The sequence below is a fragment of the Papaver somniferum genome, chromosome 2, assembly GCF_003573695.1.
Source record: "Papaver somniferum cultivar HN1 chromosome 2, ASM357369v1, whole genome shotgun sequence".
NCBI lineage: Eukaryota > Viridiplantae > Streptophyta > Magnoliopsida > Ranunculales > Papaveraceae > Papaver > Papaver somniferum.
In genome coordinates, this window is record NC_039359.1 from 46,106,572 (window position 1) to 46,178,660 (window position 72,089).

Genomic DNA, 72,089 nt, shown 5'->3' on the forward strand with positions numbered 1-72,089 from the left:
GCATAGATCTGTAAGTATTGTTTTAAGCCGTTCATTATTGTCATTGCTATTATAACTTAGATGTTAACCACATCTATCTATATAACCTGCATTCTGTTAGTGGTAGTTTTAATCTTTTCAGTCTACTGCATCTTGTTTTGCTGCATTCTCATAATCATTGTCTTGTAGAATAATCTTATTCCTAAATTTTTGTTCAGGATATTAGGTCTTCTGTAGTTGTTCAGTTGTAATCCAATATCATCTATAAAGTTATTGTAGGATTGTAGTTCATTCAAAATTACCTGTCATCAGTTTAACTTATTTATTTCAACCATTTGTGTATATAATCTTCACCTCATCTCTTAACTATTCTTTGCAGTTGCTAATGTTGTTTCAGTTGAATGTGTCATTGTATCTTGTATTTTAGTACCATCTGCATTATCACATATCTTGCATAAGTTAAACTACTTTTGCTTCTAGCTGTCGTGTAGCTTAGTTTATGTAGTGATAGACTTTTCTGTTTCATATTTCAAGAATATAACCATCAGTAGATCATTATCTTAGTTTAACTTGTTCTCATTTCAGCCGTAGTTTTAGTTTCTCAGTTCTCTGCATCGAAATCCTGTGAGTTTCCTAGGCATATTTTGGTAGTTTTCCTTCTGTTTTCTTTCTCAGTTCATTAGTTTGTACATGCTTTTGCTTATTAGTTTACCATAATCCTGTAACTTAGATAGTAAATCTGGTAGCTTGTGCATCAGTGTGCATCTAGTCATAATATCATTCCAATCTGTAGTTGCATATAGTTAAGATTTCTTTCAGTTTGTTTGTCATGATCGCATACCTCACTGTCTCGTTGCATAACTCAGTTCCATTGCAAGCTTTTTGTTATCATCATTATCTGTAACTGTAAATCAAATCTATCCAGAGTTTTACGCATCTATAGGCTGTATATATACTTGTTCATATTTTGTTTTTTCTGTTATAATATAACTTAGCTGTAGCAGTAGCTTTAGTTTTTAAACTTCAACATTTTTGCATTTTGTTCATACCCAAATCTTCATATATCTTGCATCTTGGTCTCGTTGAACTGTCTGTCATTGTATGCTGTAGTTTTTGAGTGTTGTAACTCTGTATCTTCTGTGACATAGCTAGTATAATCTTGTTGTAGTGATCCTTCCATACCCTACAACACATTGTTCTGGTTTCTGAGTAGCATTAGGTGTTGTGTAACTGTTGTTCTTTGTACTATGTTAGCATAAAGTTTGATTTAGGATACTCTGCACTTTAGTCTTAATACTAGATGTAACTTTTGATTTTCAGTTACTTCATTCTCAGTCACATAACTTCTTTTAGGTTAGGTTTAGTCTGTGTAAATACCTGCATCATTGTCTTGTATTGCAGTCAAGTCACATAATTTGCGCATATGTAGAAGTAACTGTAGTGTAGATTCCATTAGTTAACTAATAGTGCAAAAGTCCTCATCTCCCTGTAACTATTCCCATCATATAATTTGTTAAATTTGCATCATTAGCCTGTAATATAGAAGTTAAGCATTCCTGCATTACACTTCCAGCTTGTCTGTATTTATGTCATTTGAGCAACTCAATTCTGTCCTGTTCAGAAATAACTTAATCTTCAGTATTTCTTTGCTTTGACTACACAAAACTGAGTACTGAAATTCTCTCTCTGAGTGATCAGGTACCCGCAATTCTGTTGCGAACTATAAGGAGAAGGAGGAGCAAAACAACATGTTTGTCGTGCCTAAACCCGGTCTTATACCGGCGGTATCGTTTCTCAATTCAATATTCATGTCTTGAGTGATATATCATCCTTGCATCCAAACTAAACTATTGCTATCCACTAGCAAAACCCTGCAACATATAACATCTTTGTGTATGATCCTGTGATATTTGAGTAGTATCTTTGCTCCCTGAAGTTGTTATTCTGTGATTTTTCATAAAATTGTGTTTGTGTACATTCATCTTCTTAAGTCCTTGTCACCCTGAATTGTGATTTTACTGGTTAACTGGGTGTTATAACATGTTAAATGTTATGTTTGTCAGGCTATGATTGTGACTTTTCGAGACCAGACCAATCGTCTAGTTAGAATTTAGCGAGAGGACGTAGTTGAAATTCCTGTGTCTGTCGAAGAAAGACCTGACCAACCAGAGACAATGGATGAGGAGTTGATCCAGCCCCGCAGTCTCAAGGATAACATGTACCCCAAAAGGGAAAGCCAACCCTCTTGCATTGTTTTACCAGAAACTGCTGGTCAGTTTGAATTGAAAGCGAGCACGATACATATGATCCCTGTGTTTCGAGGGGTTGAAGCTGAAAACCCCTACCACCATGTGAGAGTTTGAAGAGATTTGTGGGACTCTACGTTTCACTCAAATTTCGGAAGATTCCCTGAAATTGAGATTATTTCCTTTCTCTTTGAAGGAAAAGGCTAAGTCCTGGCTATATGCCCTGCATCCACAGTCAATTAGGACATGGGATGATCTTACGAAAGAATTTTTCAAAAAAAAATTCCCAAATCACAAGACTGCGACAATTCGTCAAATTCTGAATAACTTTGTGCAATTAGAGGGTGAAACTTTAGCCAAGTATTTGGAAAGGTTTAATGAATTACTTCTTCAGTGTCCTCACCATGGTTTCGAAAAATGGAGACTTGTGCAAATTTTGTATGAAGGTATAGATGTTGCCACCCGAACAACAGTTGAGTCAATGTGCAACCGTTTATTCATTGACAAAAGTTCCGACGAGTCATGGACCTTTTTACATGAAGTTTCCGAGAAAACTCAGCAATGAGAGTCTGTTAGAGAACCTAGGAGGTCGACCAACAGGGGTAGTGTTCATAAGATAGAGTCTGACTTTGAGGGTAATGCTAAAATAACATTCTTGGCTAGGAGAGTTGAGGCTTTAGAACTAGAGAAAAATATAAAATTTGATGCTTCTACTTCTTGTAACCAAGTTGAGGTTTCTATTTGTGCTGCATGTAATAGTTCTGACCATCTAGTGGACAGTTGCCCAGAAATACTTGCATTTCAGAAATCTAGACTTGAACAGGCCCATGTTTTGTATCAAAAGCAAGAATATAACCCTTATTCACAGACCTACAACCCAGGGTGGAGAAACCACCCTAAATTTTCATGGTCTAAGGTCCCTATACAATGGGGTACATCAGGAAACACACAAGGGTATCCACACCCTAGAAACCCCCAGATGCAACCGTACGCACAACACCCTTCTGAGAAAAATTTTCTAGCATTGAAGAAAGTGTCGATCTATTGACCCAAAATCTTTTACAAATTCAGAAGACCACTGACCAACGTTTTACTAGTCTAGAACTTAAGATGGGTCAGATCTGTGATGCGCTTTATGAAAAGGAAAAGGGTATGTTCCCAAGTCAGCCTCAACAAAATCCGAAAGGCGCATTTCAGGCTAGTACGTCTACTTATAATGAGTCAACATGCAATGAGTTGTCTGATGTGATTTTCAATTGAGTTGTAGTAAAAAGTTCGTTGAGACTTGTGAAAGCAAAAGATTTTAGATTTAATGAAATTTAAAAACAAACAAAACTTAATTCAAGATTATTAGGAATAACCAAGAAACTGATTCCACTACACATGAATAAATTATGACAAATAATCCAAAAATCTAATTATCTTTTAAGTCCCTTATTTCATAATTCATAAATAATCAAACATATTCTCAAATATTTATTGTATTCCCCAAGCATAGACTATCAATTGATTAAACAAAGTATAATCTATCAAATTGAATCACAAGTAATTAAGAAAATTATGTAAACATTTAAAAACTATGCAAAAGCAGTGATTGAGTGGATTATAATTAAAAATTAGAGAAAATGAAATAGTTACCCATTATTCATGCGTGAATAGCTTCCTCATTGCCTTGGTTGTGGGAGAATTAGCTCATCATCATGTTGGAAACACTCAAAATTCATTTTTATTGCTCAAAGGGTGTTTACAAAGATGAAATGGAGAAAAACTATTAAAAATCGGGTTTGTAACAGTTATAAGTGTTACAAACCGAACTGTTACAGAGAACGATATATGTAAACTGTCACTGAAACTGTAACATACGACCCTCACCCCTCTGTCGTTGTCACTGTTGATAAACGACTGTCTCTGTGGGTCTTTTGTTCTTCGTTTTCTTCACAGCAGCAGAAATGGTGATTTCTGGAACTTGATTTTCTCGACTCTGTGATGCTCTATAATCTCCCAAACTCTCTGTCGCCATCTATGACTTCTCAGGATCCTTTTTATACCCAGTAGCACCATCGAATCTCGTAGTTAACTCAAGAGTAATCCTCTTTTACTCCCCTGCCATTTATGTGAAATATTTCCTTCTTTTTTTCTCTGCACACATCTGCTGGTGATTCCCATGCATCAAAAACTCTTCAAACACGTGCCATACACTTCCTAGAATGAGTAGAACTCTTGCAGGGAATAAATATCCACGTAACTTCCACAAAACAACTCGAGAAAATCCCGAGAATGTTGTCTTCTCTGTTTTGAATAATGACCGAAAATATGAAGATTTTGGTTCATTTTCTAGCTCTCAAACACGTCAACTGTTTCCCATTCTTTCCAAACCTGATGGATGCAAATCCTGCAAGAATTATCTTCTCCCAATTTCCAGAAATACCACCAACCAACCCCGAGTATCTCTCTTCCCTGTTTAATCCAAAACCCGATTATTCAACCCAGATTTCTCGAATCCAACGAACATACCTTCTCTGTATAGGCCTAAGAAGTTAATCCAAATCAAAAAAAAACGATTGAATCTCTTCAGAAATGGCCCAAAACTCGAACCCTACTCTGGTAGTAAACTGTGCACTTTTCCCGCCAAAATCTGGTTTTCTGAAAATGAAGAAGGTGCGCCCCCTAAGCAGAGTAGGGGTGCACTTAGCCGCGGGGTGGAAATAGTAGCTCCAGGGTGCAAATAGCGATGGATTCCCCTTATCACTAGGGTACCCCTTATCCAAAATGGGGGTCCGAATAGCAGGTGTCCTCCGGAGGTGCCTTTAGCAACTTTCCGAGCCGATTTCTCCAAAAATGATTATTTCCCAAAAAATGCCTACAAACACATAAAACATCAAAATTAGTACAAAATCGAGTGCCAATAATATATAGTATTGAGATCAAATTAGACACAAAAATGTGTCTATCAAATACCCCCAAACTTATTATTTGCTAGTCCTCGAGCAAATTTAATCTAGAAATGAAAATTCAAACTCACTAGGTGGCCCTAGTGACCGAGTTATAGTCCCGGGAGGGTTTACCAGAGGTGTACCCACAAAACCTTTACTCTATACCCTAGTTATCTACGCAGAACCTTGAAAGGCACTAAAGAATCTCCTTGGTTGGCATATAATCATTGACTATAGGAGGAAGTACCCTGATGCGAAATTCCAATTGTTGTACACGAGTTTGCACTCAGCATACTAAAATTCATATATAAGTGATAGATCTCTACTCAGATAGTTTCTAGACATCATAACCGGAGTCAACCAATCACATGGAAAGATTAAGAAGATGGACAAAGAGAAAAATAGATGGTTTAAAGTGAACGGTGTTTCCCATATCTGTCTGAAGGCCTCTGCCAAGATGAACCTATCCTAATGGACTGAGATACCGGTATGACTAATATCAACACAACTAGCATATACAAGGGGACCAGTGGTCGATAAACCTAAATCTAGGTCAACACAACTGCATATACAAGGTAACCAGTGGTCGACTTTATTGAATTTATTCCGGTTGGTCTGATGGTCTGGTCTCATTTTTTTTTTTTTGGTATCTAAATCACCCTAATTCACCCTAGCAAAGGTAACAACTTGAATCGTGTGCCTCACCAAGTCACTTAAAAAAATAAAAACAGAAGGATTAGGATTCAATGAGATATGGCGAAACTACCATGTTTTTTTAAAATTCTAACACCTGAGCTCTGTGCTTTTATGAATAGAATCTTTGGATGTTCCCATCTAATCAGATTGGTTCCTCAACTCCTATAACCAAGATGTTCCCATCCACTTAGATTGGTTAGTCCCAACCTTAATAAGCATAAATTTCTAGGCTCTGGAATTTATTTATTGCAACTAAAAGCTAACAAAAAGTTTCTTCCCCACCCCCAAACTTAAATCTAACATTGTCCTCAATGTTTCTAATGAAAGAGCAATACTAAAAAGTAAAGTAACATGAGAAATCAGTAAAGAGAGAAGTCGGAAAGATAGTACCTGGGTGAAGAAAGAAATCAAAAACTAATATACAACATACAACCGCCTCGATGGTCAATCAAGGGTAAACAGGGTCCTCCAGAGGGACCTCCTCAGCATCACCTATAGGAAAGGGCTCTAAAAAGGGTTTCAATCTCTGACCGTTAACCTTCGAAGAACTACTACCATCCGGTGTCTCGATCTCAACAGCTCCATGATGAAAGACAGTGCGAACAATAAAAGGACCCGTCCACCGAGAACGTAACTTCCCAGGGAAAAGATGCAAGCGGGTATCATACAGAAGAACTTTTTGACCTGGAGAAAATGACTTTCTTAAAATATTCTTATCATGCACAAGTTTCATTTTGTTCTTATACTCCTTAGCACTATCGTACGCATCTCTACGAATCTCTTCCAACTCATTGAGCTGGAGTTTCCTAAGGGCTCCTGCCTTGTCTAGTGAAAAATTTAGCTGCTTAACAGCCCAATATGCTCTATGTTCTAACTCAACAGGTAAGTGACATGCCTTGCCATACACAAGTCGATAAGGTGACATTCCAATGGGGGTCTTAAACGCAGTACGGTAATCCCATAAGGCATCAGTAAGCCTAGACGACCAGTCTTTCCGATTAGGATTTACTGTTTTCTCTAATATACGCTTTATCTCCCTATTGGAAACCTCTACTTGACCACTAGTCTGTGGATGATATGGGGTAGCTACCTTATGTGTAATACCATATTTCTTCATCAAAAGCCTAAAAGGTCCATTACAAAAGTGCGACCCTCCATCACTAATTATAGCTCGCGGTGTACCAAAACGTGTAAGTATATTATCTTTCAAGAACTCAATCACAACCCTATGGTCATTAATCTTACACGCAACCGCCTCAATCCACTTAGATACATAGTCTACAACGACAAGGATGTATAAGTTACCAAAATAATTAGGAAACGGACCCATAAAGTCAATACCCCACACATCAAAGACCTCAACAACTAAAATAGGGTTCAAGGGTATCATGTTCCTACGAGAAATGGTTCCTAATTTCTGGCAACGTTCACAAGTAACACAGTAATTGTGGGAGTCTTTAAACAACGAAGGCCAATATAATCCACACTGCAATATCTTAGCAGTAGACTTCTTAGCACTAAAGTGACCCCCACAAGCATGATCATGACAAAAGAAAATAATACTGGACTGGTCACTCTCAGGTATACATCTCCAAATAATCTGGTCGGGACAATACTTAAATAAATAAGGGTCATCCCAAAAGAAGTGCTTAACCTCGACTAAAAACCTAGAGCGATCTTGTTTACCCCAATGATAGGGCATTCGACCAGTAACAAGATAATTCACTATATTCGCATACCAAGGTAATTGGGTAACAAACAACAGTTGTTCATCATGAAAGTTATCCCTTATAGGAAGGGGATCATGGGAATCCACAACTAGCCTAGACAAGTGGTCTATTACTACATTTTCGACACCCTTTTTGTCTCTAATGTCTGGAGAAAACTCTTGCAACAAAAGGATCCACCTAATCAATCTAGGTTTCATATCCTTCTTAGACAGAAGATATTTCAAAGCAGCATGATCAGTATATATTACGATCTTAGAACCTAATAGATAGGGTCTAAACTTTTCTAAGGCAAATACAATGGCTAATAGTTCCTTCTCCGTAGTGGTATAGTTCAACTGGGCATCATTCAGAGTTTTCCTAGCATAGTAAATCACATGAAGTAACTTATTTTCTCGCTGACCTAGCAAAACACCAATAGCATAATCTGAAGCATCACACATGATCTCAAAGGGTAGGTTCCAGTTGGGTGCCTGGACTATGGGGGCGGTAGTGAGTTAAGTCTTAAGCTTCTCAAAAGCCTCTAAACAAGCATCATCAAAGACAAACTTAACGTCTTTTGCAAGCAAATTAAAAAGAGGTCTAGAAATCAAGCTAAAATCCTTAATGAATCGACGATAAAAACCTGCATGCCCTAAGAATGACCTGATATCTCTTACGGTTTTTGGGACCTGTAAAGTTTTAATAAGGTCAACTTTGGCTCTATCTACCTCTATACCCTTCGAAGATACGATATGCCCTAGAAAAATTCCTGAACGAACCATGAAGTAACATTTCTCCCAATTAAGCACTAAATTCTTTTCCTTACAGCTAGTCAAAACTAATGACAAATGATGCAAGCACTCATCGAAAGACGAACCAAACACTGAAAAATCATCCATAAAGACCTCTAAGAACCGTTCTACCATATAAGAAAATATGCTCAACATACAACGCTGAAAGGTCGCAGGGGCATTACATAGCCCGAAAGGCATGCGTCTATACGCAAAGGTACAGGTAAAAGTGGTTTTCTCTTGGTCTTCTGGGGAAATAACAACCTGATTATAACCGCAGTATCCATCTAAAAAGCAATAATGCCTACGTCCAGCTAATCTCTCTACCATTTGGTCGATGAAGGTAAGGGGAAAGTGGTCCTTCCTAGTGACCTTGTTCAATTTTCTATAATCAATACAGACACGCCAACCCGTGGTCACACGGGTTGGGATTAACTCATTATCCTCATTCTGGACTACAGTGATACCGGATTTCTTGGGAACAACCTGAACGGGGCTGACCCACTTACTGTCTGAAATGGGGTAGATAATGCCCGCATCTAACAGCTTAAGAACCTCGGTTCGAACTACTTCTTTCATATTAGGGTTCAGTCGACGTTGCATGTCCATAGAAGGTTTGGTGTTACTCTCTAAATAGATATGATGCATACAATCAGTAGGGTTTATGCCCTTAATGTCTGTTATGGTCCATCCTAACGCTTCCTTGTTATTCTGAAGGACGGTTACTATCCCACTTTCCTGATCACTATCCAAGTCGGATGCTACAATCACAGGTAAAGTCTCAGACGGGCCTAAAAACACATATTTCAGGGTATCTGGTAATGGTTTTAGGTCCAACTTATGAGGCTCTTCTAACGAAGGAACTAGGGTAGACTTAGAAACTGGTAGTGGTTCAAACTTAGGTTTCCATCCATTATTAGTGTCTAACAAAGGGGTTGAGTCTAACAAAGCATTCACCTCATTAATCACATTATCATCATCAAAATCAATCCCAAAGTGAGCTAGGCATTTTTCTAATGGAAATTCTAACAAAGTGTTTGGTAATGACTCCTCGACTAATGTTCCTGTCATGTTTACCTCTTCTATGTTCGAGTCATCTAGTTCATAGGGTAGCTTACTAATATTAAAAATGTTCAGCTCAATAATCATATTACCAAAAGACAAATTCATAATACCGTTTCGACAGTTGATTATCGCATTGGATGTAGCTAAAAACGGGCGACCTAAAATAACTGGTATCTGGTTCTCTGGGTCAGGGACAGGTTGGGTATCTAGGATAACAAAATCCACAGGATATATAAACTTGTCGACCTCTATAAGAACATCCTCGATCACACCACTAGGAATTTTAACGGACCTATCAGCTAACTGAAGTGTCATCTGGGTAGGTTTCATCTCACCAAGTCCTAGCTTAAGGTACACATGGTATGGAAGTAAGTTCACACTGGCTCCTAAGTCAAGCAAAGCTTTCTCTACACGGTATTTACCTATTGTGCAAGAAATAGTAGGGGACCCTGGGTCTTTATACTTAGGAGTAGTGGTATTCTGAATAATAGAACTCACATGACTAGCTAGGAAGGCTTTCTTCTGGACACTAAGCTTTCTTCTGGACACTAAATTAACACAATATAAATTTAAGATTTTTCTTCGTAAGCATAATATTCTTGTCATTGAGTACTGTAGTTCTAAACATACATGCTACAGTTCAAAGTTTTGCATTTGCAAATATAGAATAAGATATTAAATATCGTTAAACATGCTTATGGTATGAATAATTTGTATATAGGCATATGAAAACCATTTATATTATTATTATGCTATTAAGCATTTTGTGAGAAGAATTAGTGGTATGCACAGTAAAATAGTTCCTTAATAAAGGTGATACTTAGCTTTCTTCGGAATTGGTTGATTGACTTTGCATTTGTAGCTTGTTCCTTGCTCCGAGCAATGAGGATTTTTCCTTATGGGCACGATAGTTCGACATGTATGCTCTTGTAGCATTTGAGAGGATGAGAACAAATCCAAGATTGATTTAAATCAAATGAAATAGATTGAGATAAGCTGGAGATAGATAAGCTTTGAATCATGTAGCTTTTTACTAGTGTAAAATGCGTTGTGTGTAATTCATCGTTGTGGGGTCTGCCAAATGACTTCGGATTGCAGTCCGAGGTCTTGCCCCGAGGACTTAATGAATGCCTCAAATCGTGCTGCTTCGCGACTGATTAGATGCCCTCGGATGGTGGTCCGAGGTCTTATTGTGTGCTCCGAGATTTATCAGATACATGTATCTGTGGGGACTCAAGATGTCTTCGGATGGTAGTCCGAAGCCTTGCCCCGAGGACTTACTATTTGCCTCAAATCGCGTGGACGTAAGATTTGAATGCCTTCGGAAAGGAGTCTGAGGTCTTACTTCGTGCTCCAATTGGAGGCTTATGTCTTTGGGGACTCAAAATGCCTTCGGATGGTAATCCAAAGTCTCGCCCTGAGGGCTTACAGATTACCTCAATATGTGGTCCGAGGACCCGTGCCTTTGTTGAAGGTATTGAGTTGTACATTTTGCCTTCAGATGATAGTCTGAGGTCTTACTTCGTGCTCCAGTTGGAGGATTGTGTATGTGGGGACTCAAATTATCTTCGGATCCTAATCCGAAGTCCTGCCCCAAGGGCTTACGGATTGCCTCAATCTGTGATCCGAGGATCTAAACCTTTCTTGAAGTTACCGAGGGTATGCACTTCCCCCTTTGGTTTTTGAAAGTTTAAGAGGTTATAGCTTTTGAAAGCCAAAGTCAAGGTTTTACCCCTAACTCCATTTTCTGAATTATCATATATGATGCTACTACATGTAGCTTGTACCTTGATACAATTTTGTTGTTGCATTTGTGTGCGATTTTATATGACGGTCACACCGTAGTGGTATCTCTTTCGTCCTTGGACATGTTATGTGTTATAAGTCCGAGAAATGATCAATTTCCCATTTGGCCAGATAACCTCTTACAATACAAGTCGAGAGGATTTCGAGGATCCTTCTGATTCCGAATATGTGTCCTTTTCGAATATATAAATTATGTACAATGCTTCTCTTTGGGAAGGCTTCTTCCTCATAGTCGGCTCGTGGCGCTAACTATAGTGAGGGCGATACCTCTGATAGTTGATTCGCACTTCAGCCTAAAGTGAGTCAATGTATCCGTCTCGGGTAGCTTGAGCATTACCCGCATCATCCTGTTTGAGGATGGAATGGTGTGGCTAGCACCTTACCATTCGTGATGGTCTTGAGGAGATGTTTCCTCGTATAGGGGTCATGCGCCTGTTACCATTCTTGATGGTCCTGAGGAGATGCTTCCTCACACATGACTAGTATCCTGATTACCATTCGTGATGGAAAAATACTAAGTAAGTGAACCTGCAAACAACATATATAATTCATGCATTCAACATATCAAAATAATAAATAAAACAATCACATGAAAATAAATCATATGGCATCTATAATAGGTTTTCTCGTATGGAGCTCATGGCCCGATTACCATCGTGATGGTTTTGAGAATATATTTTCTCGCACGAGGGTTTGTTTTACCTAGATACCATTCATAATGGTCTCAAGAAGATGTTTTCTCGGATGAGGAACGTGCCCCAATTACCATCTCGAGAAGATGTTTTCTCGGATGGGGATCATGCCCCAATTACCTTCCGTGATGGACAAATTTCATATTAAAAACACTAAGTTACCCTGCAGGAAAACACAAATATGACAAGAGGAAGATATTTATATCGCATTCATTCAATCTCCCTGCAAGTAAATAAAGATATATATGACAAGAGTGGGATGTATGTATGATACACCGAGTAACCCTGCAGGAAAACACATATATATAACAAGCAGATGTACCATACATACATCAAGTGTACCTGCAAGAATAATAGCTTTATTGCGGATTACGACTAATCTGACTCAAACCTTAGTGTGCAGATTTCAACTAATCTGACTCTATCCTTATATAACATAATGCTATTTATTAATGCATGATAGGCATGCCTTTATGCGGATAATTAATCCGACTTTACTTTATGCGGATAATTAGTCCGACTTAACTGAATTCAATCTCCAAATGGAGGTTTGCTGCAAAACATCAGATGTTAATCCATCATACTTAGTGTTAAAAGCATTTAATAATTCTAAAGCCTTTTACTTCATTTGAACATTTTCTGTTCATTCTTATGCGATAAGGTGTCGCATTGTCACTTATTGTGATGCTCGCTGTGGAGTAGGTGCGCTAGACTGCGAGACTCGATTCTGGATGTACCAGTGCTATACGTACATCGGCTTGAGTCTTTGCGACTAGCTATTTTCTTAGCTTGCTCTTAAGCAAATTTGTGCCTTGGTTAGACATGTTGATATTCATTATTGATATCTTTATGTATATGCTATCTCCATTTCAGAAAAAAAGATATTTTCATAGTTTCATTTTTGCCTAAAATAGGCAAAATTGAAAATGTGAAAGTATCACTTTTCCTGAATTGGGGAGAAAGTATTAGTTTCCCTAACACGGCGCGAAAGTATCATAAGGCCCACAATCAATTTTTCTTTTTTCTTTTCGGCCTAGAACCTTCAAGGAACTTGATCAAATAGAAATACTGACTGATGCATAATCAAATAGAATCAAAAAGATCTAGGCCATTACCCATATCAAATCAATAAACTTACAAATTTATTACCTTTGGTTGAATATGGTGTTGATCCATACACCATTTAAATCTAATCTAATAGTGGAAATAGGAATTCCAAAGTAGAAGATCATAATTTTTCATAACATCAATATGTTGATGTGTATTTAATTACAAATATGAAAATTGGAACAAAATATGAGATATAAAGAACAATGAGAGAAGGGGAAATCGAGATTATGGTTAGTTAATTAACTTGTGCATGGAAGGAAGATTTAGAGATTGATTCTTGCAACCGCGAAGAGATAATCTAGGGTTTCTTTCACCTGGAAAAAATATGGGTTTGATTAATTAGGTCTTGATAAGAAGAAAACAAACGTTAAAACATCAAAATAAGAACATGGGATAATCTAAAGATCAAGAGAGCAAACCCTAGATAAAATACACCTGCTTTGAATTGCTTACGAAATACACCTGTTTTGAATTTCTTCTCAGTATGGGATTGCGGGTAACTCAGCCAAGGAAACGAAGAAGAAGAGAAAACATCTCTCGCTTTGTCCGCCACTCCCTCCATAGCTAACCACACCTCGAGGAACTCAACTCCGAAGAACTCAATTAATTAATAAGAAAAAGAAAATTGTTGGCCCACATTCCCACCTCGTAACAATGCCGGAAGTTTTCCTGGTCGTCGAAGTCAAACTCCGTCCGGAGTATCCAAACCGCCGGATAATAATGTTGGGTAAATCTTGTCCACTTTTTGACTCTTTGATCAAGGTGACAAAGTGCACCTTTTTTATAACAACTATAGTATAGTATAACACGCACGCACGATGCGCCTGCCGAGATTGATATATATATAGCAAAAGATGATTCTCTAGTAATTGATTTACTTCCCAATACCAATGGCTTCCAGTTTCCGAGATTGATATATAAGAAAACACACGGTGCTGCAGAAATAGTCAAGTTTTTTCCCAAAAAGAATTTAGATGGAAGGATGTGGTGGGAATTGCTTATGATTCTGCTGCTGAATTCAGTCATGTGCATAACATCAATTACAAACCTGTTACTAAATCTTCTATCTATATTCAATAGAAACCACCTACTAATGGTTTTTTTAAATTGAACGTCGATGGTGCTTCTAATGATGAAGGCTTGGCTGGAATTGGTGGAGTATTGAGTGGGGATGATGGTAGATTTTTGGCTGCTTTTGCTAGACACATTTCCAGAAATTCAAATAATATGGCGGAGCTTTCGGCTATTCGAGATGGGATTCACTTGGAAACCTCTCTTGGCATCACAAACTTGATAGTAGAGAGTGATTCACAATATGCAATTAATATCTGTGTTATTGGTGCAGATGGAAGGTGGTATACTACTGCTATTTTAGGAGATATTCGACAAATATCTTCTCTGTTTGATCAAATATATTTTGTTCATTGCTATAGGGGAGGTAATTTTGTTGCTGATGTTTTATCTAAAAAAGCTGCAAATGATGGTCTCAGTCAGATGTGGGTTAATCAACCTCCTGATTTTTTGTGTAATGTTTTGTACGATGATGATACGGGGAGAGCCTTCCCCAGGTATGTAAGGCTCATTTAGCCTGTTTTAATATAGTGAAAACTACCACCACACCCATTTTTCAGTTTTTTCCCACCCTCAAACCCACGGACGTGAAATCTCAGGCGCGCACTCAATTTTTGGGTGAAAATTTCACAGAAGCCCATAATTTAGGAAATTAGGTTCTATCAGTTTTTTCTCTTCTTTTAAAGGCGACCATTACTTCGATGAGAGAAAGAGAGTAGAAGAGGGGATTTGAAAATCACAAGGGGTTCGCAGCAACAGAAGCAAAATCTATAGGAATTGAGAGTATGATTCTTGACGACAGTAGTTTAATTGGAAGAGGAATTTTTTTTTTTATGAGAAATTTCCGATTTAATTAATCGATTATGGTGGTTGCTGTCAATTTTTTTAGGGTGAATTCAAGAAGAACATGAAAGATTGGTATTTTTTCGGACATAGAATAGAAGACGAGCTTCAGAAATTGGGTATCAATCCATTTTGGATTTGGTCGAAAAATCATGTGTCGCCATTGATTTGGTTATGAGAGATGGTGATGCTGATAGAACAATGGGTTCTGGTTGTGGTGTTTGAGGAAATGGAGGATAAGAATATAAAATAATTTGTTGGATTTGTAAGAACCGAAAATAGCAGAAGCAAGATAGTGAAAATAAGTATATTTGATGGTAGCCGTGAACTGTAGGTATTGTTATCGTCTATATGTTTTCTTTAGGAAGAAATGAGCCCACTTGATCATACTCTTCTTAGTGCCACATATTCTATTCATATTCTTCTTGGTGCCATTCATTGTTGGATATATTTTATCTAAACATAAATGCATCACCATACTATGTGAATTTCTTTTAGTTAATTGGTTGTTGTTTTTAAGATTTTCAGTTAGTTCTGTAGTCGGGAAAGGAGATACAGTGAGTTTAAAGATCACCAGCAACAAACTGCACATAAGATGTTTGTAGAAATACCTAACTCACCAGATTCTTATAATTTTAAATTCAAGTTACTTTGTGTTGCACCAAATTTGGACCGGCAAGCCACGAGTTTAATGATGGACAACTAAATGTTATGTTTTTTTTTGGAAGGGTCTATTTGCATTTAGCCCCGTGATTGTTAGCACTGGAGTTATAATTTGGTATAATTTGATGCAAGTTGGTTGTTTATAATTGACTAGATGTTGAAAGTTCTGGAATCATCACTTAGTAGTTGAAATTCCAAAGCAGTTGTGATAATCCATGTTTCTCTGCTCGATTAGTTGTTTATTTGTTTTTGTCTTTTTGTTTTGCTGTAGAGTAAGGAATAATGAGCACTTAAAAGTAGACACTAGTTTGGGAAGGAACTTTTTTTTTAGTGTGTGCACCTCACAAAAAATTATGTGAGCCAGTATTTGGATTGGTCCGTTTTGCAGCAATACTTAGTATATACATTGCTCTTTTAATATTGTTTTGATTTGTTGCAAAGATTTCAGTTTTGCTTAAATGTTAGCATTGCATATCTTAGTCCATTATGCTTCTATTGGTATCACCGTGATTTAAGTGATATTTATTGAACATGGTGTTGGTGTTGAGGTTGCATACCATATTATGCATCTACAAAATTTGTCGCGTAACTTGCTATACAGTCCCGAAAATGGTTGCATAACACGTTATGTAGCTATTATTGTACGTGCATGACAAGTTATGCAACTTTTTTTTTTGCATAACACGTTTTGCAGCAATTTTTTTTGTTAGTATTGAAACCAACAAAAATAAGGTTGCATAACTTGTTATGCACCTAAAATAATATCTACATAACATGTTATGCAGTCGTGAAAATGGATGCATAACCTGTTATGCATCCGAAAATATGACTGCATAATGCATTATGCATCGAGAAAATTGTTGCACAATCTTTTATGCATCGAGAAAATAAATACATAACCTGATATGCATCCGTAAATATGGGATGCATACTGCATCATGTATCAATTTTTTTTATGGACGCACTAAAATCAACCAAAAAAATGGTTACATAACTTGTTATAGATGCATAATTCGTTATGCGTCTGCAGAATGTGTTATGTATCTTTTTTGGTAGTTGCATAATACTAGTTATGTATCAAGTTTTCGAAAATTTTGCCTAAAATGATGATCACCTCCGATTTTCTCGTGAAAAACAAAAATTTGATACTCGTGTTTGTACTCGTTATGTAGCTCTCTTAAAAAGATTTTCAACGATATAAAATTTGTAAAATTCCAAGGCGCGGATTTTTAGATATGTTATATCCAAGTTGCGTTGCCAATTATACCCCTGATGCATAACCCGTCGTGCGGATGCATAACCCGTCATGCAGACATTTTTAATAATTTTGTATAATTATGGGTGTCACGGAAATAACTATGGGTGTCACAATACCTAAAATTAATTACGGGCTTGACAATGAAAATATTTTTTTTTTAGGCCTGCTCCTAAGTTTTCCTATAATTAGGCCGACCGAGCGAAGCGAGGGAGGACTTTATATATGGTGACTTTATGTCAATGTGGCTCGTGACTTTTTTCCAAATTGAAGCAAAAAGATTGGATTTTGTTTGGTGTTAGTAACCAAAATTTGGTGTCCCATTTGAAATGACGCGGCCGCCCCTCTCTTTTAGTCTAATTACTATAACTCCTTCAGTATCATATTTTTCAGGGGTATAATTGGAACGCAAACTAGAATATAACATATCTAAAAATCCGTGTCTTGAAATTTGACAAATTTTATCTCGTTGGAAAGGTAATAAAAAAAGCTACGCAATGAGTACAAACAACAATATCAAATTTGGAGTTTTTACGAAAAATTCGGAGGTGTGTTTATCTTTTAAGCACAATTTTTGAAAATTGAATGCATTGTCATTATGCAAACCACAACTAAGGATGCATAACACATTATGCATCCATATTTTGGTTTATGCATCAACTAATTTTCCGTTGCAACTAATACAATGATATGCATCCTCCGTTTCAGGAAAAGTGATATTTCCATTTTATTGCATAGCCATTATACAAAATTTAGTTTTGCGTCAATTTTTTCGATCGGCCGTCCCACCGTGGAAGCGGTCATCTAGTATATATTTCTTTTTTTTCGTTAAAAAAAAAAAAAGAAAAAAAAAAGGTCCACTTAGAAGGCTTCGCCAACAGGTGTGTCGAGCCCATCTGATTACTTTATGGATGCTCAGATTTGTCCCACTTCTTTTGGACGGCGGATCTGTCCCCAGACAGAGGCAACGTTTTCTTATATTAGAAATTAGATGATGATGATAGAAACTCACAAAACTCGCCTTTATTACTCGTAGGCAATGTAGTCAATATCGGCCGTATCGGCCGATATATCGGGGAAATATCAGATATCGCTCTGGAGCGATACGATAAACAATATATCGGCGATACGATATCTTCCCGATAGTATCTGCCGATATGAGCCGATACAATATTTTTACGAAAATCCGGTACGGGTTAAATTAGTCATTTTAGGTAAAGATTAAAGGTATTTTAGGTTTTTCAAAGACGGGAAGGGATAAATTTATGTTTAATTACCATTTTAGGTAGTAAACTTTAAAGTTGTTGAAGTTACTCTTCTATCTCTAGTTTGAACTTCTTTAGTTATCATTTTAGGTAGTGAACTTTAAAAAGTTATTGAAGTTATTCTTTTGTGTTTTTGATAAAATTGATGGTATCTGTTACATCTTAACAGAAAATATGTGAAGAAAATGTTTGCTATAAAATTTTAGTCTCTAAATTATACCGATATTTCAACGATAATATCCCGATATAAAGTCGTACCAGTGTATCGGTCACGTCCGAAATAAACCTATATCCGATATTAACTGCATTGCTCGTAGGACAAATACAGGTACGTCAACACGAAGGTAAACCCTCCGGAATCAGTCTGTTCGAAATGGAAGATCTTCGTGCTTCACTTCCAGATCTTGTCAAAGGTAAAACCCTAGTCTTTTTCTCCTTTTTTTTTCTTGGTTTCTCTCGAGTATTTTGGTTCAAATCTTGTTAAAGGTAAATCCCTAATCTCTTTCTCTTTTTTTTTTCTTGAGTACTTTGGTTTAACTGTTTTATTGGTGATTTTGTAGATTGGCATACTCCTTCAAAGGTCAGTTTTTTTTCCTTCAAATTTGTTATTGGTGATTTTTGGGTTTTTTTCCCTTGTTGTTTTATCGGTGATTTTTGGTGTGTTTTTTCCTTCAAATTTTGGTGTGCAGAATAAGCGTCAGTGTTTAGATGTACTTAAAATGCATACACCAAATGTTAGAAAGCGTGTTGAGGATTTGCGTAAGATTCAGGTATGTGGTGGTTGTTTTCTCTTCTTTACATTGATTTTTAGGGTTTATGAATGTTTTTTCTTTATCTTTATCTTTTTATCTTTTTTATTTTGTGTATACATATATACATTTTATTTTTATTTTGGCGTGGAGGTCTATACTTGAATACTGGGTTTGTTGTCGTTATTTGGGGGACTGTTGCCTCATTACTAACATTCCAGCTTTTGGTTGGTTAAGAGAAAATCATACCAAAATAGTTGATGGCAAAATTTTCTGTGTGAAGTTGATCTTTCCAGATACATATGCTGTATCGACATGTAATCTGTGAATATCTTGATCATTTTCTCCCTTGCTAACTCCCTTCTGTAGAGGCATAAACTGAATCATAAACATTGATTATTTTCTTCTATTAGTCCTACCCATCTGTATACTTTGTGCCATATGTGCAGGTCTTTGATTCTATCAACAATGGGTTTTTTACATTTTGGCTCCTTGATTGTAGACTGAACATGATGAGATGAAAGCCGAATTTTTTGACGAGAGAGCAAAACTTGAAGTCGAGTTCCAGAAGAAGTATAAACCACTTTACGACTTGGTATAATATCTAATCTATGATCACCTAATCCACGGAAAGAAACATCTGTTTCAGCAGTTTAGCTGTATGCTTCTAAAGCATAGCATTCGGAATCTTGTTAGACTCCGCCTTCATAATATTTAAGTTTTTCCATTTGTTAAAGAATTCTGAAAGTGGTATTTGTTGAATTGTTTGCAGAGGTTTGATATTGTGAGTGGTAGGTGCGAAGTCGGTGGAGAAGGTAGAGTAAACACTAAATCTTCGTTTCATGTTATAAAATTTCAGAGCCATCCTTGGATTGTCATTTACCTGTGTACTTGCAGTGGGGAATGCTGTTCCCAATTTTTGGCTCAATGCTATGAAGGCAAATGAAGTGCTAGCAAAGGTGGTAAGTATTATGATTAGCCACTCATACTGTTGTTGGATGAAAATGCCTGAACTGTTGGTTTAATCTGCTCTTTTTGAAATGTAGATTACAGAGAGGGATGAAGATGCCCTCAAGCATCTGAAAGAGATCGAATGGGAGAGTATTAGTACACCCAAGGGGTTCAAGCTTTCTTTCTATTTTATTGATAATCCCTATTTCGAAACTGCTACCCTGGAAAAAACGTATCACGTGACTGATGATGATGAACCAAGTTTGCAAAAAGTAATAGGGTAAGCTTCTGACTGGTACCCCTTTACAACTGGTACCCCAGTAATTGGTTTGTTTCTTTCTTGCTCACTTCAGGATTGTGACTATGTAGGACTGAAATTGAATGGAAAGATGGGAAAAATTTGACACGGCAACAGGAGAAAAAGAAGCGAAAGCGTCAACTAGATGACTGTGAAAGTTTCTTTAATTTCTTTAATTCTCACCTGGTCCCTGACGATGATTATGATCTTGACAAAGAGGCAGTAAGTCATTAGTTCAGTTAGGAAATTGAAAAATGTCTAGTTTTACTGTTAAAAAGCAACTTCGTTTTTCTTAATCTGATTGCACTCATGAACAGGCTAAAGAACTTCAGAATAAAATGTGTTAAGACTATGATGTTGGGTAATTTGATTTTATTTATACTATAGTTGTAAATTTTCTTGAATCCTTATCCATCTTTTTGCATTTACTGAATTTATCTTTTTTTAAAGTTCCACCATTCGTGACAAGATCATCCCACATGCTGTCTCATGGTTCACCGGAGAAGCTGTCCAGGTTGATGAAGAGAGTGATACGGCTGAAGAGAATGATACGGATGAAGAGAGTGATACGGATGAAGAGAGTGATACGGATGAAGAGAGTGATACGGATGAAGAGAGTGATACGGATGAAGAGAGAGATATTGATGAAATTATGGATGAATCCAGGGATGATAATTCTGTAAACAATGATAAGAATGATAATTCTGTGGATGAAGAGAGTGATACGGATGAAATTATGGATGAATCCAAGGATGATAATCCTGTAAACAATGATAAGAATGATAATTCTGTGGATGAAGATCTTCTCGGTGATGATTATTCGCCCCGCGGGGTTTAAATGTGGATCAAGGCAAGAACAGGAAGAAACCCCAAATTCTGATCTCCTTTCTTTATGCTAATTTTGTTTTGTCTTTCTTTCAAATTGATTCTAATATCTTCTCTTTGTTGGCTTGCTTGACAGAAAACCCTCCAGAAAACCCTCCAGAAAAGGTAATGATACTTTGGTCCCTCTATTTGCCCAATTCCTTTTTATTGGGTTCATGCTAATTCAGCTGTTGTGGCAGTTATGTTAAATAACCGTATCTTGGTAGAAATAGTATATGTATATGAATTTGATGTGAGAAACACGGCAAATTTGGTTGCTGTTTGATGATATATAATGGATGGTCAGAAAATTTTGTCCAAATGTATGACTCGCAGGATAAATACAATGACAACATACAACACGTAAATCCCCCAGTTTCTTTATATTCATTCCCTCCCAGCTCCCGATTCTTTTTTTTTTAGGATTTTAGTTTTTCTAGGGTTTGGGTGTTTATTACTTCAAACATCTATCTCACCATCAGTGTCATATCTGAAAATCAGATCGCCAATGCGGATTTGGCTGTGAAAGATGCACGTCTAGGTTTTGTTTAAACCCTAATCTCTTTTTCCTTTTTCTTGATTTTTCTTGAATATGCTGGTTTCAGTTTTGCTAACTGTTTTGTTGATGTTGTTGATTTTTCTGCAGCTTCTTTTCCTCCTGTAAAGGTTAGTTTTGTTTCTTTTTTTTTTTCCCAAACTTTTGTTGTTTTGTTGTTGATTTTTGGTTATTTTATCAGACTCCGATTGCAGTACTTTTAGTTCTTGAAAGGCTTACATCAAATGTTAGGGAGCGTGTTGATTGTTTGAGACGGATTCAGGTCTGTGGTGGTTATTTTCTCTACTTCACATTGATTTTTAGGATTTATGAGTTTTTATTCCTACCTGAATTTCCCATTTTGTACTTTTTTTTTTGTGTGTGGAGTTTACATTCGTGGAGGTCTAGTTAGAATGAATTGGTATGCTATATGGGGAATGTTTGTTTTGTTGTAGTGTGAGGTCTAGTTATTTGTGAGATTCTTGCCTCATCATTATTAGCCGTGTTCATAAGCAACATGCGATAGAATAGTAGTGTATGCAAATATGTACGCTGTATTGACATGTAACCTCTGAATGTCTTGATCCTTCTTTTCCTTGCCAACTTCCTTTTGTAGGGGGCATACCCATCTGTATACTGTGTGCCATATGTGCAGGTCTTTAATTCTATCAACAATGGGTTTTTGACATTTTGGTTCCATGACTGTAGGCTGAACATGATAAGATAAAAACCAATTTTTTTGAGGAGATAGCAAAACTTGAAGACGATTTCCAGAAGAAGTATGAACCACTTTACAATAAGGTATAATATCTAATATATGAGCACCTAATCCGCAGAAATAAACATCTGTTTCAGCAGTTTAGCTGGATGCTTCTATAGCATAACTCTCGGTTGGATTCTTATTAGACTAATATTTAAAGTTTTGCCGTTTGTTAAAGAGCTCTGAAAGTGTTGTTTGTTAAAGAGCTCTGAAAGTGTGAATGGAGAGGCTGAGGCTGATAAAGAAGTAGATAAAGATGCACATGGTACAATAAACACTAAATCTTTGTTTTGAGCTGTAAAATTTCAAAGCAGTGCTTGAATTAACATTAATTTGAGTACTTGTGATAGGCACATTTATGTGTCTTATATAATCTCAATTGTATATATTATTAGTGCTCGATTTTATATTTATTATGGCTTTTTATGTCCCTGTAGGTATTTTTGGAGAAATAAGCTTTTGCGGCGAAATTGGCTAGAAATAAGCTTTTGCGGCGAAATTGGCTAAAAAGTGGTTTTTGCGCTCGTGGGAGAAAATTACTATACGGACTCTCACTTTGGATAAGGGGTAACCTAATTACTAAGGGGAACCCCATTTCAGGGCATGTACTAAAGGGACACCGGAACTGGATAGGGGGAGGTCATCTTCAAAATTCAAAACAGAAATGGGCGGGAAGAATAGGCAGCAGCGACAACAGTTTTTGAGCAGAGATTTGAGCGACTTAGGAGGAGATTCAATGGGCATATTTGGTACCTACGGACTCTAGGAGACATAACAGGCCTAATGCAATCATCTAGACCCATCCAATTGGGCTGGGTAAGTCGGAAAATCCACACAAAGTCAAGACAGCAACACGGTCCCTGTTTAGGGTTTGAGATTAGTTTGAGAGATTTAAGGGATTTTCTTGCGTGGGATATACTTCAAATAAGTTGAGTCCAAGTCCTAGAAGATATTTGAGACGAGAGAATAGCTAAAAACAGGGTGGAACGCAACAAGAGGATTATTCTTCAAACTGCCCGTAGAGAATAATGGAGATTTTCAACGAGTTTGATCGAGTTTCAAGGTGATTCAAAGCCTATAAATAGTTGGGTTTACGTCATAAAAAGTTTATCAAGAGTTTGGGGTCGAGACAGAGCCAGGAGGAGCGAAGAAGAAGGAGTAGCAGCAATGTTCACCTGCTGTTGCCATTAAAAAGCTTCAAGAACACGAAGAACTGACTCTCCAGGACAGTCTTATTTTCAGCAGCTCCAGAACAGTCTTATTTTCAGCAGCTCAACCGCAGAAGAGAGGTGTCGCAGTTCGCTGCAGTTTCCTGTTGTCGTTCTTTTCTGGACGTGTTTTGTGAGTCTCAGAACTACTATTTTATAACTTTTGACTCTTTTAATCACACTTTGAGCTTTGAATTAATATGTTGAGTGTGTGATTGATATGAATAGCTAAACCCCAATACTGTGATGATGGAGGAAACCATTCTTTATGCATGAATAATTTTTTTATTTAATTTTTTTATGACTATTTGCATTATTATGAATTGAATTATGATTTTTCTTAATTATTTGTGATTTCATTTGATGGTTTATGCTTGGGACTAATCCTTTTGATAGGCCATGCTTAAGATTTACACTTAATATTTTTAAAATCTATTTTGGCAAATAAAGAGTCGATGTTTAAAAGCTATAACTGTTTAGAATAAATACATGAATAGCATGAGTATAAGAATTGGTGAAATCCTGAGTCCTAGTATCTCTTGATCCTGTGACAATTTTGTATATATTTTTGTTTTAAAAATCTTTTCAAGTCCGAGCATCGAATTCTTACTACCACTTTTAAGACTACAACAACTTGCAGTAGAGAAGCGTGTTCATGAGTTTTGGCTCACTGCTATGAAGAAAAATGAAGTACTCGCAAAGGAAGTAAGTTTTATGATTAGCCACTCATACTATTGTTGGAATAAAACGACAGAACTTTTGGTATAACTAGCCATTTCTGAAATGTAGATCAGAGAGTGGGATGAAGGTCCACTCAAGCATCTGAAAGATATCAAGTGGTCCAGGACTGGTACAGCCAAGGGGTTCAAGCTCAGTTTCTATTTTCATGATGACAATCCCTATTTCCATAATGCTGTCCTCACAAAAATTTATCACATGACAAAAGCTCATCACACGTTTGATCTAATTTTGGAAAACGTAGAATCGTAAGCTTCTGACAACACCCTTTTACTACAATGGTTACCTCAATAATTGCTTATTCCTTTCCTACTCACTTCGAGATTATGCCTATGTAGAACTAAAATTGAATGTAAGTATGGACAGAATTTTACATGGAAACAGGTAGGGAAGAAGCTAAAGCATCGATCAAATTGCTGGGTATCAAATGACTGGACTATGAAGTTCCATATCTATGAAAGTTTCTTCAATTTTTCTAATGCCACTCTAGTCCCTGAGGATGACGATATTGAAAAAACAGTAAGTTATTACTTCAGTTAGGAAATTGAGAAATGTGCCGTTTTACTGCTGAAAAATTTCTTTTTTCTTTCCTTCTAAATTTGATTGCACTCTTAACAGGTTGAAGAACTTCAGAATGCAATTGATAAAGACTACCTTGTTGGGTAATTTGATTTCCTTCATTGTATATAGTTGCAGATTTTCTTGAAGGCTTATGTTTAAAATTTGTGCTTTTCTTTTTGAAGTTGCACCATCCGTGACCAGATCATCCCACGAGCTGTGTTGTGGTTCACTGGAGAAGCTGCCCTGGTTGAATAGAAGAAGTTCTGCTGAAACCCAAATTCTGATGTTCCTTGTTTTTGCTTACTTTTTTTCCCCATCTTTGATAACATGACAACTTCCAGCCTATCATCCTATGTAGTTCATCGTTGTTCTTGGTTATGCGTATATTTACTCTAAAAAAAGGGCTTTTTAATAAAGTAGCCATGTTTTGGTAATCTATTTCAGAAAATGGCCGTTTTTCTGAATGTTTTTATAAACTGGCCGACATTGACATTTTCCATCCCGTTTTTTTCCAGAAAATGGGTAACGGCTGTTAAATGCATACGTGTCAGTTAACCTCCTTAATAAAAGACATTTTACTCCTCTCATGAGCTAACCCGACCTAGTCAAAATCATACCAAGAGACTGAGTTACTACCTAGTTAACCATGACCAATTCATCTTCTTCTTCACAAAACTGTAACGTGTTCTCCTCCAAATTGAACCCAATAAAAATCATCATCAAGAATCATAATCGACCAAATACACAAATTAACCCATAATGAAATTAAATAGATTCATCAATACAAAATCAGCATGAAAAACATTACAATCTCGGTATGTGAAATTAACAAGATAAAAAAAAATCAAACCAAAAAAATCTCAAGTGTTATTCTCCATTAATTGAATCACTGAAAAACTCAAAATTGGAGCATTTTCATACTTGCCCACCAGAACTACTCCATTTCTCCTCAACCAAGACCCATTCAAACAAGCCATCTCCTACTCTCCTTCTCAACTTAACTGAAATCGAAGCTAACTATAGCACAGATGTCATTTCAGTTTCAAGAAGATCTCCCAATCTTCTTCTTCCTGTAATTTACGTCATCACAACATCTTCATTTCAGCTTGTATTCATCTTACTCTTGATTGCCAGCTGCACCAACCCATTAGTGTTCACCATCTCTCCCATTTGTTTCATGACTTACTTCTTTGAACCCTTGCTGGAAACTGCATAATCAGGACAACACTCAACTTCCAATAAGTTCACAGCTCACCCTCTTAGCTCGTTCCTTCCATCTCTCTATGTCATTCTCTACAAGCAACAGTAGAAACAAATAAAACTCATTGATCTATGTATTCTGTTGAACCTGGAAGACCTGCAACAGCTTCATGATCACAACAATCTATGCACAATTGAAAAATGATCTAACAACTGCAGTCACTTCTCATTTTCTCCCTGTAACAACCACCAATTACAATTGCACCTGCAATTTCATTTCAGCTGCAAAATGATCTAACAACAACACCATTTGAGCCATCATCTCAGATCAAAATCACCTATAACTTTAGCTCAAGTCAAGCAACTTATCATAGACTGGTTATTTCTTGGTTAGCAACTATCCATTTTATATCCTTGCCAGTGACTACCAACACCTTCTCATCATTATCTAAAGCTACAACAACAACATTACAGTATCCGCTAGCAACTTCACCACCAGAACCTTAACCATTATACAGCTGCACACACCTGAAATCCAACTCCAACATTTAATTCCTCACCAACTCCATTCCTGCAACTTAAGATTGTCTCCTCCAACATAGCACGTCCATTGAACCTAACAATTACATATATGCATCATAAGAAGAATTCAACTTCATCTATACTATGAACCCTAATTCCCTGTGAAATCAAAATTTAACCTCATGCAACCATTTTCACTCCAATCAGAACCAAACCCAATCATTAATTGTGATTCAATTAGCTCAATTTCATATAAAACAACAAATCAATTACAAAACCCCGAATTTAACTTACCTAGTTTTATGAGTTGAATCAATACTCGAATAAATACCATCACCAATTTCCTTTTCTAATTCTATTCGGAATTCTTTAGGAAACCCTAACTTTTGTTTTCCTCTGAATTAAACCCGCTTTGTACCTCATCTCCACAAAATCAAAACCCCTCTCTAAAACCCTAATATTCACTAGATATCTTCTTTAACATATATGTATTGAATCAGTCCAGTTTCATCATCTTCTTTAATATTCAGTTGCAATCAATTTTCAGCAGAAAAGAAGGATGAAGGAGAAGAACGGAGAAAAAAATCGAGAGAGAAAAAGAGACAGGAAGAAATGGGAGAAGATAACACCAACCTGTCTCTTATTTGGGTAAGGCTATGGTGGTAATTTTATAGGGCGAGTTGGACTTTGTCAAAACCTCTGACTAAATTGGTGGGTCCAAGTGTTATACTTAACAGAAATGTCAGTTTATAAAAGATTTAATTTGTGTGGCTGGTTTATTAAATATATGGTTTGAAGCAGGACACTTTATTAATTTGCCCCTAAAAAAAAGATCCCCCTCAACAAAGGAAGGGCCCTAACTGAATGCTTATGTTGGCAGGCCATGGGTTAAAACCTCAAAGGTGTCATTATCCATCCATAGAAAACCCAACTTCACAGAAAACCCATTTGACCCCAACTATCTAAATTCCCCTTCTAGTTTAAATCTTAAATCACCCCAATAGTCACCATTAGGGGGCTGCCACAGAACATAAATCGGTGAACAAGAGAACTTAAGTGCAGCACTATAAGAAGAGGTCGGAACATTTCTCGAGTCTTGGCAGAAAAAGCCGCCCTCCAAAGGATATAGGGGATAGGAGAATCCCAGTGACCATCATCATTAGCAGCCTGTAAGTACAAGATTCCCGTAAGCTCAAGAGACGACTGTGAGCTCTGAAATTGGATTTTATAAGCAAAGCTTGTAGCATCCCAAATAGTCAGAACGCGCTCACAAGCGGAGAAAAGATGGAAATACTTTCTTCATACTGATGATAAAGAGGGCAAACAGTGGGAACATCAAGGCCACGGTCTTTTAAATTCACTCTTACTAAGGTTTTTCCGTGGACACCAATTACCAAACTTTCCAAAGTTGTTTCCATCTAATACCTAGCCCAGCAGAATCCCCATGCGATTGCATTAACCAGTTATAGCAATCTTTAACCGACACAGTACCATCCTGACTGTCATCTTTTGATCACAAGGAGGAGAATGCTTTGCAATAGGAATGGCTAAAATTTGATTTTGAACTAAGGTTGGAGCAACTGAAGCTATGGTAGATAGATCCCAATCATGATATCTGGGACTGGGATGAATAAGATCAGAGACAACATATACTTGCCACTTGCCACTGAGCTAATATTATTTTTATTCATTTTGAGCAGGGAGGATAACAACCTAGGAAGCATGGACACGGGACACGAACACGATACTGGGACACATGGACCTCGCGAACTACAAAATCATTAGGACACAGACACGTTTATATATGTGTATATATATATATTAGGTATCTCCCCGGCGGCTCAACCTCTTTCAATTTTTTTTGTTGTTTGGTCGGTTGGTCAGTACTCTCCCACAAAATTTTAGTCATTAACAAACTGGTTTGATTAAAATTGTGGAATATCGAGTCAATAAGTTAGTTGAGGCCAGTGACCCTAGAATTAGTCGAGGCTTACAGGCCCGGCCGTGGCCTCTTAAGCATGCCCCGGTATATTTTTGGTCGGGCCAAATTAACCGTGGCTTACATCCCCGGCCGTGGCCTCTTAAGCATGCCCCAGTGTTTTGTTGGTCAGGTCAAATTAGCCGGGACTTACATCTCCGGCCGTCGTCTCTTAAGCATGCTCGAGTGTCTTGTTGGTCATGTCAAATTAGCCGAGGCTGTCGTCTCTTAAGTATGTCGTAGTGTTTTGTTGTCCCTGGCAAATTAGCCAGAGCTTACAAACCCGATTGTGGCCTCTTAAGCTATCCTGCCGATCATGACCTCTTAAGCATATGCCCTGGTGTTTTGTTAGTCGTGTCAAATTAATCGGGCCTACCATAATGTTTTGTTAGTCGTGTCAAATTAGCCAGGATTTACGGCCGGCCGTCGCCTCTTAAGCAAAAAATAAAGCCTAATTTTTTTCCTTCCAATTTGGTTCTAGCTACCAACGATCACACTCAAATTTCATACGTAAACGTGTATAAATCTAAACGTTTACGGTCTTTTTTATGCACAATTTTTTTCTTCTAATAATAGCCGTTAAATTAGTTGAGGCTATCCATTCTTTCTGTTACACTTATAGCCACGTCAAAACATGGGTTATGTAGATGCCTATTGGAGTTTCATAAAAACTGTAGTGCAGCAGTTCAAAGAAATAGACTTTTTTGGTCTTCCAAAATGCTAAGCCATGCATACCTTTGCAGCTAGTGGGGTCTTGTAGTTACATACCTTTGCAGCTAGTGGGGTTTTGTGGATAAGTTTAGATTGTACTACTACTTCCGTACCTATTATATAGACAAAATTTTGGATTTTACTTGTACCATTAGATAAGTGGAATCCTATTTTCAAAATTAATTTTCTTACATATACCCTTATCTATGATACATAGGTAATTGTATTGAGAATAAGACAAAAGGCAAGACAAGAAAAAACATGTAAAATTATAAATTCCAAATAATTTTCTTAATCTAAAAGAATAGTCTCTCACCGCCTATATACGTGGTACTGAGGGAGTATAAATTAAATTACAAACATTGCTAGTACTTTGGAAATTTATAGAATATTTAAAAATTACATGAATACGACCGATCGATGTGGATCTGCTTACTTTACGTGGAGTTTAATTTCTTGGCAATCCTGGATTCCACCAAATTAATCCATATTACAGTTTCCTGATGTTCTTTATTGAGCTGATTAGAGGCACAATAATTATCAAATTCGGTTGACCAATAGCAATATAGCATCATTAAGCACCAAATTGATTGTAAAGAATTTATGTACACAGTAATAATCAAATTTGCTTAATCCTTAACAACCTATATTCAGACCAAAAAAAAGAAAAAAAACCCTACTGACTGATCATCTAAAGCCTGCTATAAAAGAAAGCGAATTGAATTAGGGTTGGAAATTGGAGTGGTTGTACGGAAACTGTAGGAAACAACTATAAATAAATAAAATCAATATCGACGTGTTTATCCTAATTAAATATTAGGAAATTGTTCTGTAGTTACAAACAGGGTTATATAAGGAAAATCTAGGAACGCACGGTTAAGGAAAAGGTAGGAACAAAAACGAATTTAAGTAAGGAAAACTTTTGCCGGGTATTTTTGGTTCATTGCCAGAGGGAATGTGGATCACGGTTCATGAAACTTAAAGATTGATCACGGTTCATGAAACTACATCAAGCAGTAGTACTTGCAGCTGCTTTCAACATATAAACAGAGTTACAACTAATAATCTAACCATAAATCTCAACATATAAACACAAAATTAACCTTCAGTACGCTTTAAAACGTTACCATATTTCCCAAAAGTCGTCGTGATTGTTGATTATTCCGAGATTACATTAGCAGAATCTGAAACCAAAGAAATCGTGAAAGGGGATCAACGGAAGTATGAGCCTAGCCCTAATTAATTAAGAGTCTTGAAACGAAGATTCAAATCGCCGGTGACAACAACAATCAAAAATTCAAAGTAAAGAGAGATCATACGATTCTTGTTCGAAGTTACGGTTTACAACAGGAGCAAAAGGAGATTTACAGTTTTCAATGGGTTTATAAATCGTCAGTTATCCAAAAAATAGTCGATTGTGTAGGAATGGCTCGATCCCTTGATCGACGTGCGTCTTCTCCATCCGATTAATCAACCACTGGTCTACTGTAGCTATGTTTGTATAATTAATGATCACGTTAATATATAAAGAGACTTAGATATTATTACTTAGATTACGATTTCCAGCTATAATTATGGACAGTGGTCGATCTTATTTTTAGTAGTTAACTAGACCTTTACCCGTGCCGTTGATCATTTTTTATTTTGTTCATCTTTTAGCGTAAAAATTATGCCACCAAAACTCATCAACACCTCTAGGTGACATCAACTTGTTTATTTACTTTCTGAAATGGGCTTCAACATATGTAAAACGGTTGGTAGAAGGCTGGAACCCCAAATCAATCACATTTTCAAATATTGTTCATATTCGCATTCCACATAAACATTGCTCATATTCGTATTCCACATAGAACTTGAAATAGTCACAATGAAGTAGTACAAATATGTATTATTGAGAGGATTTAGTTGTTTAATCCTGCATATCTTCAAAATTTCTAGTTTAATTAGATAAAAAAAAAACAAATATTACCTCAGTAACGATAAATGTTTTCTTAGATTAAGTAGTACAAATATGGTTAATCTTTACAAAATTTATGTTTTGTAATTCATACGATCCTTTAGGATAAAAATGGTTAATCTTTAACCAATTCCTCAAAATCCTATGGGCCTATGCATAGTAGAACACCACTTCATTCACTTCTTCAAAACAAAGTAGTGTCCCTAAGTCGAAAAGAAATAAATCATCAAAGGTCGTTAACCAAATTTATAACGAAAATGAAATCACAAAATTACTTCAAAATCAACCAGATTAATCTTACAAATTCGGTTAGCTTCAGGAATTACTTTTTCTCTTTGGTGATATAAATTATTCCAAATTTACATAGAATTATGTTTACTCATTTTCCTAAAGTTTAATAATTTTTAATTTTTGATCCATTTGTTTTTTTTATATTCTTTCTTTAATTATTATCATAAACTATTTCTCAATCATGCATAATCACATGAAGTCGAGGAGAAATGATAGAAACAAAAATCATGGCAAAAAAAAGTGAATAAAGAGAGATATGAGAAACTAAATCAATTTACAATTGGTTCGCGTGTAGCCTTGTATATGGTCAATTTTTTTATATAAGTTTCATCTTCTTTCCTGCCCCGAACCGACAAATCTCAAAACTACAGTTATTGATTTATCTTCTCCCTGTAAAAATCTGGCTTTCAGTATTTATTTTAATTTAAAAAAAATTAAAAAGAAAAGATTTTTTTTTTTAAAAATAATATCAAATAAAAAATAATAGAAAAATAAAATTAACCAAGGGTAACTAAATAATTTATCTATCTTAGGACACCTTTCTCATCCTACTATCACTACTTCTTCTACCACCACCACCACCACCATTAACGTCATCACTCCACCATTCTCACCAACTCCCACCACCATTACCCCAACGCCGATCCACCACCCCGCCCAATATCATAACCACCATTAATTCTTACTGATTTAATGTAAAATAAATTTATTATGTATTGTATTGATGAAAATATATTTATTTGATTAATTAAAGAAACATTTATTATGAAATATCAATAAAACATTTATTATTGAAAGTTAATTAAACTGATCATTTTACAACCGTAGATTTAGCTTTCCCAAGAATGAATCCAGAGCGTCCTTTATCTTTCCTAATTGTTTGACCTTTCTTTGTTTTATTAATTTCTTTAGTTATTCAGCCGCGCCGTAACGGCACGACCTTCATAATAAGTTAAAAATATTATGTGAATTTTAATCCTTGTATAAACTAACAATTGTTGTCCATGTTTTAACATTTTTTTATCAAATAATTGAGAAACTAAATCAAGGGTAATTAAGTATGCGTATTTAAAAATAAGTAATTTTCTACAGCTATTGATTTATCTGCTTTTAGGCGCGTATAGCGGTGGGGATATGCGTATTCCTATAATTAACTATGCGTATTTACCTAAAAAGCAGACATAGTTTAGTTGATAATTTCAGAAATATGTTTGTTTTTTTCATTTGTATTATCTAATAAAAATATATTTATCATCATCATTAGTAGAATAATTTATATATTATCATTTTTAATTTAACATTTAACAAAATATTATCATGGATAACTAATAGACTATTTATTATGAAGAATTATGGAACCTTAATGACGTGGCAACTTTTGTCCATTAGATGCATTTCTAATCTCAGTCACAAACATCACTTATGACAAACGATTACATCCCTATATTGATCTCTTGTGAGGACAAAATCTGAACCGCCACTTACATAGGAGTTATCCAAACTGTGGTTTATATTCTTGACGTTACATATTTTGTGGCGTTATGAAATTAGCTTAATATGTTTTTGTTCACCAATACCCACCACCACCATAAAATCATATGAATCCATTTTTTTTATCCACCACCACCTAGTGGCAGAGCCAAGAGTTGACTAACCTGGCTCTAATCCCTTAAATTTTTTAATAACTACTAAATTTTTTAGTTTATTTTATAAATAGTACTTTGTCCATATATATTTATGGTTTAGTCCACCAAAGTTTACATGTTTATTTTTTTAAAAAAAGTAGGCCTCCTCAAAGTCAACTTTTGACTCCACCACTGCCACCATCATTGCCGCCCACCTAAGTTTACAGATTCGAGCAGAGATAGGACGTCACTACAGTATGCATCATCATAGGAATCTGGGTTAAAGTTCTCCATACATGCTTGAAAGGGGTCGACGGATAGAATGTTAGTCAACGAATCTTGCATTAATCCTTCAATCATATTAACTTCATGCACATCATCATCATCAAGATTCACAGGTTGTTGACTAATATCGAACACATTCAATTCTACCGTCATGTTACCAAAAGACAGATTTAACACTCCATTCCGACAGTTGATGATCGCGTTGGACGTAGCCAAGAAAGGACGTCCTAAGATGACAGGAATGTGACAGTCTGGGTTTTGTACAGGTTGAGTGTCTAAGACAATGAAGTCTACGGGAAAATAAAATTTGTCAACCTTGATCAAAACATCTTCCACCACTCCACGAGGAATCTTGACAGATCGGTCTGCCAGTTGTAGAGTGATAGATGTTGGTTTCAACTCCCCAAGACCTAACTGCTCATAAACAGAATATGGCAGTAGGTTAACACTTGCACCTAGGTCTAATAACGCTTTATTGACCGTGTGTTCTCCTATAGTGCAAGAAATTGTTGGACATCCTGGATCCCTAAACTTGGGTGGAGTTTTGTTTAGAATGATGGAACTCACCTGCTCAGCTAAGAAAGCACGTTTTTGCACATTGAGCTTGCGCTTTTGAGTACACAAGTCTTTGAGGAATTTGGCATAAGCAGGGATTTGCTTGATTGCTTCAAGAAAAGGAATGTTGATGTTGACTCTCTTGAACAGATCTAACATCTCATTGTAATGGGTACTTTTCTGTTGATAGATCAATCTTTGAGGAAAATGGAGCAACAGGAAGATGAGTTGGCAAAGGGACATTCACAGCAGTAGAATTGTCAGATTTTCCAACTTGCTCAGATTCTTTGGTTTTCTGGGGTTGTGGAGACAGCGTGGAATTTGTATCAGACTCATTAGGTTCGCCCACGTTGTTCTCGATGACTTTACCACTTCGGAGGGTGGTAATGGCATGGATTTGATCAGGTGAGGTTTCAGTGCAGGATGTTGTGCCTGTTTGAAATATCCTCTTTGGATTTTGTTGGGGTTGGCTCGGAAGTTTACCCTTTTCTCTCTCACATATTTGATCCATCTTTTGATCTAGATTTTTCTGACTTTGCATCAAACTCTGGAACATTTCCTCTAGGGTGGATAATCTCTTGTCGGTATTGTGTTGAGGATATGATTGTTGTTGAGAGTTTGATTGTTGTTGAGGGTTTCTCGGGTGTTGATAACCTTGATTGTTCTGATATCCCTGATTGTTTTGATAGCTCTGATTGGGTTGAGATGGTCCTCCTTGAGTGGGTCCTTTTGACCATGAAAAGTTAGGGTGGTTTCTCCATCCTGGATTGTAGGTCTGTGAATAAGGGTTATGCTCTGGTTTTTGAAACATGGCATGTGCCTGTTCAAGCCTAGACTCCTGGACTGCAAGCAAATCTGGACAATTTTGGAATTGATGGTTGGGGTCGTTACAAGCAGCACAAACAGACGAAGCGACATGTTCTCGGAGAGTAGTGGTGGAAGGTTTTGAATTTTTATGTAGTTCTAACTCTTCTAATCTCCTAACTATTGATGCCATGTTTGCTCTTCCCTCAAAATCCGCTTCAATCCTAAAAGCCTTTGCTTCGGATGTAGTCTTTCTGGTTTCACGGATGGATTCCCACTGTTGCGTCTTTTCAGCTACTTCAATCAAGAAGTCCCAAGACGCGTCAGCAGTTTTATCTACGAATAGACCATTACACATCGACTCAACCGTTGTTCGGGTGGACACATCTAGACCTTCATACAAAATTTGCACAAGTCTCCATTTTTCAAAACCATGATGGGGACATTGGAGCAATAATTCATTGAATCTCTCCAGGTATCTAGCTAAGGTCTCACCTTCTAATTGCACAAAGCTATTCAGACTTTGACGAATTGTCGCAGTCTTGTGGTTCGGGAAAAACTTTTTGAAAAACTCCTTTATGAGGTCATCCCATGTCATGATGGATTGAGGCTGTAAAGCATAGAGCCAGGCCTTTGCCTTATCTTTCAGGGAGAAAGGAAAAAGCCTTAACTTCAGGGTTTCGTCGGTCATTTGAGTGAAACGCAGAGTTCCACAAATTTCCTCGAATTCTCTCACGTGGTGGTACGGGTTTTCATTCTCAACACCTCTAAAAATAGGAAGCATCTGTATTGTGCTTGATTTCAGCTCATAATGGCCATTAGCCTCGGGCAGCAAATACAAGAAGGTTGACTGGCTCTAGTTGGGTACATATAATCCTTGAGGGTACGGGGTTCTCCCATTGTTTCTGGTTGATCTGGACTGTCTCCCTCAGAACTTAGAATTTCGATAGGTTCGTCTGGGTTAATTCTAACAAGTCTGTTTGTCTGGTCTCTGTAGGTCACAATCATGTCCTAGTAGGTACCTTAACTAACATGTTGGTCAGACAGAGCAATCGGAAACAATTTGGCCCACAAGGGTATGAAGATTTGGTTTTGAATGGGGTTTTGGTTTAAAGAAGGGGTTTTGTTTTTGGTTTAAAAATTTGGGCTTTGGAAAAAATTTTTGAACTAAACCTAGCATAAATTATCACAACTCATAAAAGAAAAAAAAAACAATAATAATAATTAAACAAGCCCATAAAAGAAAAAAGAAAAAATAAAAAAAAAAAAAACAAAAAAAAAAAAAAAAAAAAAAATAAAATAATTACAGTCCCAAATATAAAAAAAAAAAGAAAAAAGAAAATAAATAAAAATTATTACAATCCCAAATAAATAATTAAATTAATTATTACAAGCCCGAATTTGAATTTAAATGAGGCCCAAGTGGGTTAACTCATGGGTTAGGCTTACTTGTTTTTTGGAGGGAAGCCCAAAAATAGGCTTTTAGTCCCCTTTTAGTTGCACACCCCAGTTGGGCTTTAGGATCGTCCTAAGCTCACGCTCAAGCCCAGCAGAATCTGCAGCGAAGCCCAGCAGCAAAGGCAAGCCCAGGAGCAGAAGTTGAGGTTACTAAGCCCAGCTCAGTTGGGTCAAGCCCAGCAACAAAGGTTGGATCAGAGCCCAGCAGCAGAGGGTGCACAAGCCCAGTTGACAGCTTCAGTTGGCAGCCCAGTTGGCTTGGCAGCAGGCTTGGCAGCAGCAACAACAGCAGCAGCAGCTTGGCAGAGAAAGCACCAACAGCAGCAGCAACAGAGAAAGCACAAGCACCAGCAACAGCAACAGCAGGCTTTGGCTTTGGCTTGGCAGCAGCACCAGCAGCAGCAACAGCAGCAGCTCAGGTAACAGCAGATGGCAGCACCACTCCCCGGCAGCGGCGCCAAAAACTTGGTGGGCCCGGGAAAGCGTATAAAATTGAAGTGAAATGAAAACGGGCCTACAGTAATACCGCAAGTGCACGGTCGTCGGTTGTAGCTCGTGCAAGTACGGGTCGATCCACAGAGACTGGGTGTGTTTGAAGTGTTCTAGCTATTTTGGGCTCCTAAATTGTTGTTGGTTAACTTATGAAGCCTTTTTGGGTTTTGGGCTTAGGGGGTTTGTTTTGGTCTTCTGGTGAGCTCAAGTTGTGCTCTGGGCTTTTGGGCTCAATGGGATTGAGCTAACAGTGGACTGTGGGCTGGGCTTTGGAGAGGAAGCAGCAGCAAGAGAAAGGAAGGCAATGCAGCAGCAGCACAAGTGCTGCACAGCAGCTGCAGGGCAAAAGCAACAACAACAGCAGCTGCAGCAGCAGTGTAGCAGAAAGGAAGGCAATGCAGCAGCAACACAAGTGCTGCACAGCAGCTGCACAAGCAAGTAGCAAGAATAACAAGTAGCAGCAGGGGAGAAATGGCAGCACTAAATAGCAGGAGAAGAAGTGGCAGCAACACAAGGCAATGCAATAAAGAAAATAGCAAACAAAATAAACATGGAAGCAACATAGGGCAACACAGGGCAAAAACAAGGAACAAAGCAAGTGAACCAAGGCCTAAGGCCAAGGGCAAGGATGATAGTGAAACTAAAAGAGCAAGGCTAAGGCAAGAATACAGGCAAACAAAAATGGAATGGCAAGATAATCAGCTTGCTATGAGCACTGATTTCTTCCATTGCACAATCAGCACATTGCATCCTAAGCATACAAAAGGAATGTCAAGATAATCAGCTTGCTATGAGCACTGATTTCTTCCATTACTCAATCAGTTCAATGCTTCAAAGGTAACTAGCCTAGCATTCCATCAAACTAACAGCAAATTAAACATAACAGGAACATTAACAAAGGAACTTATCAACACAATGCATCAAAACAAGCACATTAACAGGATCATCAACAGGATATGAAAATAAACACATCAACAGGAACATAAACAGGAATTGATTGGAAATTAAAACATGAAATTAAACATGCACATTAACAGGAACTGATGTGAAACTAAAATTGAACATTAACAGGAACTTTCACAACTAACATGAACATAACTGAAATTGAACTGAGCTTGAAAATTTAACAGAACTTGAAAGTTCTGGACACTGGCTAGTCCAGCATACCTTTAACACTAATCCCACACCCATATTTATACCCAATACCCAATTAGGGTTTACAATCAAAATCCCCAAATTTCTCCAATCGACAGTACAATTAGGGTTTGGTAAATTCTTACCTAATTTGATGTAGCAACATCAAATTAAACTCGACCCATTACTCTCCTTGGTCTGCTGCACCTTTCCCATGCTTCAATTACGTCTTATAGCCTCACCTAGTTTATTGATTTATCACCTAGGGTTTCAGTGGTGAAAAATCAATAAGTTAGATGGCTATAGAGGTAGGGGAGGTAGCTACGGCGTGTAGGTGGTGTTTGGTGGTGATTTGGTGGAGGTTAGGTGGTAGAGATGGTGGTGACAGAGGGTTGGTGGCGGAGCAGGTGGTGGTCGTGATGTCTCTGCAGAGGGAGGTGATGGAGGAGAGGGGCTCGACTGTTTTGGGAAGAAGGGGGGTGTTTGGTTAGGTGGTAAGGTTCGGGTGCTCCAGTCTGTGGAGGCTTCATCGATTTTTGATGTTCAGCAAGACTAAGCCGTGAGATGTGGAGCTGGTACGTAGATCGGACGGTGATGCGGAGGCAAGCGAGGAGAGACCGTCGGATGAAGTGATACAACGAAACTAACGGTGCTAGACTAGGTTAGGTGCTGTAGTGTAAGGCGGAGATATCAAACTTTGATGAACAGCAAGGGAGCAACCGTTGGATTCAACTACCATCTAATCTGAAGGCTTGGAATTTCAGCGCTGTGGTGCTTGGCAGAGACTTCAGATTTTGATGCTCTATGAAGGAGCGACCGTCGGATGCTTCTGAGAACTGATCTGATGGCTGAGAACGGAGGCGTTTTTGTGTGTAGAAAATGAGGTTGTGCGCACCATTCTTCGCGGCTTCCTTGCGTGATTTCTCCCGGCTTTTCACTACTTTTCTGCTCTTTTCGCTCCGCATCCGAACTTTATTTATTACCTAAAAATGCAAAATTAATTAATAAAAATATTTATTCTTGAAAACAATGAAAATACAGAATATGGGATAAAATGTAGAATTCATGCACAAAAGATGAGTTAAATGCCAACAAAAAGGGATAAATATATACATTATTTGGCACTCATCAGTGTAGCGGAAGCCGCTCATGGGAGATTTAAAGATCTCATCAAGTCTTTCCAAGGAAACGTGGTTACGATCACCGAGGCAATGGAGCAATACTTTAAGAGTGATATCGATAGGATCAAGGAGGATTTTGAGAAAAGCTAAATGGAAAGGATGACTCAATTTCTTCAATATGGTAAGTTTCTCCAAGGAATAGAGTTCAACGTATCTCATTCGGCATTAAAACATATGATGAGAGAAATACAAATGGAGATACACTACGACAAACTGGGTGATATGTGTATTTGTCCGACATGTCTTCATTAGGGATTCCGTATCGTCATATGATTGTGAAGTACAAAGAAGTGATACCTATTGAAGTTATTGATCCATATTGGAAGCAACTATCTTTCACCCATCCCCTACAGAAGCTCCTGGACAATCACCATGGGATACAAGCGAAGCAAAGGAATTCTACGAAGCTTACTCACATGGCAACTCGGCTAGACGGCAAGTCTTGTTGAGCCAATTAAGGTTAATTACATGACCATGGATAACACAAAGTGAAGAGCCAAGAAAGGGAGATCCTCCCGGTAGACCACAAACTAAAATTGCAAGAAAAAAACAAAGGAAAGAATTGAAAGAAATGACTCGACGTGAAGAAGAACTCGCGGAAACTAAGAAATGATATCTATCCACAAGTGAGATTTCAGAAGAAAGATTCGTGAAAGCGCCAGTTCCAAACAAAAGGGGTAGGCCGAGGAAGGAACCGCTATCAAGTCAACAACAAACTACGGGTTCTGTATCCACACCAAAAGCCGATGGATCGGAGGTTCCAAAGAAAAGGGGGAGGACGCCAAAGGTACCAACCTCAAGCTATCAAGAACAACAAGGTGAGAATTCCGAAGCCACACTCATAGTCGATGTATCGGAGGTTCCAAAGAAAAAGGGTAGGCCTCCAAAGGTACCAACGTCAAGATACCAAGAACAACAAGGTGAGCATTCCGAAGCCACACCCATAGTCGACGTATCGGAGGTTCCAAATAAAAGGGGTAGGCCGCCAAAGGTACCAACATTGAGTTACCAAGAACAACAAGGTGAGCATTCCGAAACCACACCCATAGCCGGTATATCGGAGGTTCCAAAGAAAAGGGTTAGGCCGCCAAAGGTACCAACATTGAGCTACCAAGAACAACAAGGTGATTAGGCGGCGGTGCCAAACAAAAAGGGAAGGCCAAATAAGGAAGATACATAAATTGAAGTACATCAAGGTTAAAAATTCGTAGGCACGACCAAAGTCGATGTAGTTTCGGTTCCCAGGCGAAGGTGTAGGCCAAGGAAGTATAATCTCCCATCACATACCGAAGACATTGGGAGTGTAGAGATTGCAGAGGATGTTTTAGATATAATTAAGCTAAAAAAGTTGGTAATATGACGATGTTTAAGGATTCCAAAACGGGTCGGACTTATAGACATTACCATACCAAGATAGAGTCTTACATAGACCAACTTCCTTAGGCTATTCGCGAGTTTATTGTGTATATGTATGATGTCGATGTCGATGAAAATTGTGGCTATCATGCCGTGACCGAACAATTAGGAATATTCGAGACGGCGGTTAGTAGAGGAATGACACCATGCCGATATGCTAGAATGAGTATGTCCGAACAACTTGTGAAAAATAGGAGCTTTTATGAGCAATTGGTTGGTCATGGCGATGGGTTTGATAATATGTATGCTCAGGTGTTAGGACCCGAGCAGGAGATGGAGTTTCTTCCTTCTCAATATTGGATGAAAATGCCGCTTTGTGGGCATCTAGTAGCAGATACATTTAATTGTGTTGTTCATTATATTACCCCCACCGTAGAAGTAACATTTACACCAAAGTGGAAAAAATGCGAAGGATCCCTTAAGAAGAGAATAGTTGTTTTGGCGTTCGTGAACGGTAATCATTTCGTTATTCCAAAACTCGAGGACAATTGTCCATTGCCACCTGTTTGTGGGATGGTTAAAAACAAGGATCTAGATCCCAATATTTGGAAGGGATGGATGAAATTGTATGAGGAGAATCACCAATTTTTGGATGCGTTGGCCTTATCAAAGAAACCTCTTCAAGAGGAGGAGATGCAACTTAATACGTGTGGAAGCGATGATGAGTAATTTGGATATATGTGGTTCACTAATACGCAACATTTTGTTTTCTTTTTGGAAGTGTAAACATTAAATCATATTTTGATGTCGATGCCGGCATGATTATGTTTCGTTACTACAATGCCGGAACACAGGTACCGGCGTGGAACTCAACTTTTGAACCACTGCCAGAAATTCTGAAAAACATCCAGTGAAATTTTTACATGTGCCAACATTGGAGTTAGAATAAAAACAGTGACGATACTCCGAAAAAATTATTTTGTACCTAGAAATACATTCAGTGCCGGAACTCCGGCATGGTAGGCCAAAATACATTCAATGCCAGAACTATACAATTTTTTGGATTTTGTAAAATTAGAATTCCGGCATTACTCTATTCGACCATGCCGGTATTTAAGATAAATTGAAAATTTGTTAAGTCTTGGCACATTCAAACTCTGTAAAAGAGGTAATTTGACACTGGTATATCAACATAATAAATCAAATAACAACACTAGATTGTATAAAAAGACAAACTCCAAAGTTAAGAGGTTCCAAACCTAATACAAATCAGACATAAACCGAATCAAGCAAAGAGTTTAGCAAGACACACAAACAAACACATTTTTCAAGACACACAAACAAACATAAACCAACACTAGATTGTTCAAGACCAAACTAATACTATAGAAGAAACACACGATCACTCGGTTCTTGGCTATTTGTGTGCCCTCTTCTTCCTTTCGCCCCATAAGATTCTTGCCTCTGGATCTTCTATTTTTTCTATATTTTGCTCCATATTCTCCATTTCTTTCTTGGTCAACACTGAAAAAGCGGGGGTACAACAACCACGCCCAACAATTCGATTAGCAATCTGTATGGACAAACTCTAATATACTTTTAAGAGAATCAATTAAGACTCAATCTATAAAACGTATATCAAAGAGTCAATCTCTCGATTTGATCTTTACTCAAGCAAATAGAAATCTGCGAGTATTTATCAAAGAGAGATAACTTGGACGGTACCAAAGACCAATGTCCAAGTCTCAATCAATTTAAATCAACAACCTAAAAAGGTCGGATATTCTAATTGATTGAACCCAACGCACAAACTGTGATATTTCAATTATATAAACAAATATAATGCGGAAATAGAAATAACACAGACACCAGAAATTTTTTTAACGAGGAAACCGCAAATGCATAAAAACCTCGGGACCTAGTCCGTATTGAACATACACTGTATTAAGCCGCTATAGACACTAGCCTACTCCAATTTAACTTCGGTTTGGATTGCAGTTGAACCTCAATCAATCTCACACTGATCCAAGGTACAGTTGCGCTCCTTACGTCTCTGATCCCAGCAGGATACTACTCACTTGATTCCCTTAGCTGATCTCACCCACAACTAAGAGTTGCTACGACCCAAAGTCGAAGACTTTAATAAACAAATCTGTATCACACAGAAAATTCTACGGTAATAGATAAATCTGTCTCTCACGAATAAACCTATGAGTTTTGTTCTGTCTTTTGATAAGTCAAGGTGAACAGGAACCAATCAATAATACCAGACTTATGTTCCCGAAGAAAAACTTAGTATTATCAATCACCTCACAATAATCTTAATCGACGCAGCGAAAAAAGATATTGCAGAATCACAAACGATGAGACGAAGTGTTTGTGATCACTTTTTATCTTTCCTATCAGAGATAGAAATCTCAAGCCAATTATTACAATTGTAATCGTACGATAGAAACAACAATATCCGATCACACAACTACAGAAAAGTAGTATCGGTATGGCTTCACAATCCCAATGAAGTCTTTAAGTCGTTAACCTGGTTTTAGAAGAAGAAAACCAAAGGTTAAAGGAAAATCGACTCTAACTTAGAAAACTAGTATCACACGAAAGGTGTGGGGATTAGGTTTCCCAGTTGCTAGAGTTCTCCCTTATATAGTCTTTCAAATCAGGGTTTGCAATCAATGTTATCTTGGTAACAAAGCATTCAATATTCACCGTTAGATGAAAACCTGATTAGATTCAAGCTAATATTTCTCAACCGTTGGATCGAAACCTTAGCTTGTTACATACTAAATGTTCAATTTTGGGTTTATGTAACCGTTCTCAAGCATTAACATTTGTTGGTTCAACAATAGTTAACCAAATGGTTAGCCATATGATCACTTTCATATCCACCATATTCTTTTTCACCATAACTAGTCCAAATGACTCAAATGAACTAGTTAGAGAGTTTTTCACTTAGATCTTTATGTAACTACACAAGACACAACCGAAGCAAAAACGATTTGATTCACTCGAATCGGTTCATGAACTTTATAACCATGGTTTTCAAAAGCATTCCTTAGTTTAATAAAGATGAGTTCAAGAACAATTGTTTTTAGACATAACTTACTCAAGTTCGCAGACTTAATTTCCCGGATGGAGTTCTCAAACTCGAGCAAAAATTCTCGTCTCGAGAACTTCCGCCAGTTCGCGGACTGAGCTCACGCACTACTTCGGTTCTCTTGATCAACAAAGTTCGCAAACTTCGGTTCAAGGAATAAGACTTATACATATATGTGTTTCCACAATAATGCTTATATCCACCAATGATTATATAGTCTAAACTCTCATTTCAATCATTGAAATATTCTCAGAGGACGTTATATAGTTGTTATTCACAAACCATTTTTCGTCAGAGAAATTTTCAAAGTGATTGAAACATTACATGACATAAGACACTAGGTAAAGATGAACTTGGCTAAAGCGAAAGCTTACCAACATATATTTCGAGAAATAGATAGGCGAGATATACTCGGCTCAAAATACCAAAATGTGTATAATCAAAGTCTATATAGTAAAACGACTTTTGTCTCAAGATAGGAGATAAATAGACTTTTGAGTGATAGATAAGTTCAAGTCTCCACATACCTTTTAGTCGATGAAGTTCCATTGGTTCCTTGAGTAGTTCTTCGTCTTGTATGATGATTACTGTGGAGTTCTTGAGCTCAACTACACTTGCTATCCAAGTCCGAGACCTTTTGTAGTAGCATCTTTTCTGATGCCTACACCCATGATGATCTTAACCATCAAAACATATATCAACACACATAAAGGAAGATAAAGTGCATGAAAGTAAAGGGAGAGACAAACCTTTTTACGTGGTTCGGTCTCTTGAGACCTACATCCATGGATTTCATTATGATGTGATGTGTTTACAAGTTTCTCCATTGGAGAGGCTCTCATGGATCTCTAAGGAAGAAGAAGGAGGAGGCTAGCCTTAGCTAACAGAACCATCCCAAAAAAATCCCCCTAACCCTATTTCTCTCTCTTTTATAGGGTAGGTGGTTACATCAATTAAAAATACGCCCTTAGGGCTGACTAGATAGGATAAGACTAGGTGGTTGGGTGTACATTGTGTATTTGGCATTAATGTAGTAGGATGCTACGACTTCTAATATTGCGCCACGTAGCGAGCTCATATTTTCCCCTCACATTTTGCTCATTCGGTTGAGGGTTGTTGTAACAATAATTCTTAAGAAAATCAACTTTGGTATAGCTTTCAGGGCGAGAAGAGTGGCTGAGCGAGATTTCTGAACATGCTTGGTTCTAATCTGGCTTGTAGTTAGACTTCACTTTTGTAGAGTGTTTGGTTGGGGTCGTCCGAGTTGGTTGCTGCGATGCTTGTGCTTCACGATCCGTGATCTATGCTACACGATATAGATGTGCGAGTTATAATTCCGAGTAACAGTGCGAGGTCGCTCTCAATTCTTGTTATTTGATTCTTTGCTGGAGTTAGTCCATGACTTCAGTTGGTGTGGTACCGAGCTTCGTGTCTCTTTGTTGTTGCTGAAGGAACTTCGCAGAAGAATATAACCAGCTTTAAAGTATTAATATTTGCCCATGTTCTTGTGTGAAGATCTGAGGAAGTCCTTGTGTTCGTGATCGTTGTGCTTGCTCCTTAGAGGTTTATGCTCCAACTCTGTCTGGATTGGTTGGTATCAGTTCCTGACGACTAGTCGTGGTGGTGTCTCTCGAGACTATCATGGGTACATGCTGCTCCTGGGAGAGTCATAATTGCTATATGGCAACAATACGAATTTAAGCTTTTGCTTCTCAAGCATAACATTATAGTAATTAAGCATTGTAAGAAATGGTTCAGAGTCTTGCATTTGCAAAGATAAAATAAGATATTGGATATCATTAAGCATGTTTATGGTATGAATGACCTGTATTCAGAAATTCAAGCATATATTCAACTATTTAAGTATTTTGTGAGAAAACATTATGGACTTCATAGTAAACCGTTCTTTAATGTAAGTGATACTTAGTTGTTTAGACAACTAGCTGATTTCCTTCGCATCCGTAGCTTGCTCCTTGCTCCGAGCGATGAGGATTCATCCGTATAGATATGACATTTCAACATATATGCTCCTATTAGCATTTGATAGGATGAGTTTTTGAAAAAATCCAAGATATATTTAAATGAAATGAAATGAAATAGATTGAGATAAGTTGGAGATAGATAAGATTTGAATCCTGTAGATTTTTAATGAGTGTAAAAAATCTTATATGAATAATTCATCGTTGTGGGGTCTGCCAAATGACTTCGGATTGCAGTCTGAGGTATTTCCCCGAGGACTTACTGAATGCCTCAAATCGTGCTGCTTCGCAGCTGATTAAATGCCTTCGGATGGTGGTCCGAGGTCTTGATTTGTGCTCCGAGGTTTGTCGGATGCATACATCTGTAGGGACTCGAAATGTCTTCGGATCGTAATCCGAAGTCCTACCCCGAGGACTTACTGATTGCCTCAATTTGTGATCCGTAGATCTTTACCTTTGCTGAAGGTACTGAGGGTATACACTGCCCCCTTTGGTTTTTGAAAGCTTATGAACGTATAGCTTTTGAAGCCAAAGTCAAGGTTTTTGCCCCTAACTCTATTTTCTGAATCATTATTAATGACGCTACTGCTTGTACCTGCGTAGTAAATCAAATTAAGATATATTATCAATGAAGAAAATTCAAAATCAAAGTATGAAATTAATTGTAATTGAAACTTGATACAGTCTTACTGTTTCACTTGTGTGCAATTTTATATGAGGGTCACTCCAAAGTGGTACCCCTTTCGTCCTTGGAAAAGTTATGGCTATAAGTCTGAGAAGTGATCAACTTCTCATTTGGAAAGATAACCTCTTACAATACAAGTCGATAGGATTTCAAGGATCCCCCTGACGAATGTGTGTCCTTTTCGAAAATATATTCGTAAATTATGTATAGTGCTTCTCTTTGGGAAGGCTCCTTCCCCATAATCAGCTCGTGGCGCTAACTAGAGTGAGGGTGATACCTATGATAGTTGATTCACACTTCAGCCTAAAGTGAGTCAACTATAGAGTACCTCCTGAAGTACAGGATATCATATGACTCGTAGTCGAAATGGAATTACCCTAGGTCAATATGTCAGTCTCGGGTAGCTTTATCATTGCTCGCATCATCCTGTTTGAGGATGGAATGGTGTGGCTAGCACCTTACTATTCGTGATGGTCTGGAGGAGATTTTTCCTCGCATATGGGTCATGCTCCTGTTACCATTCGTGATGGTCCTGAGGAGATGTTTCCTCGCGAGGACTAGTATCCTGATTACCATTCGTGATGGAACAATACTAAGTGAGTGAACCTGCAAACAACATATATAATTCATGCATTCAACAGATCAAAATAATGAATAAAATAATCACATGAAAATAAATCATATGGCATTGAGAATAAGATTTCTCGTATGGGGCTCATGGCCCGATTATAATCGTGATGGTTTTGAGAAGATATTTTCTCGCACGAGGGTTTGGTTTACCCAGATACCATTCGTAATGGTCTCGAGAGGATATTTTCTCGGACGGGGATCGTGCCCCAATTACCATCTCGAGAAGATGTTTTCTCGGATGGGGATCATGCCCCAATTACCATCCATGGTGGACAAATTTCATATTTAGAACACTAAGTTACCCTGCAGGAAAACACGGATATGACAAGAGGAAGAAATTTATATCACATTCGTTCAACATTCATCAAATGTCCCTGCAAGCAAACAAATACATATAGAATAAGAGGAGGATGTATGTATGATACACCAAGTAGCCCTGCAGGAAAATACATGTATATAACAAGCGGATGTACTATACATACATCAAGTGTATACCTGCAAAAAAACACAAACACGACAGTAGCTTTATTGCGGATTAGAACTAATCCGACTCTAACCTTAATGCATGATAAGCATGCCTTTATGAAGATTTCAAATAATCTGACTCTATCCTTGCCTAGTCATAATGCTAGTTCCTAATGCATGATAGGCATGCCTTTATGAAGATTATGTCTAATCCGATTCTACTTTATGCGTATAATTAATCCGACTTAACTGAATTCTCCAACCATATGGAGATTTGTTGCGAAACATGAAATGTTGATCATCATACTTAAGATGCATTCGATAATTTTATAGAATTTTTTGTTCATGCGATATGGTTTGGCATTGTCATTTAATGCGACGCTCGTTGTGGAGCAAGTGGGATAGATTCCGGCACTTAATTCTGGATGTACCAGGCCGATAAGTATATCGGCTTGAGTCTTTGCGACAAGCTATTTTCTTATCTTGCTCTTAAGAAAAATTATGCCTTGGTTAGGCATATGTATATTCAATATATGAGTTAGAAAGTGTCCTTTTTGTCCTTAGACTGGTAAGAAAGGTAGGAGATCATATCGTCCTTTATCTTTGTAGCCTTTGTCATGAGGTAGCCTTTTGCCCCTAGTGTTTATGAGTGAAAACTGTTTCTGCGGTTTTTGGTAAATTTGGGTGTGTGTGGATGAGAAACGAATCTAAACCCTAAACAAATGCACTGCACGGGAGTGCTTTCTGATTCGAGAGATCAATCTATGCAATTCTGGCCTAAACCAAGAAATGGCCGTTCCAGAATTGCTTCGGTCACAAAGTGAAGGATATGGGTTTGATCTTAGGGAGGGAAGCGAAGAAGGTGTTGAAATTGTGAAGGTGTTGGTTGTTTATGACTTGTATCAGAATATCGAACTGGCTTGGAATAATGTAAGCAATCAGCTCTGGGTGTTTGAATACGTTGTATCAACAGTTGATTTCTGTATGTCTTGGAAATAGGGAGAAGAACCTATTTATACAAGTCATTGATCATAACCCTCGTCTATCGTGGGAAGTGGAGGAAGTAGAGTGATGGAATAGTGGGGTCATGTTAGTGTCACACGATCAGTCTTTGCCCACTTCTCCCATCATCGCTAACCGTCCATGCCTCCTGACACGTTCTTGTGATGGCGCATTGCACGCTGCACGATGTAAACCGCCAGACCAATATCCCAGTAAGTATCCCCCAGTTTGTGACATGCTTGATGTCTCGAATGAGTGGATCGTAGGACTCACTGGAAGTAGCATATGGTGCTAAGTTAAATAACTAAGTTATTTAAGAAATCGATATTTATAAAGTATTGTGTGTATTCTATGCATGTAATACATCAAATATGATCAATATGTATGAAGCATCGCTGTTTTAAGGCTTAACCGAATAAGTCGTGGATTAAGCGTCTTAAAATGTCATCACGTCCAGCCATCTTCGAGTGATCGTTTGGAGGCCGCATGGGCCATGGCCGATCATTCCATGTGGAAGAGTGATGGACGGTGATCACAAGGATGCTTCATTGGTCGTCTATCTCTTAACCTAGGTTGTCCGACCAAGCTAGACAAGTTGGACGGACGAGATGGTTTATGACCCTTATTTACGACCGTTGATGGATTTTTTAGGGTTTTAGGAGGTGTGCAAGCATCACTTCTATGCTTGACCGAATCTGAGCTTGGGCGCAAGTTTTGGTGGGCCGACCAGGCATGCGTGTAGACGGCCTGCCGGTGTATACACCCATACCTCTTTGTCTCATGAAGGTGCGATCTAGGCCACTCAATTTGACCGGCAAAGGTGAGTGGTCGTGATCGATTTTCGGCAGAAATCCATCTCCGCAAAGGATTTGGAAGCCGCCCAACATGCCACTTTCGGGCGCGCGTTTCGAGGTCGTCGAGTCCTATTCTGCCTAGGCCGACCATCTCCACGCAAAGGTGGGCCCATGGTGATCATGTTGACATGCTTGAGACCTTTTAAGTCTATATCTACACCCCCCATCTAACCTTGCGAAGATGGATGGTCGTGATCGAACTGCGACAGTTATGCAGCGCCGCAAACCCTAATTAGGGTTTTAAAACAGCCACGCACACACGACTTCCACCAAACGGTTTCGCAAGTCATGCTCCCTTTTTAGAGGGACCGATTGTGTGGGGACCACGTTGGGCCGACGGCGAACGTGTGTGTACTTCTCTAATGGTATTAGGCGCAATCTAAGCCATCCAAACATGCTAGTGAAGTTGGATGGTTGTGATAAATTTAAGACATTAGTGGAATTTTCGTGACGCTTACAAAGCATCACACCAGCCATGTTTCGGGCATGCGACTGCATGACCACGCCGTGAGAAAACCGATCAGGTAGGGATAGAGTGGGCCCGTCAATGTGCGTGTTAGCGCCCCCTCCATCTTTCATGATGCGATCTAAGCCGTCCAATCAAGCTAGTGAAGTTGGACGGTCACGATCGTTTTGAGACTGTTTTAAGCAGTCCTGCTCGTTCGAACTTCTTCCAAAAGCGGCGCTTAAAACATATTTACACTATGGTGGGGTAGGCATTAGCTTAATTGTTCTAGCATTTGAACTGCCCCTTCCTAGCACACAATGGTTACACTATGGTGGGGTAGGCATTAGATGGTGACAGTTCAAATGCTAGAACAATTAAGCTAAAGTGAATACATATTTACCGTCATATTCCTCAAACGTGTCGGAGCTGGTTGAACCGTTCCTTTGATACCCAATGGTCTTTTCCGATATTGATTAGGGTTTGGAAGAAAGCACGACTTGGTTGGTATTGAATCCTTATCCATCGGGTAAACTTCGCCGCAGCCGCCTTTAGTCTTATTTTAGGGTTTCCTCGACATATATGTATGTGTAGGGATCTTGAACTTTTTTTACGTTTTGGGATAGGATTTTCTTGCAGAAAACTCTATCATGTCAAATAACAGTAGATCGTCTTCTTTATATCATCCAGGGTCTTATATTAAACGTGCACGAATTGCATCCCAGTGTGAACCTGAGATTCATGATGAATACCCTTCTCGTGTTCTTCGAGTTAAGAAGATCCTGCCGGTTCGTTCCTCTTCTTCCTTTTCTTTTCCGAACAGTTACTTGTTCTTCATGATCATGCGAATAATCCTCCTTTTTTGCAGAGATACCCTACTGGAACATGCATGATGGTCATCGCCGACGATGACTTAACCAGTCCTCTTCCTTCAAATACAAACACGCCTACCCCAGTGGACCTTGAAGATGCTGATCTGGGTATCTCGTCTTACGAATACCCCAACGCAGTCTTTTATTCGATATCCGCATGAAATGCCTATCTTCAAGCTACAGAGCTGTCGGTGGATTCTTAGTGCGGAAGGAGTTTGTGCCTTTATACACAAAGGTATGAAGAAAGTATGGCCACATCGCAACCAGGAACGTAGTTCGGCACTGTTCATCTGCTTTGGTCACCTCGGTAAACTTCCTTCTTCCCATGATTGCTGAGATGGAGAACATCTCTATTCGCAACGTTGCTGAATCAAACCTTGAAAAGTGGGAGAACATGGTATCTACCTGCGAATCCATGGAGTTCAACGTGGGCTGATTGCGGCAGCGTGTTGACACCATCAAGGTTGATCGAGCTGGTATCCTCGTGAATGTAGTTCCCGCTGCGAAAGCTATCTTGGAGGAGGAGAAGGCTCTGACTGCGGAATCAGAGAAGGTGGAGCAGGAAGTTCAAAACTTGAGGAATAGGACGGAGAGATACCAAACTAGGTTGAATATGATGCTTTCAAGGAACTACAATCTGCTGGATGGCCTCTTCTAAGCCACGCTTCCTTATTGTCAATTTTTTTTTAACATTCTTGAGAAATGAATTGCACATTCTTGAGAAATGAATTGCATTGGTTTTTTGGTAGATGGATAAAGTTTTTCCATTAACGTTTCTGAATAAATTGATGATTCAAATATGCAATGAATGCCTGTATTGTCATGTCATGGGACAGTAGCGGGACAATGATCAATCATGGTATGCCTTGAGCCATTTTTCGTTAATGACTGCTTCTAACTTGCCTCCATCCACCTTAACGATTTTGTAGTAGCCGGTACTGTAAGCCTTGGTAATCATGTAGGGACCTTCCCACTTCGGAGAGAACTTTGGCGCATACATGTCTTGCTGGATGTGTTTGGCCGTCTTCAAGGCTAAATCTCCTACTTTAAAAACTCGTGGCTTCACAGTCTTGTCATATGCCATGGAGATCCTATTTCTGTACACCTGAGTACGTTCCTCTTCCTTGCTTCTTATGGAATCCAGAGTGTCTAACTCAGCGATTCTGGAGTTAGATGCTTTAGCCTCGTTCCAGTGGACCCCACTTGCTGCTGCAATTCTGGCTGATGGGATCTTGATTTCTGCTGGGAGGATCGCATCCGCACTGTAAACAAGTGAATATGGAGAAACCCCGATGGAACTTCTAGGTGCCGTCCGACACGCCCATAGCGCCATCGGCAGTTGTTCGTGCCACTCTTTGGGATTGTCGTGTACTGTTCGGCTGAGAATCCGAAATAACGTTTTTTTGGTGCTCTCAGACTTCCCATTCCCTTGAGGATAGTAGATGGTGGAGAAGATCTGTTTAATTCCATATTCTTCAAGCAATTCTCGTTCCTGTTTGTTGGCAAAGGAGGTGTCGTTATCAGTGATAATATGCTTAGGCACGCCAAAACGATAGATGATGTACTCCTTAATGAAAGCTGCAATCGTTGCCCCCGTAGTCCCTCGTAGAGGAATATCTTCAACCCATTTGGTGAAGTACTCCGTCGCGGTTATGATATACTCGTGCTGCTTCGATGATGGCGGATTGATCTTCCCAACAATGTCAAGTCCCCAGCTGTAAAACGGCCATGGACTGCTTATCGAGTGTAAAGGAGTGGAAGGTGTGTGAACAAGGTTCCCATGAATTTGACACTTGTGGCAGCTTTAAACAAATGCAGCTGCATCCTCCTCCATGGTCGGCCAATAATATTTCTCGTGTATCTGGAGAAGCAGTTTCCTCTTCCCTTGATGTTCCCCTTCATGCATCTCTTTCAACATGGTTGGAATTTCTATCTCGGCCAGGCATCGTAACAGATCGCATCCAAAGCTTTTGCGATACATGATCCCCTCGTGAAATACGAATTCCCCTCGTGAAATAAGAACCATTTCACCCTTTTTTTCATCTTGACAGCCTCCTTTGAGTTTACTCCGTCGCGGAGATAGCTAATATACGGCTCCCTCCAGTCCCCAGCATGACTTATGCTGAAAACCACCAGTTGGTGTGGCTGCGCTTGACAATTTGAACAAGACTTTCGGAGTAGCCGAGATTGAGTCTCCATTTCTGTCCAGTAATAGCCTAAGCGTTGAAGACGTCGATAGAGCGTTACCACCAATGTTTGTCCACAAATTTCATCGTGAACGTGGTTAAGCTGCAGCTGTGCTTCATCATCTCTGATACATCTTGATAGGGAACCATCCGGGTTCCGATGATATAGCACACCATGAAGCATGAAGAAGCTTTGCAAGGTTTTGAGACTGACCTAACTTGAGAAAGCGAGCTACTAAGCTCCTGGATGATTGGAGTCCGCCAGTCGCAGGTTCTAGTGTCTTTGCATTGTGAAAGCCACGTTGATTCTACCGTTTTTCTCTTCAACGTCAGGGTTTCTTCTAAACCTTCGAACTGTAATTTAGAAGCCAGCGTTGCTAAGCAATCGGCGTGTCTGTTGTTGCTGCGGACGACATGAGTTATAGTTGCATCAGCAAAGTAGTTTAGTAACCTATGTGCTTCGGGTCAGTATGAATCCATGGTTACCTCCTTCAATGTATATACTCCATTCATCTGATTAACCAGTAGCTTAGAATCACCTCTTATTTCCTGACATGTGGACCTAGCTTGCTTGGCTAATAACAGTCCTATGAGGAAGGCTTCATACTCTGCTGAATTGTTAGTACATTTAAAATCTAGCTTGAAGGAGTGTGAGAAGACTTCACCGGTCGGAGATACTAGGACTATGCCTGCCCCTCCAGTGTTATTTCTAGGAGTGGCAGAACCGTCGAAATATAATAGCCATGATTCTTCTTCGACAACGGAGATATCTGGAAATTCTCCAGGAAGATCCTCACGTAACGCAGTAGTGCCTTCCCCAAGGAATAATTCTAGTAAATTTGCAACTGCTTGTCCCTTGATAGCTCTAGGTTATGTACATGTTATGTCTAACTCCTACATTTGGAGGAGCCACTTAGCTGACCTTCCCATCATGACTGGTTTTGAAAGCAAAAACTTCGCAGGATCAAATTTAGATATGAGTACCACCTTGTTGGACAGCAGGTAATGTCTGAACTTCTGAATGGAATGAATCAAGGCTAAACATGCCTTCTCCGCTTTGGAGTATCTGAGTTCAGCATCTCTCAATATTCGGCTGACATAATATATAGGATGTTCGATTCCCTAGTCATCTTCTTGAGCAAGCAAGGCCCTGACGGCGGTATCACTGAAAGCGGTGTAGAGACATAGCGGTCTTCCTTGGACGGTCGACTTCATGATGCCTAGAGATGACAATATTCGCTGAATCTTTCGAAACGCTTCATGTTGTACTGCGGTCCAAACGAAGCTTGCTCCTTTCTTCAGCAAGGGAGTGAATGAAGCAACAAGATGGGCTAGACCAGGTATAAAACGTCGAATGTAGTTCACCTTTCCCATGAAGCTTTGTAGTTCCTTCACAGTTAGTGGTGGCGGCATCGTGAGGATAGCTTGAGTCTTGGATGGGTCCACCTTGATCCCTTCATCAGTTACCTGGAATCCCAGAAATTTTCCCGAAGAAACGCCAAAAGCGCATTTCAAAGGATTCATCTTCAATTTGTATTCACGGCACATCTCAAACACTTGTCTCATGAATCCTGTGTGATCTGCCCGAGCTTTTGATTTGACTACTATATCATCCACGTAGTCTTCAACTTGCTTATGCATCATGTCATGGAAGATTGCCGTCATAGCGCGTTGATACGTTGCGCCGACATTCTTCAAACCAAAAGGCATAACAGTATAGTAAAAATTTCTGAGAGGAGTTCGAAAAGATGTCTTACTTGCATCATGCTCATACATCCTTATCTGATTGTAACCGCTATATCCATCCATGAAGGAAAACATGACATGCCCGCTGGTGGCATCTACTAACATGTCGATGTTAGGTAGAGGAAAATCGTCCTTGGGGCAGCATTTATTCAAGTCTCTGAAATCCACACAGCACCGGATCTGTCCGTTTTTGTTTTTTACTGGAACCACATTAGCCAACCAGGTCGGATGATGAATGGGTTTAATGAATGCAGCAGCTAGCAACTTCTAAATCTCAGTCTTGATTTGATCTTCCACCTCGTGCCTGAATTTCCCCGGAGACTGCTTGATCGGCTTGGATCCAGGTATGACATGTAGATGATGGGTGACCAATTTTTCATCTAAACCGGGCATTTCGTCATACGTCCAAGCGAATATGTCTTGGTATTCTTTGAGAAGTTGCACGAGCTTCGTTCGCTCATCCGTGGACAAAGTTGAGATGATGGAGATAAGCCTGGGAGATTCTTCATCCTCAATATTAACTATTTCGAGCTCATAAGTCGTGGAGTTGGTGCCTTCTTGCAGCTATCGTGGAGCATCCAGCACCTCTTCCTGTGGCTCATCATTTTTGTAGCATTCCATTGGAAGGAGAGACTGGGCATCAGTCTCCCCTGCTAATTGCTAACAACGGCGGCAGTACACAGTTTTCCCTTTCTGATCACGTCTCGCCACAAAAGTTCGCTCCCTCTTCGTGTGAACGTGGGTCGCTGCTTCACCAGGTGAGGGAGAACGCCTTGTTAGCGAAGATGCATCGTGGGGCTTGGCCCTCAATGAGAGTCGGTCCTCTTCATGGATTGACGCCCACGTGGGGAGTGGGATGCAATGAAGTTTGTCTGATTCCTCCCGCGGAGCTTCTCTTGGTTCAAATAACTCCATTCCACATATTGGTGTGTAAGGAGACAACGATGCATGAATACGAACGACTTCTTTATTCAGCATAGTCTTCAGGCATTGGTGATACGTCGAAGGGACAATCCTATTTTCATGAAGCCACGGTCTCCCTAGTATCATATGGTAGTCCTGCTCCTTCTCTATGACTTCGAATTTCACCTTTGACTGAACGGGTACTACAGATAAATTCAGATCGACGTACCCGTATGTGTTGGTTTGGTTTCCTTCAAAGTCCGTCATCGTGGTAGGCCGTCGCACGATCTTGCTTGAGCGGACCTTATCCGTCTTGAGTGTCTTGAGATTAATCACATTCGAAGATGCTCCTGTGTCGATGAGGGCCCGCTTGAACTCTGAATCCTTGATGCGCGCAGTAACATGTAGGGCCCGGTTGTGACCCTCTTCCGCCATCATGTCTTCTTCTGTAAATGTAACATTATGCACAGATGTCTCTGATGTGTTTGAGACTCATGGACGCAAAGGAGTTAAATGCACGTCCAAGGCTATCCGGTTAATTGCAACAAACGTCTCCCCCCGCTGATTCTTCGAGAGATGTAAAAGTTCGCACAAACTTTCCACTAGAGAAGCTGCTTCCTGATCCACTGGCCTCCGGTTCATAGTGAAACTGTTGATTTGAGGAGGATCAGTCCCCAGTGCAGAAGTCTCCATGATAGGACCGCTCATCTCTGATGTCATCTTGATGAGGATATCGAGTATGCCGTTTATCGTTTCTTTGATCAGGTCCATGTTCTTCATGTGAATCTCCTGAACCCGTGCTAACTCGATCAACGTTGGGATTCTTCCGGCTATACCATCAGATATACCATTGGGAAGGGGGGTATCACCATTGGAGGAACTTCGACCAGGATTTGAAGCTATTGGGGCAGTCCCAAGACCAACCATTTTGAAATCAACCAAATGAGATTGTTTATTGAAGAAATTGACTTCGCAGCCGAGAGATTAATCTCCCACTGAGGTCGCCAACTGTTTACGGGTGAAAACTGTTTCTGCGGTTTTTGGTAAATTTGGGTGTGTGTGGATGAGAAACGAATCTAAACAAATGCGCTGCACAGGAGTGCTTTCTGATTCGAGAGATCAATCTATACAATTCTGGCCTAAACCAAGAAATGGCCGTTCCAGACTTGTTTCGGTCACAAAGTGAAGGAGATGGGGTTGATCTTAGGGAGGGAAGTGAAGAAGGTGTTGATATTGTGAAGGTGTTGGTTGTTTATGACTTGTATCAGAATATCGAACTGGCTTGCAATAATGTAAGCAATCAGCTCTGGGTATTTGAATATGTTGTATCAACACTTGATATCTGTCTGTCTTGGAAATAGGGAGGAGAACCTATTTATACAAGTCATTGAGCATAACCCTCATCTCTCGTGGGAAGTGGAGGAAGTGGAATGATGGAATAGTGGGGTCGTGTTAGTGTCACACGATCAGTCTTTGCCCACTTCTCCCATCATCGCTAACCGTCCATGCCTCCTGACACGTTCTTGTGATGGCGCGTTGCAAGCTACACGATGTAGATCGCCAGACCAATACCCCAGTAAGTATCCCCCAGTTTGTGACATGCTTGATGTCTCGAATGAGTGGATCGTATGACCCACTGGAAGTAGCATATGGTGCTAAGTTAAATAACTAAGTTATTTAAGAAATCGATATTTATAAAATATCGTGTGTATTCTATGCATGCAATGCATCGAATATGATCAATATATATGAAGCATCGCTATTTTAAGGCTTAGCCGAATAAGTCGCGGATTAAGCGTCTTAAAACATCATCACGTCCAGCCATCTTCGAGTGATCGTTTGGAGGCCGCATGGGCGAGCCATCTCATGGCCGATCATTCCATGTGGAAGAGTGACGGACGGTGATCTCAGGGATGCTTCATTGGTCGTCTAGCTCTTAACCTAGGCTGTCCGACCAAGCTAGACAAGTTGGACAGACGAGATGGTTTATGACCCTTATTTATGACCGTTGATGGATTTTTTAGGGTTTTAGGAGGTGTGCAAGCATCACTCCTATGCTTGACCGAATCCGAGCTTGGGAACAAATTTTGGTGGGGCCGACCATGCATGTGTATAGACGGCCTGACGGTGTATACGCTCATACCTCTTTGTCTCATGAAGGTGCGATTTAGGCCACTCAATTTGACCGGCAAAGGTGAGTGGTCGTGATCGATTTGCGGCAGAAATCCATTGCCGCAAAGGATTTGGAAGCCGCCCAGCATGCCACTTTCGGGCGCGCGTTTCGAGGTCGTCGAGTCCTAGTCTGCCTAGGCCGACCAGCTTCACGCAAAGGCGGGCCCAGGGTGATCATGTTGACATGCTTGGGACCTTTTAAGTCTATATCTACACCCTCCATCTAAGCTTGCGAAGATGGATGGTCGTGATCGAACTGCGTTATGCAGCGCCGCAAATCCTAATTAGGGTTCTAAAACAGCCACGCACACATGACTTCCACCAAACGGTTTGGAAAGTCATGCTCCCTTTTTGGAGGGACCGATTATGTGGGGCCCATATTGGGCCGATGGTGAGCGTGTGTAATTCTCTAATGGTCTTAGGCGCAATCTAAACCATCCAAACATGCTGGTGAAGTTGGATGGTTGTGATCAGTACATTGGTGGAATTTTCGCGACGCTTGCAAAGCATCACACCAGCCATGTTTCGGGCATGCGGTCGTGGCTGCATGACCACGCCGTGAGCAAACCGATCAGGTAGGGATAGAGTGGGCCCGCCAATGTGCGTGTTAGCGCCCCCTCCATCTTTCATGGCGCGATCTAAGCCTTCCAATCAGGCTAGTGAAGTTGGACGGTCACGATCGTTTTGAGACTTTTTTAAGCAGTCCTGCTCGTTCGAACTTCTTCCAGAAGCAGCACGGCCATCCTATTAAGGCTGGCGTTTTCAGCATGCCGGGAAGTAAAACGTGATGTTCGACCGTCCATGGCATAAATAGGCCCGCTGGTGGTCATCAAGGTGGTAGCCTGCTCCTGCTGAGGATTGTCTAGGCTGGTTAAATCATGCGGTCAACCTGCGTGGTCGTGATCATTTCTGAGACTGATACAGTCAGTCCAGTTTAAATATGATCAATCGGGCTAATATAAACACATCGAGAGATGTTGCCTATACGGGTATTTCGTGCATGCCTCATTATTGATACTTGGATATTCAGGTTACTCTATCAGGAGCAACACTCAGTCATCATGCCGCACCAATAGTGAGAGTTCCCGGGAACAACACATGAAATACTAGACGAACTATGCATTAATTAATAATGCTAAAAAATCATAGAATATTAAGGATTATTACTACATGCTCCGTTCTAGGTGAATTTTGTGTATTTAATTCACAGAATATTTGGGATTGTTGCCACATGCTCCATTTTTGGTGAATTAATAAAGTGAAGAAGTATTCATCACTTATCAAATAACTTTATCCTCTGCAGGATGTCAGCGTATTAAGTTTGGCCTTTACAATTTTATCCTTGAACCAAAATCCACCATCAACACCTGGAAATTCCAATTACTGATTAATAACAGTAGAAAGTATAGTTATAAATGATTATGCTTCAAGTCAATGACTGAGGCATATTTAAGCTCATTTATATAAAATGATAAATTGAAAGATAAAGAGATAAGATGTCCCCTGTTATGGACAATATTTGCAAGCTACATCATGAGCTTGGAGAGCCCGGATGCACTGTTATGACCGATCCGAGATGAATGCATTGAGCATTTAAAGCATTTTAAGCAAATTATTTCATGATAATTTATTATGAATGGCATGTGTATGCTAGATGGAATGAGCATGTTTCTCATTTTGTAAACGTCATTATATACAGTAAGATAATTCTTTTGACTATCATATGCAAATGCTTATCATTCATGGATTGGCAACTTAGAGCTTATATCATAATCAAAATGAAATGAAATGCAGCAGTGGCATACTATTCCGTAATAGCAAGTTGGCGTTGCTCATTCAAAGGCGAGCAATTCTAATGTGTTATAACGATGCTAAAGTTGATTTCTAAAGCACTCGATTCACCTGTGTGATTTCTATCTAATTCTCGTAATAAGGTGTCGCTTAGAGTAATACTTCATGCGATTTTAGATTATTCATTATTATACAAGTATGTATAAAGTTAAGTCTTCGAGACTAGAGATACTCAGTCTGTTTAAGCTAGATAGTTGCTTAGTGGATCGTGTCCGTCGTTTCTTTGCATTGGAGACTTATTCCGGCCCCTGCGAACTTCAATTGAAGGTTAGTAACCATTCATAAAAAGTTGAAGACAAGTTATCATGTCTTAATTAAAAATGTTAACAGTAATTGTGAACTGTAAGCGAACACATGTAGTTTTTATAGTATGCTAGATTGCATTTGACTATTTTAGAAGTGATGCAACATAATGAATTTTAGAAATAGGGAGATAAGAATGCTCCTGTTTAGCTTATTTCTGTCGAGGTGATCTCGAAACGTGGTGAGTTCCGCGAGCAAGGATGCACCATCGTGGATGTTCCTAGATGAATGCTTTCGCAACATCCGATTATAGGTCTTGAAATGACCATCACAGATAGACACCATAGAGGAGTATCTCTATTCAGCATATTAGTATGTACCTGTTATTAGGAAATGCATCAAATATCTCTTGATTCAAAGCATTAATCATATATTAAGCATTTAGGTATCTATTAATCAAAAGGATGTTTATCCAAGCATTTAGCTATTGGAGATCAAAGCATGTCATGTATGCAAGACGAAAAGCAGACTAAGACAAGAAGGTGTGTCATCCGAGTTACTGCTTGGAGATGGACTGATGAGTCCAAATAGCAGTCCGAGCTGACTGCTCATTGACTGCACGATCTTAATCGCGTTGACTATCTTTCGCCTCTCATACGATGGGTTGGACTCCATCGTGCTCCCAATTGGGCTGTCCGAGTCACTTGTGGTCCGATGACTGGTGAGTCCGAGATCTTGCTCTGACTGGCTCCCATCTGGCTCCCATCGTGTGGATTGTTTCTGCAAGGGCTGACGGGAGTTGCCTGTCCGATCCAATCGTGAGGATCTGTCCGAGATGGCTGCTCCGAGATAAGCTGCTCGGATATGAACTTGTGATAAGTCCGTGTAAGTCCGAGTTCATTCTCTGGTTGAACATCATGTGAGTCCGAGTAGATCGTTCTCTCGTCTGATATCCATATGCGATCAGAGTTCATGCTTCTTGACCGATGACTTGGGTAATCCGAGCTCTGGTTGTCTCTCATCATGCTGGTTGCTTTGCCAGTACGAGATGGTTGCTCTGACTGAGCTTGTCTGATATGGATTGAGTCCGAGCTCTGTTGAATCATCGTCGTCGTGCTGATGGTTGCATCTAGTTGGGTTGTACGAGATGGTCTCGAGGTGGTCACGACGGTGGTGAATCATTCCGATGTGATTTCGTACACCATTGTTTTTTTCTGGGTTGAGCTGAACGAGATGGTCTGTCCGATTGGGTTAGTAGTATCTCCTCGAGTTGGTCTCGAGATGTGTAGACGTGAACTGCTCCGATGTGGGCTGAGCTTTGCCATTGTCCGACCGAGATTGGTTCTCTGGACTGAGCTGCACGAGATTGTCTATCCGAGAGGATCGACAGCATCTCCACGAGTTGGTCGTGAAGTTATGATAGCCTGTAATCGTTAACTGTTGTTGCTGTTCCGATGCAACCTCGCCGATCACCATTTTTCTGAAACAACAACTTAATCAAGTGAGCAATCACGATATTAACAAACTCGTCCTGTAATTGCTACGTAATTCAGCACAACGAGATAAAGAAGGAAAAAAACGCAAATTCAGGCTAAGATATTCAGGCGTTCTCTGAGCTCGTGATGCTGATGATAGTCTTGGTCGTGAATCATTCCGACATAGCTCTTGTGAGGCAGGTAGGGCTGAACATGGTTTCGGTTTTCCGCTGGAACCGGACCAAACCAGACCAATTAAGAAGAAACCAAACCGAACCATTTACTAATGGATTGGTTACGGTGTAGAAAGTGGAAAACCGATAGTGTTGGTTTTGGCTTGGTTTGACCTCTAAAACCGAACCAAAAACCATTGGAAAACCGATTAATTTTTAAACTTAGTTTCTACCGTCGATTTACAAGTATTAGATTCTACCCATTGATTTAGAGGATAAATAGAAACCCTAAATCTAATATTTCATTATGATACTCTCCCTTTTTCTCTTTCTCCTTCTCTCAGCCGCCTCCCTTCTCCACCCCCAACTACAACTGCTGCTACTCGACTTTTTTCTTCCCGTCTTCCTTTTTTTTTATTTGTCAATAACTAAATTAAGATATATTATATATCTTCTTTTGATCTCTAGAATTAGAGTAAGCTTTAACTATTCTTGATATTTTTATTTTATTTTATTTTTGTCTGTATATTTGTGTAAACCAATACTATCGGCAACTACGATTTTTTTATCTGTAAATTTGTGTATTTTTTTTTTTTGGTTTGACATAATTATTGGTTAACCAAAAACCACTGGGACAAACCGAAACCAACTGGAACCATTTGGAAACCGAACCAATGGTTAATGGATTGGTTTGGTTTAGATTTTTAGAAACCAATAGTATTGGTTTCGGTTTTGGTTTGGCTAGAAACCGAACCAAAACCGACCATGAACAGCCCTAGAGGCAGGACGATGAGAACTAGTGACTGACTTCTATTGGCCAACACTATGCAGCTTTGAAGCTCTCTTCTCTGAGTGGTTGCTCCGATCTTATTTGTGTAGCTTCTTCTATCGTCGTGGTACAGCTGCAATCAGCAAATCGTTTGGGTGATTAGTCGATACGAAGACCCAAATTAAATCTTATCATATGAAGAACGAGATGTATCCTCAATAGTTCATTCAATTTCATTCTCAGATGAAACCTAAATCAGGTTGAAATCAACCATATTTTACTGCTTTTCAGAGAAAACCCCTAAATGGGTTTGAAGAATAATGTCTACTAATTGTAGATCTGTAAACAAAAATCATTTTCAGTAAAGATTTTGAAATAAAATCAGACTTGTATTGAAGAACAAGCCATAGTTTTTGTAATACATTTTTCTGAAATTTTTGTTCTAAAATCCCGTAGATCTAAAAATTAAGAACGAGATAAAGAAATGAGAAGAGAAAAGATTTCGTTTCATGGTAGAAGTTCTTCTCATTTCAGCGTCTGATGAGGCTTTTCTTCGTATTCTCCGCCGCAGCATCTTCGCCTCTTTTCTCTTTTATTTTTCTTAACCGTTGTTTGGAATCGGACGAGACACCTTGTTGTCTGAAGCCCTTGTATCTTTGACAAAAATACCCCTGAAACTCTTGGATCTCTACTGGATCTATAAGGAAACTTGCTGGTAACCAAGTAATGATCTTCTCAGGGACTAGGTTGGATAAATCCATCACTCTAGTCCCTGTTTTTGCGCCAAAATGTAGTAGCATCTTTTCTGATGCCTACACCCAACCCATGATGATCTTAACCATCAAAACATATATCAACACATAAAAGAAGATAAAGTGCAGGAAAGTAAAGGAAAACACAGATCTTTTTACGTGGTTCGGTCTCTTGAGACCTACATCCACGGATTTCACTATGATGTGAAGTGTTTACAAGTTTCTCCATTAGAGAGGCTCTCATGGAGCTCTAAGGAAGAAGAAGGAGGAGGCTAGCCTTTGCTAACAGGACCATTCCAAAAAGATTCCCCTAACCCTATTTCTCTTTCTCTTTTATACGGTAGGTGGTTACAACAATTACAAATACGCCCTTAGGGCTGACTAGATAGGATAAGACTAGGTGGTTGGGTGTACATAGTGTATTTGGTAGTAATGTAGTAGGATGCTACGACTTCTAATCTTGCGCCGCGTAGCGAGCTCATATTTTTCCCTCACACTTTTAGCTATGGTAGGCTATAAATCAACTTATAGTTTTGATCACTAACATTGACAAACATGCTTGAGATAGCAATGCATGCGAGTTCAACCGTGCAATGCTCTAACAATCTCCCCCTTTGTCAATTTTAGTGACAAAAAACTATCAATACATATGGAATACAAAAGATAAATAAATTAACTTTTGTAGCTCCTATTCCACATGTCTAATCTTCAACATTACTCGAAATCTTCGTCACTTCCAAGTACTCCAATGATCCCAAAGGTTGTAAGTTTAGCATCATCGTTGTAGAAAATCCGTAGATATAACAACGAGAAAACAACAGTTCTCAATCATTGTTATACAGTATCATAATATCATTACACAATGTCAAAGTTCAATTGTATCACAACTTCAACAACAATACTATGGTGATATGTATCACTCGCCCTTAGTCAATACTCCATCTCACATGGAAACCACTCCCCCATACATAATGATCCGAAAACCATATGTATTTGTAGTGTGAACTATATATTAATTATCCCCCCTTTTTTTCAATAAAAATTGGCAAAAGTACAAGAACGGGATCCTAATGATATTTCCGAAAGAGACATTTCAAGACCAAAAGAAATAAACACACATCATCTTATTTAGATGCAATCATATAGCCTAAGCTAATAGAATTCATCAAGGAGTTTATTAAGATACAAGATAACCCCTAAAATATTCCACAACCGCACTCCCCACAAAGATTTGGCAATTAAGCACAAGTTCAATTAAGAACTCTCCCCCATAATATGTCATTCCAGAAAGAACAAAAAGAGTGACCTTAATTTCGAAAGAAAAGAAGGATTTCTTTGGACATAACAAATCACATACAAGTATGAATTTGAATCCAAAAACTAAAATTAAATTAACCACAAAAGAATCTGTGATTAATTTAACCGAAAGTGCTCAACATAAGAAAACTTATGGGCACACGAAAATACTCAATTAGATTAATCACAAGAGAACCCATAATTAATCTAATCGGAATACATAACCAAACTAATCACACAAGTAATCAATTTAATTGTCATATTGTTATGCTCGACATAAGAGAACTTATGGAGCAATAACTAAATAACCAAACAAGATGATTAATTTAGTTCAATATGCTCGACATAAAATACCTCACAGAACAACAACAAAGCTAATAATCAACTTGGTTGTTTAGTGTTCAACATAAGATACATTACGGAGCCTCACAGTAATACATAAAATATGGATCAGGGAAGATCAATACGGCGGAATACACAAGGATTCATTCTATTTTCCATCATTATTCGCATAAAGATATTCAATAAACATAATCCTTGCAAACAAAAGATTTTAACCTATCTTCCATCAATAATTGACAATATATGCTTAACTTTTGTATTTTTTCAAAAGTCCATTTATTCTTTTATCAATACATGCATATCGACATACGAAAGACTTTACTTTTGGCAAGATATGGGACAATAATAGTTCACGGACGCAAACACACATATCCAATAACAATATTGCAATATATAAAACCATAAAGATTAATACTGCAAAAATCATCTTCCAAACCAATTTAGAATTTAAACCAATAAATCTAAAAACATGAAGATGAAAACGTTGGACATAGCTATGTGTACTCACAATAATGGCTATTCCAAACTCTAGTTATTCTTCTAAACAAAACAAGAAAAATAGAAGATTTACTAGGCAATCTAAAAGAAAATCAGAGTTCGTTGAGAACCTCATATCTTTCAATGAATCCATCAAAGAAGGTGTCATTGATTTCTTTTATTCTCTTGACCATAGAAACGCCATCTTCGTGAGTTAGAACACCAAATTTACGATCAACAACCCTGGCAAGCTGTCTAGCCTTGACACATGATGAGCCTCTTTTGATTCCGTATCAGAGTATTCTGATTAGCAAGGATTTTGGCCTGACCATCCAAGAGTTGGTTTATTTGCAGTAAAAAATAGATTTGAAAACTCGACATTTGAATCATTCTGAAAATGAATTGAATCCTTGACAGAATCATCAATCCAGGAGTTGTGATCCTTTCTTTCAAGCATCTTCTTTAAAACAAGCTCTTGAATTGACTCACGTCCTTGATTGTCTTCCTCCATATTAAGATGCACAATCTCTTGAGATTTTGCAGAGTTCTCCATATAATTTTTTGTTAGGGATGGAAAAACACAATATAGAATATTTATATATGTGTTATGCAAACAGGAGAAGGAAACTCTTGTTTTTGGAAACCCTATGAACTAAAGAAGGGGACGCGAACGTTTGCGGACAGGTTAGCACAAAACACAATCAAAAATCAAAAATAGTGTACAATATACTTGAGCATTCTTCAATGATTTATCCTTACACCTCTCAAGTTAGAAGCAAGGAAAAGAATACCTGGAGTTAGGTGGTAGAGTGAAAATTAATCCCACTATGATCATCGAGAGAGAATTTGTACATACCATTTGACAGTTTGATTTTTGTGTTTTTCTTCTTCTTTCGGTTGACATTTATCCCAGAAGAATAGGACACAGCTTGTTCAGTATATCCGTCAAACATCTTTCTCTGAGGACTAAATCTAGGACCTCTTGCAATTGGTTCAAGAGGATAAGAATAGACCTGAATCCATTTTCTAGACTTAGATTTACCAAAAACATTCTTATAAACACAGGGAATACTTTCATCAGTAGTACAAGGATTTATTCGACTAGAATCCACTTGTGCCCTGTAATGACTTCTAGGAAGAAAATCATGTTTATAAGGTTTATGGTTTTCTGTGGGTATATGATTCAATGCAGTAGTCGATCGACTATTTGTTCCATTGACAGTGGAGAGAAGAAAATTACGAAGTTTATAAATTTGTTTCCTTCTGGAAAAACAATGGATAACATAGTGATTCTTTTTCCCACAGAAGGTACAGGTCCGTGGAGGAGAAGCAGAAATTGGCACATGTTTTAACTTCATAGCCATTCGTAAGGATGGCAAGTTATGTAGACCTTCCTTGACACAACCTTCTTCTGGAGGAAAATGCTTCATGTGCTGTAATTCACGAGAATTAGTTTGTACAGAAGAATTTCTCCTTGTGACAGAGTTTTCCTTTTCCAAGGATCTGCACTGTTCATGGGATAGAGAAAGTGAAAAAGCGAGGGTCCAACAACACCACCCAATAAATAGATTAGCAATCTGTATGGACTAACTCCAAAATACTTTGCTAGAGAATCAACTAGACAGTCAGACTCAATCTGGAATAAAGTATCTCAAGGAGTTAATATCTCTCACTTGTTTTGATTTACTCAAGCTAAAACAATAGCGAGTCTTTAAACAAATCCAAGGAATAACTTGGACGGTACCAAAGACCAATGTCAAAGGATCAATCAATATCAATCAATAACCAAAGGTTGGATTTCCAATTGATGATCTTAACGCACAACCTGTATTATTTCAATTATATAAATATAATGCGGAAAAGAAATAACACACACACACCAGAAGTTTTGTTAACGAGGAAACCGCAAATGCAGAAAAACCCCGGGACCTAGTCCATATTGAATACACATTGTATTAAGCCGCTACAGACACTAGCCTACTACAAGCTAACTTCGGACTGGACTATAGTTGAACCCCAATCAGTCTCCCACTGATCCAAGGTACAGTTGTACTCCCTACGCCTCTGATCCCAGCAGGACACTGCGCACTTGATTCCCTTACACTACGGGAAAAATCATCATTGACGACATTGTATTAGCGTTGTAGTACCCCTACAACAACTCTATTTTATGCATTGTGGATGGGGGGTATTGTAGAAAGTCCAATCTTTTCTACAATACTTGACTAAGAGTTGTAAAGGGTGATGTGATTCATGGTTCGACAATATTTTGGCAAAGTTGTGATTCTCTTTCGACTTTTTTTTTAAAAGCCTAACACAACTCTTGCTTGTGTTGTAGGACTATTTTACACAACAAAGGATGTGTATCGTAAAAATATGTAACACAACACTTGTATAAGTTGAAGGTCTATCTTAGACAACCTAGGATGTGTATCGTAGAAATATGTAACACAACACTTGTATAAGTTGAAGGTCTATCTTAGACAACCTAGGATGTGTATCGTAGAAATATGTAACACAACACTTGTATAAGTTGAAGGACTATCTTAGACAACCTAGGATGTGTATTGTAGAAATATGTAACAACTCTTATTACTATTATGAATAAGATTTGCATGACACTTGTTAGAGTTGTAGAATTATGTTGGACATCACCTAGTTATGTCGTAAAGACATTCTTTCACAACCTTAGGTTTGTGTATTTGAAATATGGAACACAACTCTTATTAGAAGTTGTGTGCATATAACTATTTTGAAAAGAAAAATTATAGCTGAAACCGAATTGCCGACAGTATTTGACATTCATAATTTCATATTAACCTGCCAGTGTAACACATTTACATTCATTCAAGTTACCATACCAGTGTTAAACACACACATCCAAAAAATGGCAGTTATATAGATGTTTGTTACAAAAAGTTGACTCCAAAAATATTATGAAGATTAAGATGTCTATGAGAACACTATTCGACAGCATCACTAACATACTTGAACTCTGAAGTCGGCATGTAGACATGAGCATCATCCACATGAGGAGTAATCACACACACAATGTAGGCTCGTCAGTTTAAAAAGTACTTGCAAGGTCATCAGTCCGACAAAGATTTAAACCTTCACCCTGCAAGTGCAAACCTAATGCCAAACTTTAACAAGGCAATCATTTCATTATAGAAAATAGTTAGCATGTTATAATTAGGTGATGAACTTAAGTTTTCCGTTGCCAACACATATCATATCCAACGCATATCATATCCAACACATATCTTATAATGTTAAGGTTAGGCAATATCTTAATAATGGTATTGCCTCGTCTTCAAAACATAAGATTGTGCTTCCGCATTGCTAAGAACTAAGGAGTGAATTGAAAAACAGAGAGGATCCCGGTTGATACAGATAATATTTACAGGATATAACAACAAAAAATTTATCAAAAATGAAAATACGGGGTAGTAACAAACCTTCATTTCTCGCCAGATGCCCCACCCATATTCTCTACTATCTTCTTCAGATCAATTCCACGCATCAAGTTCATTCTCCTTGAGTGGATTTTCAAAATATCCCATCGAGACTACAAGAAGATGTGAAATAAAAATCATGAGACGCTGGCTAAGACTAAATCATGAAAACTGAATCAGAGCACATTATTTACAGAATTTTCAGATTTACAATTTCAGCTACAAAGTTGTTTTACCCAAAAAATCTACTGCTGTAATATTATCAAACAACTAAATGATGGGCATAGAATCATGAAAAAAACAACTATTAATCCCATCACACAAAATCACAATGATTCAGGAGGTGAACACTACTTAAGGTGAACGTATTACATACCTCCTCGTTGGGATTTGGAAACTCAATCTTCCTGTCAATACGTCCAGGCCTTAGGAGTGCTGTATCCAGAATACCAATCCCATTTGTAGCCATCAGAAACTGTAAAAATTACGTATTGAGTTGTAATAAATAAGCACCAAGGAGAAATATCAAACTTTATGCTACAATATTAATCGATTTCCTACGAAGGCCCAACGCATCATAGAACTATTGAGCATACTTTGATCTTGTTTGATTCTTCAAATCCATCCAGCTAATTAAGCAGCTCAAGCATGGTCCTTTGCACTTCACTATCACCATTACCAGTTCCACATTCCATACGAGCTGATCCAATACTGTCAATTTAGTCCATGAAAATGATTGAAGGCGCATGTTCCCTGTCCACGTTAAGAAACATGTACAACTTAAGTACGAGTGATAAAACTTCTTACAAAACTCAACAACATGATACATCACATGAGAGGCAATTTAATCAAACTAAATGGAATCCACGAGTCAGAATTAAAGATAAAACCATGTTTGAGGAAGCATGACTCACCCGTATGGAGGGTATGGCAACCCTTGTTTGTAGATGTATGAAACTGATTGAGTGTAAGTGGGTTTTGTGATGTACGGTCACGAAGACCCTGCACTCCACCGTAGTAGGGAGTTATTTCCCTCATGTTTCCTGTAAGAATAAACCAAACAACAAGGTATATAAGCTTCGACGAAAATATATTTATTTTTTTCTTCAGTTTGTACGGATAAAGTACATGGTTGAACCACAATTATTAATCATAGAAAATTTCATAAGCTTAAAGGCACAAATTAGTAAGAAAAGTGACTCCACCACCCAAACTCAAGGGTAATAAGTCATGTCCAAGGGAATAGAAACTGAAAAAGTAAGAAAACAAAAATCACAAGGGTCTTGAAGAATTATACCGACTGGTTGCGGAGATTGCTGAGACCGGCCAAGCGAAGCTATACATTCCGCTCACCCATTAACCATCATTGCAACTTGTGTTCATAAGCAACATACACATCTTCAACTGCAGATACAACCTCACTGCAAATACCCATTCCAATTCCATTGCAACATCACCTGCAACACCAGCTTGCCATCACCATGGCAGACACCAAAATTGCACTTATACAAATGCCAGCAACAACTTCTTGTATTGCTCATCTGAATTCCATTGCACCCATTCTACACTGCCCTGGCAACTCAGTTTTCTTCAATTCATGGCACCAGCATCTCCAAGTACACACCAGTCCACCAGTTCAGTTCTAAATGCTCATCACTTCAATCACCATCCATGCAGACCTCCACCATTCCTCATACCAACAGGTCCAGTCCATCATCTTCTTCCATCTTTCAGTGTTGTTCTCACAGATAACAACAGAAACAAACCAAACCCATCCTTCTTTCACTGCATACAACAACACAGCACCACCAGAAGCTAATCATAATAAATCACCACTACCATCTGGACTTCATCTTTGTTGTGAATTAACACCACCAACACATTGTTCTTCAGCTCTGCAATATTGCTTACAACTCACACAGCATCACATTCTGGAGCTTCGCCTGTCCTAACCATACATCAAATTCACTCTATTTCGGTTTCACAAACTTAATCCTACTCTTGTTCTTGAGCTCATGACAAATATACCTTCTCAGTAGATGTATCTTCTTCATCTTTTGTTCTTAACTAAACAAATATGAAACCCCCATCGATCTCAACTCCAAGCTAGTCCTCTTTTCCATAAAAACAATTGGTATAAAACACAGCACCACCTTCTGCAATCAAATCCACTACCATCTCTTCTATCTCGGTTCAATTCATCAGCTCAAATTCATTCAAGCCATAACCCATATCTCAATCAAACCCTGGATTTTTTGTTCTTGGCTACAACAACAATCAAATCGAGAGAAACCCCCAACTTTACTCTCAAACCCTCACACCTGAGAATCTTAAATTCTTCTCCTCTGATTCTTCACCATCTTTAATCTTGAGCTCACCTTTTTACTGATTTCAGAACTAACTTGAACCCAATCTTCAGTTTCCTTATAAACTTCGAAATCTAGTCATTAACAGACCCTTAAGCAATCTCCATCAAATCCACAGTATCATCTTAAAAAAACCCTAACTTCCCATGAATATCAACAACAACAAATATGCAAATTCATCCAGATTTGATCCCTAAATCGCATATTACGAATTGAAAGGGGTTCTGATATTGAATCAGTGAAAGAAGAAATCGGTAGCATATTACGAATTAAAGTTGGGTTTCGTTTGATTTAGGGTTTGTAGAAGGTGGATCTGAGGTATTCGATTGATGAGTTTCTGTGACTGAGGTTGTGATGTTTTTCACCGGAAATTACAGATGAGAACTAATATGGGTCGATTCAATCAAGAAATGAAGATGAAGAAGAGGGATTGAGAGAATAAGAGAGGTGTTCTTCGGGGGAGAGGAAGAAAGAGAGAAAGAGATAGAGTTCGAGTGGTTGAGGGAGGGTTTGGTGGGTGAATGAAAATGTTGGACGGACCATATTTTGTTTGATCCACTCATACGGATTGGGAAAATAATTTCACGGTTGAGATTGTTTTTTGGGATGCTCATACGGATTAAGAAGCATGTGTGTTTCTCTTTGTGCTAATACGCACTCATGTATTCGGTTTTATTATCAACCTTCGACACGAAAAAAATTCAAAAAAAAATATGAATAAATTTAGCATATTGTTATCGACATTCTAATATAAAAAAATCCAAAAAATGTATAAGAATGAAGCTGAAAAATAAGAAATGAATTCGATAATTAGTGTGTTTCTTTGTGCTTTTGTGCTTTCTCTTTGTGCTTCCGGTTTGAATTTCGACTAGTTACATAGGTCATGAAGTAATTTCGACTAGTCATACAGGTCATGAAGTAGATTTAGTTCACATTAGTAGCATGATACATCATCGAAATCGATAAATATGAAGCTCAGTGTCGATTCAAACTTCAAATGTGGTATAACGACATACAAACTATGAACCCAGAAGATCTGAGAGGGTTCTGACTTCAAACTTAGCATGATACATCATCAAAATCGATAAATATGAAGCTCAGTGTTGATTCGAACTTCAAATTTTGTATGACGACAAACAAACTATGAATCATGAAGCTTCAGGAGGGTTCTGACTTCAAACTTAGCATGATACATCATCGAAATCGATAAATATGAAGCTCGGTGCGATTCAAACTTCAAATTCGATATAACGACAAACAAACTATGAATCCCTAAACAAACCCTAAACTGTGAAACCTTCGGAATATTCTACGAAACCTTAAAGAAACCCTATTTCTTCATATTATATGCAAACCAGGCTCCGAGATTGAAACCTAGCCGCGAGTTGACTACTCTGAGTCAGAAACTTGGTAAGAACGACGAATCCATCCATTTACATGTAAGATTCCTTCGGAATATTCTACGAAACCTTAAACAAACCATATTTCAGCATATTGTATGCATACCAGGC

The 72,089-nt window shown here is 38.6% G+C and overlaps 4 protein-coding genes and 2 long non-coding RNA genes across 8 annotated transcripts; 4 read left to right on the top strand and 2 right to left on the bottom strand.

The window, feature by feature from the left end:
- Nucleotides 1-4,559: 4,559 nt before the first annotated feature.
- LOC113350919 lies at nt 4,560-40,277 on the bottom strand. Its single transcript, XM_026595022.1, has 8 exons — nt 40,269-40,277; nt 33,334-34,092; nt 26,895-26,928; nt 9,089-9,277; nt 7,430-7,579; nt 6,877-6,887; nt 6,669-6,806; nt 4,560-4,682 (listed from the first exon to the last, which is right to left on the bottom strand). The coding sequence occupies exons 1-8, from the start codon at nt 40,275-40,277 to the stop codon at nt 4,560-4,562; spliced, it is 1,413 nt and encodes a 470-aa protein (XP_026450807.1).
- On the top strand, nt 18,463-21,067 carry LOC113347536 (nucleosome assembly protein 1;3-like). The gene is made up of 9 exons (XM_026591221.1): nt 18,463-18,537; nt 18,685-18,704; nt 18,814-18,894; nt 19,376-19,468; nt 19,646-19,688; nt 19,771-19,835; nt 19,920-20,104; nt 20,194-20,344; nt 20,573-21,067. The coding sequence occupies exons 1-9, from the start codon at nt 18,498-18,500 to the stop codon at nt 20,585-20,587; spliced, it is 693 nt and encodes a 230-aa protein (XP_026447006.1). The 5' UTR covers nt 18,463-18,497; the 3' UTR covers nt 20,588-21,067.
- LOC113347537 lies at nt 21,082-22,781 on the top strand. 2 transcript variants are annotated; one of them, XR_003359017.1, is made up of 7 exons: nt 21,082-21,112; nt 21,488-21,527; nt 21,633-21,652; nt 21,724-21,804; nt 22,230-22,322; nt 22,460-22,546; nt 22,719-22,781. It is a non-coding gene; the product is annotated as an uncharacterized LOC113347537 (long non-coding RNA). The 2 variants fall into 2 exon arrangements; XR_003359016.1 differs by having other exon boundaries at nt 21,088-21,527.
- On the top strand, nt 24,087-25,197 carry LOC113347538. 2 transcript variants are annotated; one of them, XR_003359019.1, is made up of 5 exons: nt 24,087-24,194; nt 24,279-24,475; nt 24,594-24,746; nt 24,846-24,889; nt 24,971-25,197. It is a non-coding gene; the product is annotated as an uncharacterized LOC113347538 (long non-coding RNA). The 2 variants fall into 2 exon arrangements; XR_003359018.1 differs by having other exon boundaries at nt 24,612-24,746.
- A 171-nt stretch (nt 40,278-40,448) lies between the features above and the next one.
- Nucleotides 40,449-41,066, top strand: LOC113350920. The gene has a single exon (XM_026595023.1). It carries the CDS (start codon nt 40,449-40,451, stop codon nt 41,064-41,066), a length of 618 nt encoding a protein of 205 aa, XP_026450808.1.
- Nucleotides 41,067-51,222: 10,156 nt separating this feature from the next.
- On the bottom strand, nt 51,223-53,488 carry LOC113350921. Its single transcript, XM_026595024.1, has 3 exons — nt 53,481-53,488; nt 53,045-53,423; nt 51,223-51,864 (listed from the first exon to the last, which is right to left on the bottom strand). Exons 1-3 carry the CDS (start codon nt 53,486-53,488, stop codon nt 51,223-51,225), a joined length of 1,029 nt encoding a protein of 342 aa, XP_026450809.1.
- Nucleotides 53,489-72,089: the final 18,601 nt, after the last annotated feature.

What these genes read in the sequence shown, in the direction of transcription:
- LOC113347536 (XM_026591221.1), top strand. Translation starts at nt 18,498, where the DNA reads ATGGAAGATCTTCGTGCTTCACTTCCAGATCTTGTCAAAG. An exon ending in ATTGGCATACTCCTTCAAAG is followed by an intron (nt 18,705 to 18,813) that starts GTCAGTTTTTTT and finishes TTTGGTGTGCAG; the next exon opens with AATAAGCGTCAGTGTTTAGA. An exon ending in GTGCGAAGTCGGTGGAGAAG is followed by an intron (nt 19,689 to 19,770) that starts GTAGAGTAAACA and finishes GTGTACTTGCAG; the next exon opens with TGGGGAATGCTGTTCCCAAT.
- LOC113350919 (XM_026595022.1), bottom strand. An exon ending in TAATTCAGAGGAAAACAAAA is followed by an intron (nt 9,278 to 26,894) that starts GTTAGGGTTTCC and finishes CCCCTTTGTTAG; the next exon opens with ACACTAATAATGGATGGAAA. An exon ending in CTTGGATAGTGATCAGGAAA is followed by an intron (nt 7,580 to 9,088) that starts GTGGGATAGTAA and finishes ATGCGAATATAG; the next exon opens with TGAATTATCTTGTTACTGGT.
- LOC113350920 (XM_026595023.1), top strand. Translation starts at nt 40,449, where the DNA reads ATGTATGATGTCGATGTCGATGAAAATTGTGGCTATCATGCCGTGACC.
- LOC113350921 (XM_026595024.1), bottom strand. An exon ending in GAGTATATACATTGAAGGAG is followed by an intron (nt 51,865 to 53,044) that starts GTAACCATGGAT and finishes GCCAACAAACAG; the next exon opens with GAACGAGAATTGCTTGAAGA.